Source organism: Primulina tabacum, chromosome 7, assembly GCF_025594145.1.
Source record: "Primulina tabacum isolate GXHZ01 chromosome 7, ASM2559414v2, whole genome shotgun sequence".
Lineage (NCBI taxonomy): Eukaryota > Viridiplantae > Streptophyta > Magnoliopsida > Lamiales > Gesneriaceae > Primulina > Primulina tabacum.
The window spans coordinates 1,028,408-1,100,496 of record NC_134556.1 but is presented as its reverse complement, the minus strand read 5'-3'; the positions used below and the strand labels follow the sequence as shown (position 1 = coordinate 1,100,496).

Genomic DNA, 72,089 nt, shown 5'->3' with positions numbered 1-72,089 from the left:
TGTGTGTTTCTTTGTAAAATACTTCAGTTCTGATTATGGGTTGATGAATTTTGTATTCAAAGGTATTCTGACGATTTTATGCTCGTTGTATATATGATATTTTGATTACTCGGAGCATATGACGGATTGAATCGCATATTTTGTATTGAATTCTTTGAGAACTGAGATTGTGATATACAAAAATTGTTTAGATATAAATCTTGACTGAAACAGACTGTATTCCGAGTATAGGATATCCGAATATGGTATACCGATTAATATTAGCACAGCTGAGGCAGTGATCAGTGGCTGAGAATGATACCGATGTCAGAAACTTTTTTATTTTCTTGCCTGAGTTTAGCAGATTATTATATACAATTGTTGTTTTGAAATTGCTTGAGAATTGTTATTGTTCTAAAACAGTATTAAAGACAGATTATATTGTTTGGGGGACATTACATCCGAAGATGATATAGCAGATGATCTAAACAACGTCGAAGATGTGATACAGATTATTGGGAACCGTTGAGATTATATACAGTTCAAGCCGAATCAGAGCTAAACTCGCGAATTAAAGCAGTTCAGAAGTTTAATCAGACTATTCAGAACTTGATTCGATGGTCAGAACAGGGTGTCAATCAGAATATCAGGTAGGTAATACTGTATTATATGTGAATAATCGACTTGTTTGTGACGAATATTTCGAATCTGAAATGACAGATATAGTCAGAAGCGCACGGTAGTCGATTCAGTATTTATTCTGGTGACAGAAAATGTATGATTATTCAAAAAGACAGTTTTGATATAAACAGAGGAGATCTGTTGTAGCAGAGTTTGTACTGAAATGTATGCAACGTCGACAGATGAAGACAGAAAAATAGAAACCAGGAGGTTGGTTATATAGATTATCGATTCTTGAATAGAAATGGGAGTACATTTCTATGGATTGTGTGACGACACTACTGAAATCTGGATAAGATTGTGCTATGATGTAATTATGATTAACGGATTGCTTGAATCTGCTAATATGATGTTGTACAGGATGACGTACAGATACGACCAGACGATTGAGATTTATGTCAGAAAAAGAAATCAGATGGTAATGAATGCCAAAGTTGATTATATCAGAATGTGATTTTCGTTTGATTTTGTACTTTTGGCAGAATAAATAGACTGAATATATCAACGTCGGATGATGACTGTTAATATTTGAAGCTGGAAGATTGAATATAACCTCGATTGGAATTATCAGAGTTGATAGGAGATGTTAATGTTGATTTATTATAGCTGTTGATGGGTATATACGAATGCTGTATAGCCAATATTGTGAGATTAATTCTGTTAGAGTTATTTCGAGTGGTATTATGAGATTATACTTCTTGAATGATTATTCCAGAGTGAAATCAGAGATTCGTGAAAAAAAAAAATTATTTCAGGATGAAGAATATTCCGCTGTTGGAAGTATAGTACAAACATCAGGGCATCGAATAGGCTACCTGGAAGACTGAGTCTGATATGAGGTAGCGATGTTCAGAATTATTACACTGAAAGGAATTATGATTGATTCTGTTATACATTTCTTTCCTTGTCGGACTTGCAATCGGATTTGATTGCCTGTGACTTCGGGGACGAAATCGTATCTTAGAGGGGGAGAAATGTAATGCCCGAGATTTTATTTACTGTAATCTGAGATTAATCTGAAATGATTTATGGATTAATTAAGGTAAATATAGACGGAATGGATTAGACCGGGAAAGACGCGAAGTATGTGCGAGGGAGGTGCCATTCGCGCATATGCGCGGAGTGAAGGCGCGAGGTGTCCAGTAGCCAAGAAGCTATCACAGAACATTGCGCGCACATGCGCGACGTGAGCCGCGCACATGCGCGAGGGAGGCAGAGAGTTGGGCGCACATGCGCAGGGTGAAGTCGCGCATATGTGCGAGTGGTAGAATGTCGAGACAGTAGGTCTCGCGCATATGCGCGAATAGAAGACGCGTATATGCGCGAGCTGATAAATATTCAGACAGAACTCTCGGCGCATATGCGCGGGGCTTTGGCGCGCATATGCGCGAGTCATGCGGAATGAAAAAGTGCCACTTGCCCCTTACATGCAACTTGTATATATATATATATACAAGAGTCTTCAAATTATTCAGAACAGCGAAAGGAAGAGAAACGAGCTGCCGAGGAAAGCTCAAGTTTTAATGCACGATCTGGTCATCTGATTTGAAATCTGACTTTAGTACCGAGTTCCTATCGACGCAGGCTAAACTGGACGTAAGTTTTGTTACGTTTAGATACAATTTGAAATTATGATATTGTCAGAATTGAATATGAATCATATATGGTGTTTCTGATATCGTAGACATCGTATAATTGAAGTCAAATTGAATAACAGAATGTGTATGTAATTGTTGTGATTTTCGAAGTTAATTTGATTGAGATTCGATATCAGAGTTGTATTGTTATTCAGATTATGAGTTGTACTGATACTGATGATGAGTTCTGGTATTATATCTGTGATGTTGAGATTGACGGGGGGATATCGAGACTGTATTGTTATACAGTCGAAATATCAGTAAATTGATATTGATCAGATTCAGTAGTGATTTCGATTATATCGTGATATCGTCGATATGGATTAGATTGTATCTTGTTTCAATATTGATCAGATTATGTTGATTTGAACATTGATCAGACTAGATTTTGAATTGAGTTGCATATTGAGATTGTGCCTATGCGATATTGTATTTAAGATTCATATGGACAGATTTGACTTTGAGACTTCGACTTCGTCAGACCGAGAAGATAAATGTATAAATTTATGTTGATGTGGGATTGCACAACTCGAATCCGATTGACTTGAGTTTCCCAAAATCACATACTTTACTTTATTGCATCATTTGCAATTGTATGAGATTGATACCTTTGATTTATTGATTTATGTATTGAGTCATTAGGTGGATACGCCTAATTGTGAATGAGTAATCTTGTGGCAATAGTGCCGGATAGTGATGGAATCGTCACCGGCACATTGCACATTGTTACAGGATTGGATATTGATGAAAATGCCAAAGTCTGTGAAGGTTAGGTCAAGACACCGGACGTTTGGCTATATCAGAGTGGATAGAATTTGAGTTTCTTCTATTACTGGTGTTCGATATGGAAAGAGCCAAAGTCCGTGAATAAGAACATACCACCACCCCGATCGGGAGTGTAGGTGGGTGTATGTTCTTATTCCGATCGGGATCCCTAGATTAGGACTGAGTCGAGTCTGAGTCTGAGAATCACGGAGAGTGATTCATTGCTTGATATGGAATTATGTTCCTGATGATGATATATGTTTAGAATATAATTTATTCTTGATATTGATTCATGTTTAGGATTATAATAAATGTGATGAATATTTGATTCATGTTCTGATTTTGATACATGTTATGAATGTTTATTTCATGCTTTTATATTGTTTATATGAAAGGCATGTATACATGATTTATACTGGGAATATAATTCTCACCGGAGTTATCCGGCTGTTGTCTTGTTTGTATGTGTGCATGAAAACAGGTGGGACATGATCAAGGTCAAGAAGAGAACGAGGCTGGACTAGATAGCGTGGAGATCCGGGCTCAGAAGTAAATTAGGAGTCAGTACTGATATGTAGTTGAACCTAGTGAATTATTGTAGACAATACAGGATTTGTATGTTTGTATTTAATATGTAATTCATATTGATTTACATAACGTTTTCGCTTTGTATTTTAAAAAATTTAGACCCTGTTTATTATCATTGATTAAATTTTCCTAATGAGGATTAAGAACATGATTAGCATCCGGGTCCCCACACTTTTGGTGTATGTAAAAACGTGTAAGTGTGTGAGTGTGTGAAACGTGTGTGTGTGTTTTAATTAGGAGTACTTAGTGCTAATTTAACTAATTAACATGCTAATGAAAGGTTAACTCACACTAATTTTAAATAAACTCCCTAATTAAAATAAATACAATATAATTTTATAAAATTCTCCTTTTTAACAAAATAAAATTCACAAGGGCAGCTTTAAAAGTTTTAAAATTCTAAACTCGCTAAATACATAATTTAGGCTTTAAAATGCTGAAACTTATTAAATTAATTAATATGCCCCAACCTTAACTTAAAAATAAAATACCACATTTTAAAATTACCAAAAATCGTCCCCGGTCTTTTTTTCTCGATCTCGAATCGAATAATCGCCTGAAACTCAAAACTCAAGAAAACATTTTAACGTGCATCACATAAACATTAAAATAATGCAATTAAATAAATGATGCATCTCTAAAAATAAATTTAATTTAAATAAATGATTTAACAATTTAAATAAATGCGCATGTTTTACGTGTACTGATTTTGGGCTCTACAGTTCCTCCCCCACTTATATAAATTTCGTCCTCGAAATTAAATCTTACCAAATAACTCTGGGTAGCAGATTCTCATGTCTGCCTCGGTCTCCCAAGTGGCTTCCTCCACTGCTTGATTCAGCCACGGGAATTTGACCAACTTGGTCACCTTGTTCCGAAGTCTGCGCTCCTGTCTGTCTAGGATTTGGACGGGTCTTTCCTCATATGACAGGTCTGGAGCAAGCTGTAACGGTTCATAGCTCAACACATGCGAAGGATTTGCTAGGTACTTTCTCAGCATCGAGACATGGAACACATTGTGTATCCCGGCTAGATTCGGCGGGAGGGCAACCCGATAAGCTAGTTTCCCAACTCTATCAAGAATCTCGAACGGTCCAATAAACCTCGGACTCAGCTTGCCTCTTTTCCCAAATCTCATAATACCCTTCATATGTGCTATCTTTATAAAAACGTGATCACCCACGGCAAACTCTAGATCCCTTCTCCTCTTGTCAGCATAACTCTTTTGACGACTCTGGGCGGTCTTCATTCTGTCTCGGATCTTGACCACCACATCTGCAATCTACTGAACTATCTCCGGACCAAGTTATGCTCTCTCTCTGACTACATCCCAATGAATAGGCGATCTGCACTGTAACGCTCTGACCAGTTTTGATAAAATAACAGCAGAATTTAAAATTTTCTAAAAAGAAAGAAGGATTTAAAATACATGTCAATGTATAACCAAAAGTATATACATGATCAATCAAATGATACAACAAAAATACAAAATATCATTTTTGTGATAATGTCAAAAATGCTATCAAAATAGTTTTCTTCCTTCCTTCTCTATATGATATGACTCCGGCCCACAATCAACGTCCCGGCCCGTCGCTCTTATATGCATCACATGAAATAACTGAAATGAGTATAAAACTCAGCAAGTGGAACTCTTACATAGCAATGGATACATATATCATACTCTGTAAAACATGGCTTTGAAATCATTAAATACCATCAACTCTTGAAACATGAATAACATAACATAATATAACAATAAGATGGTATTTCTCTTTTCTTTGTTGGATTGATATCTATATAGTATCTGTGTCTCTGTACCTATATCCCATCGATATACATCGATAACTCTGAGGGATATAAGCCTATGGTCGTTGATCAACTAATTGCATGCAATCTCTGACTATATATCTATCAATCCAATAAATCATTTAAACTCTATTTTTGGCATTAAATCAAACACTTTGAAGACTCTTTTATCTTGTATTCCCTTTTTCAAAATTGAGACATAAAAATGCCTCCATAATATACAAAAAAGTGTATCAATACATAACATGAATCAAATGAAGGGAATAGCACATTAAAACCATTGAAACACCATACATATAATATCATGTGAGCACAAGGAATGAAATTCCACTTACAACCACTTGGAACCTAGAATATATCTCTTGGTACACAACCTACAACAATAAATCATGAAATACACCATCAACATCTCAATAATCATAAACTCATAACAATTAATTCATAAAACCAACACAATCACCAAACCCATGATTTCTCCCAACGCCATAATCAAGAAATAACCATACCACAAGCTTATCTTACCTCCTAGAACCAATAATGACCTTGCTCTCACACCAACAATCCAACCACAAGCTTGAATCAAAGATAGGAAATGAAAAAAATGGAACCCTAGCTCTCCCTTGAAGAGAAGAATCGAGAAGAGTGAAGAAAGAATGAGGAAAAGTGAACAAATCTATGCCTTATATCATTAAAATCTCTAAGACACGCTTTCACTATTCATGCACCGTGGGTGCGCTACCTTCCTCACCGCGGGTGCGGTGTGCCTTCGGCAACACAACCAAAAATTCCACAATTGACGACCGCGGGTGCACTCCACAAAGGACCGCGGGTGCGCTCTGGTCTCTGCCCGAACACCGCAGGTGCGCTACACCTTCCACCGCGGGTGCGCTGAGGCTACTGGAAAACAACCGAAATTCTGAAGCATGAGACCGCGGGTGCGGTTCCTTACTGACCGCGGGTGCGGTCACCTCTGTATCCAACAACCAACTCTACGCAACAAAGACCGAATCGCAACGCTGATACAATACAACTACACATCAACTAATAACAACAATGCTATAAACCATAAATCGCAACTCTTAACATCAAAACTATACTTAAACTTAACCAAATAGTCAATAATCATACGAAATCTTAAACCGTACCGTACACCAGGCTTGGCTATTACAATCTCCCCTCCTTAGAGGAATTTCGTCCTCGAAATTGACGTCACTGCGCAAACAACTCAGGATACTTCTCTTTCATTTCATCCTCTGGTTCCCACGTGGCTTCTTCAATCAAATGATTCCTCCAAAGGACTTTAACAATGCCGATCTCTTTGTTTCTCAAAACTCTAACTCTGCGATCCAGAATCTGGACAGGAATCTCTTGGTAAGTCAAATTCGGCGTCAAATCCAATGGCTCGTGGCGAAGAACATGGGAAGGATTCGCAATATAATTCCTGAGCATTGAAACATGAAAAACATTGTGAACTCTGTCAAGATCTGGCGGTAGGGCTAACCTGTAAGCTCGATCACCAACTCTATCCAAGATCTCAAATGGGCCAATAAATCTCGGACTCAACTTTCCCTTCTTGCCGAACCGCATCACACCCTTAAGAGGTGCTATCTTCAAGAACACATGGTCGCCCACCTCAAACTGCAACGGCCTATGACACACATCAACATAACTCTTCTGTCTCGACTGTGCTGTCTTCATCCTCTCTCGAATAACAGCAACACATCAGCTGTCTGTTGGACCAACTCTGGACCCAACATCTTCCTCTCACCAATCTCATTCCAATACAATGGCGATCTACACTTCCTGCCATAAAGTGCTTCATACGGTGCCATGCCAATCGTCGCTTGGTAGCTATTATTGTACGTGAACTCAACCAAAGGCAATTTGGAATCCCAGCTACTAGGATAATCAATAGTACAAGCTCTGAGCATATCCTCTAGAATCTGAATAACTCTCTCTGATTGACCATCACTCTGGGGGTGATATGCTGTACTGAATGCTAACCGTGTACCCATCGCTCTGTGCAAACTCTTCCAAAACTCTGAAGTAAATCTAGGGTCACGATCAGACACGATCGACACAGGAACACCATGAAGTCTAACAATCTCTGCTATGTACTCTTCGGCATACTGGTTCATAGAATACGTCGTCTTGACTGAAAGAAAATGCGCTGACTTGGTCAACCGATCAACAATAACCCAAATAGAGTTAAAACCTTTCTGCGTCCTTGGAAGACCAGTCACGAAGTCCATCGTAATATGCTCCCATTTCCATTGAGGAATCGGTAATGACAGCAATGTCCCAGCAGGTCTCTGATGCTCGATTTTCACCTGCTGACAAGTTAGGCACTGAGAAATAAACATGGAAATATCCTTCTTCATACCTGGCCACCAATAGAGTCTATGAAGATCCTGATACATCTTGGTACCACCTGGATGTATCGAGTATGGCGCGGTATGTGCCTCTGTCAAAACATCTTGCCGAATATCATCACCAACAGGAATACATATACGGCCTCTGAAAGTCACCAAACCATCTCCATTCAATCCAAACTCTGGATTACCTCTCTCCTCTGCTCTGGCTCTCAACTCTGTCAACTGTAAATCATTGACCTGCTCTCTACGGATCCTGTCCGTCAATGTAGCCCGAATGACCAATGCAGAAAAGCGAGCAATGGTCCCTGGAACAACCAAAGCTATCTCTTCTCGCTGCAAATCTAACAACAATGGCTTCTGAATCAAAGAATTCAAAGAAGAACTCGACTTACGGCTCAAAGCATCTGCTACAACATTTGCCTTTCCTGGGTGATAACTAATCGTCACATCATAATCTTTGACAAGCTCTAACCACTGTCTCTATCTCATATTGAGTTCTTTCTGAGAAAACAAATACTTCAAACTCTTGTGGTCCGTGAAAATTTCACACTTTTCGCCATATAAGTAATGTCTCCAGATTTTCAAGGCGAAAACCACAGCTGCCAGTTCCAGATCATGCGTAGGATAATTTTTCTCGTAGTCCTTCAACTGGCGAGAAGCATAGGCTATAACCTTTCCACGTTGCATCAGCACTGCACCAAGACCTTTCTTCGACGCGTCAATATAAACTACAAAGTCCTCTGAACCACTGGGCAATGCAAGTACCGGAGCTGACGTCAACTTATCTTTCAACTCTTGAAATCCACTTTGGCAATCATTGGACCACTCAAACTTCACAGTCTTCTTCGTCAGATTGGTTAACGGCAGGGCAATCTTGGAGAAATCTGAAATAAAACGACGAAAATAACCCGCCAAACCAAGAAAACTGCGTACCTCTGATACAGTGGTAGGGATAGGCCATTTATGAATCGCCTCGATTTTCACTGGATCAACCGCTATACCATCCTTCGAGACAACATGGCCTAAGAAAGAAATCTGCTCCAACCAGAACTCACAATTCTTCAACTTAGCATACAACCGCTTCTCTCTCAACAACTGAAGAACAACTCTGAGGTGCTCTGAATGAAGCTCTCTGGTCTTGGAATAAATCAATAAGTCATCGATGAAAACAATGACAAAGCTATCCAAATACGGCTTGAACACTCGGTTCATCAGATCCATGAAGACTGAAGGAGCATTAGTCAGACCAAAAGACATAACAAGAAATTCGTAATGACCGTACCTGGTTCAAAACGCCGTTAGGGATATCAGACTCCCTAACTCTCAACTGATAATAGACAGATCGAAGATCAATCTTCGAAAACACGGTAGCCCCTTGCAGTTGGTCAAAAAGATCATCTATCCGTGGCAACGGATATTTATTCTTGATAGTCACTTTGTTGATCTCTCTGTAATCAATACACAGACGCAAAGACCCATCTTTCTTCTTGACAAATAGAACCGGAGCTCCCCAAGGCGAAGAACTCGGCCGAATGAAACCTTTATCTAAAAGATCTTGCAACTGCGTCTTCAACTCTTTCATCTCTGTAGGGGCCATTCTATACGGTGCCTTAGAAAGAGGAACCGTACCAGGAACTAGATCAATCACAAACTCTACATCTCTGTCCGGCGGTAAACCCGGCACATCATCCTCAAAAACATCAGGGAACTCTCTCACCACATCAATATCATCAATATTCAACTTCACAATTCTATCCACATCCACAATCAAAGCCAAAAACCCATCACAACCTCTAAACAACAACTTCTTAGCCTCAAGACATGAAATAAAAGGAAGGACCAGCGAAGTACCTGCACTGGCGAGCATACCTTCCCTATTGCCATCATCTGCAAATTTCACCGTCTTAGCAACGCAATCAATCACTGCACGATAGGTTGATAGCCAATCCATGCCAAGTATAATATCAAACGCAACCATCGGGATAACAATCAAATCAGCATAAACCACTCGCTCATCAATTTGAACAGAGCACGCATACACAATAGATGTAGGGCACAACACATTCCCCGAAGGCAATACAACATTAAACTGGAGGGGAAGAACAAAAGGAACTATACCCAAAGATCTCAAAAATAGTTTAGACATAAAAGAATGAGTAGCACCTGTATCAATAAATGTCGTAGCTACTCTGCCTGAAATTAAAATAGTACTAGAGATCACAGAAGAATCATGGTTTATACCTTCCTTTGTCATGGTAAAGATGCGTCCCTGCACCTTCTCTTTACTCGCCCCTCTTGGACAATCCTTGGCAATATGGCCTGCAGTGCCACATCTGTAGCAAGTATGAGTACCAAATCTGCACTCTCCCTGATGATACCTACCGCACTTGGGACACAATGGCTTCTCGGGATCAAATGGAACTGCCGGTGGTTTAGGACTCGGCTCTAACTTGCCTTTTCCTTTGAAACTGCCCTTTCTTCTTTGACTTGAACCTTGGCCTCTTTGAGCAACGGCCTGCTGCCTCGCTTGTCTCTCCCTAGCAATGTCTTTCTCATCTTGCTCGGCCAACAGAGCCTTAGCCACAATCTCTTTGAATGTCATAGCCTTCGACATGTTAATGTCCCTTCTGATTTCTGCTCTAAGGCCTCGAATGAAATGAGCACCTTTATCTTTGTCATTGGAAGCAATATACGGGGCAAACAGACAGCCCTCCTCGAATTTCAGAATGTACTCATCAACATTCATACCTCCCAGTCGAAGCTCCAAGAACTCAGTCATCTTCCTAGTACGAAGTGCGTCTGGGAAGTACTTGTAATAGAAAAGATCAGTGAACTCTGACCACTTCAATGCCGGAACATCCACACTAACCTTGGTAGCATTCCACCAAATGCGTGCAGCCTTGACTAACATGAACACTGCACATCCAACTCTGTCTTTGTCTGCAAAGTTGAGATGATCAAAAATAGCCTCAAGTGCCTTGATCCACTCTACTGCCACCAACAGATCAGTGCTTCCTGCAAATTCAGGCGGATCCATCCTCTTGAAAGTAGTAAAGATCCCATCAGTACCAACTGCTTGTGCCACTTGGCCTCTCACTAGACCTCTACCTTGATCTGTACCTTGCAAACGTAGTAACTGTTGGATCTGCTCACTGTGGACCTTAGCTTGCTCTTTCAATAACTTGCCGAACTCATCGACAACTCTAGTGGAAGAACTATCCTCACCCTCTGAAGCCTTTCTCTTAGGAGGCATACTCCTACAATGTGCTCACACAATATATATCAATAGATAAGAATGAATAGATGTAGAAGAAGACATACCCGGACTGTTGAAAGTAGACGAAGTCATATGCATTGGTCCGAAGAACGGTGCTCTGATACCACTAAATGTAACGCTCTGACCGGTTTTGATAAAATAACAGCAGAATTTAAAATTTTCTAAAAAGAAAGAAGGATTTAAAATACATGTCAATGTATAATCAAAAGTATATACATGATCAATCAAATGATACAACAAAAATACAAAATATCATTTTTGTGATAATGTCAAAAATGCTATCAAAATAGTTTTCTTCCTTCCTTCTCTATATGCATATGACTCCGGCCCACAATCAACGTCCCGGCCCGTCGCTCTTATCTGCATCACATGAAATAACTGAAATGAGTATAAATCTCAGCAAGTGGAACTCTTACATAGCAATGGATACATATATCATACTCTGTAAAACATGGCTTTGAAATCATTAAATACCATCAACTCTTGAAACATGAATAACATAGCATAATATAACAATAAGATGGTATTTCTCTTTTCTTTGTTGGATTGATATCTATATAGTATCTCTGTCTCTGTACCTATATCCCATCGATATACATCGATAACTCTGAGGGATATAAGCCTATGGTCGTTGATCAACTAAATGCATGCAATCTCTGACTATGTATCTATCAATCCAATAAATCATTTAAACTCTATCTTTGGCATTAAATCAAACACTTTGAAGACTCTTTTCTCTTGTATTCCTTTTTTCAAAATTAAGACATAAAAATGCCTCCATAATATACAAAAAAGTGTATCAATACATAACATGAATCAAATGAAGGGAATAGCACATTAAAACCATTGAAACACCATGCATATAATATCATGTGAGCACAAGGAATGAAATTCCACTTACAACCACTTGGAACCTAGAATATATCTCTTGGTACACAACCTACAACAATAAATCATGAAATACACCATCAACATCTCAATAATCATAAACCCATAACAATTAATCCATAAAACCAATACAATCACCAAACCCATGATTTCTCCCAACACCATAATCAAGAAATAACCATACCACAAGCTTATCTTACCTCCTAGAACCAATAATGACCTTGCTCTCACACCAACAATCCAACCACAAGCTTGAATCAAAGATAGGAAATGAAAATAATGGAACCCTAGCTCTCCCTTGAAGAGAAGAATCGAGAAGAGTGAAGAAATAATGAGGAAAAGTGAACAAATCTATGCCTTATATCATTAAAATCTCGAAAACACGCTTTCACTATTCATGCACCGCGGGTGCGCTACCTTCCTCAACGCGGGTGCGGTGTGCCTTCGGCAACACAACCAAAAATTCCACAATTGACGACCGCGGGTGCGCTCCGCAAAGGACCGCGGGTGCGCTCTGGTCTCTGCCCGAACACCGCAGGTGCGCTACACCTTGCACCGCGGGTGCGCTGAGACTACTGGAAAACATCCGAAATTCTGAAGCATGAGACCGCGGGTGCGGTTCCTTACTGACCGTGGATGCGGTCACCTCTGTATCCAACAACCAACTCTACGCAACAAAGATCGAATTGCAACGCTGATACAATACAACTACACATCAACTAACAACAACAATGCTATAAACCATAAATCGCAACTCTTAACATCAAAACTATACTTAAACTCAACCAAATAGTCAATAATCATACGAAATCTTAAACCGTACCGTACACCAGGCTTGGCTATTACATGCACTTTCTCCCATACAATGCCTTGTAGGGAGCCATACCAATATATGCTTGGAAACTGTTGTTGTAGGTAAACTCCACTAAAGGTAGCTTAGACTCCCAAGTCCCCTGGAAATCGATCATACAGCCTCGCAATTGATCCTCCAAAATCTGAATCACTCGCTCAGACTGGCCATCTGTCTGCGGGTGAAAAGCTGTACAGAATAACAACTTCGTCCCCATGGTTGCGTGCAAACTCTTCCAAAAGGACGATGTAAACCTTGGGTCCCTATCGGTCACAATAGATACTGGGATTCCGTGCAATCGAACTATCTCCCTGATATAAAGCTCCGCATACTGCGTCATGGAGAAAGTCGTCTTCACTGGCAAGAAGTGCGTTGACTTTGTAAGTCGATCCACTATAACCCAAATGGCATTGGATCCCCTGTCTGACCTCGGCAATCCAACAACAAAGTCCATTGTGATATTCTCCCACTTCCACTCGGGGATAGGGAGTGGCATAAGCATCCCTGCTGGCCTCTGATGTTCTGCCTTCACTTGTTGACAAGTCAGACATTCAGAAAAAAATTGGCGGATGTCTCTCTTCATCCCCGGCCACCAATACAAAATCTGCAAATCCTTGTACATCTTGGTACCTTCTGGATGAATGGAATACGGAGATGCATGTGCCTCTGTCAAAATATCCTCTCTGATCGAATCAACACTAGGCACCCATATTCTACCTCTGTATCTCACAATACCATCGGACACTGTGTAGAGTACACTGCCCTTAGCTTCGTCTTTCAGTCTCCATTTCTGTAACTGTTCATCTGAAGACTGTACAGCACGGATTAAGTCTAGTAAGGAAGACTGAACTGTCAAATTAGAGAATTTAGGAGCTCTGCCCTTAGGCTAAACCTTTAGCCCAAATCTCTTAATCTCTGACTGAAGAGATCTCTGTACTGACAGTTGTGCTACGACTGCAACTTTAAGGCTCAAGGCATCTGCCACAACATTAGCTTTCCCTGGATGGTAGCTAATTTCACAATCGTAGTCCTTTACCAACTCCAACCACCGTCTCTGTCTCATATTCAGTTCTTTTTGCGTGAAGAAATACTTGAGGCTCTTGTGATCAGTAAATATACTGCATTTCTCGCCGTACAAGTAGTGTCTCCAAATTTTCAATGCAAAGACAACGGCTGCTAATTCTAAATCATGAGTCAGATAATTCTTCTCATACACCTTCAACTGTCTGGAAGCATAAGCTATCACTCGACCATGCTGCATCAACACTGCGCCTAACCCGAGCTTAGATGCATCGGTTTATAGCACAAAATCTCCTTGCCCTGTTAGCATGGCTAACACTGGCGCTGAAATGAGAGTTTGCTTCAAGGTATCAAAGCTCATCTGACATTCATCACTCCACTCAAATTTAGCATTTTTCTTAGTCAGTGAAGTGAGAGGCACTACTATCGACTAAAATCCCTGAATAAACTTACGGTAGTAACAGGCTAAACCCAGAAAACTGCGAATCTCTGAAGCATTCTTCGGTTCAACCCAATCCTTAACAGCTGCTACCTTAGCTGGATCCACCTCAATACCGCTCCTAGATGTTATGTGACCCAAAAACGCTACCATCTCCAACCAGAATTCACACTTACTGAACTTCGCAAATAACTTGTGACTATGCAGGATCTACAAAACTGTCCTCAAATGCTGGCTGTGCTCCTCATGGCTCTTTGAGTAGATTAGATATCGTCGATGAATACTATGACGAATTGATCAAGGTAAGGCTGAAATACTCGGTTCATGAGGTCCATGAAAATAGCCAGAGCCTTCGTCAGTCCAAATGGCATCACTAAGAACTCGTAATGCCCATACCTAGTTCTGAAAGCGGTCTTATGAACATCGGCGTCCTTCACCTTCAGCTGGTGGTACCCCGATCGAAGATCTAAGAGAAAGTTATAGCTCCCTGCAACTGATCGAACAATGCCTCGATCCTAGGAAGTGGGTATTTATTCTTGATCGTTACCTTGTTCAATTCTCGATAATCGATACACAGCCTCATGCTCCCATCATTCTTCTTTACGAAGAGTACTGGTGCGCCCCATGGCGAGAAACTAGGGCGGATGAATTCCTTGTCAAGGAGCTCCTGTATCCACTGTTTGAGTTCTAGCATCTCAGCTGGAGCTAAACGGTACGGTGCCTTGGAGATTGGCACTGTGCCTGGCATAAAATCAATGGTGAACTCCACCTCTCTTTCTGGTGGAAGGCCTGTTACGTCATCTGGAAAGACGTCAGGAAAATCCCTGACCACTGGTACGTTAGTTATAGACGGAGTTAGTACGTCGGGTACGGAAACAACGCTGGCCAAGAAAGCCTGACACCCTTTGTGAATGAGTCTCCGTGCCTGCATGCAAGAGATCATGCGAGGAAAACTCCTCCATCTAGCCGGTTTAAAGAGAAACTGCTCCATACCCAAAGGTCTTACTAACACTGACCTTTTCTAAAACTCGATAAGAACTCTGTTCTTTGTCAGCCAGTCCATTCCCAGAATGATATCAAATTCTGGCATCGAAAACACAATCAAATTGGCATACACTAGGTGGCCCTACAGTTCCAGATCGATGTCTTTGACCACGCTAGTAGCTGACAATTCTTCCTCTGATGGGACTGTAACTGAGTAGCTCACGTCGAGTCCAATAGACTTGACGTCCAGGTGACTAGCGAACGTCTCCGAAATAAAGGATGGGTGGCTCTTGAGTCTATCAGGGCCTTCGTGGCTAGTCTCTTTATGAATATATTTCCTGAGAGACGTTAGCACAACACAAAACTTATCTCCTCAAAATTCTAACCTTAATCTCAGGCATAGAAGAAATTTATATCGCATGACACTAAACAATATTACTAGCACACTAATAATCCAAAATGAAATTCCAACACATGCATGGCGAAGTAATACGATGCTTAATTAAATAGTTTACCAGTCAATAATGTTGTGTCCGGGTGCTGGCGATTGCACTTCGGGCACACTGGGTGCTCCCCCGGCCTCTGTGGCGCCTTCTGGTATGGCATAGGACCCTTGCCCTTTGGTTGTCCCTGATAAGGCTTCTTTCCTGGCTGCCCCTGGAACGGCCTATTAAACTGAGGTCGCTGCTGCTGCTGCTGTGGAGCCTGATAGGGCCTCTTGCCCTGCCTGTCAGCCTTAATATCCCTCTGATCCTGCTCCGCCGCCAAGACTCTAGACACGAAAACTATGTAAGTAGTAGGACCAGCTACTCGGACATCTCGGCGCAAGATCGGCCGCAACCCATCCATGAAATGCCTCAACTTCCTTTGGGCATCATTATCTATCAGGGGTACAAAGTGACACCCCCTTTAAAACTTCCTCACGAACTCAGCTAAGCTGCTTTCTCCCTGACGCAGCGTCATGAACTCCCTGGTCAGTCTCGATCGTACTTCTTCAGTGAAGTACTTGGAGTAGAATACCTCCTTAAATCCACTCCATGTCAGTGTTTGCAAGTTAACTGACACTAATGCACTATCCCACCATAGTCTTGCGTCTCCTGCCAGCAGGAATGTGGCACATCTGACTCTATCTGCATCTGTCAGTTCCATAAAGTCAAAGATTACCTCGATAGACTTAATCCATCCTTCGGCTATCATCGGGTCAGTGGTCCCCGAAAACTCCTTAGGATTCATCCTCCTGAATCTCTCGTATACTGCCTCCGGTCTGGGCCTAGCCCCTGTATCCACTGTTGCCTGGTTCCCCGCAAACTGTGCGAAGAACTGAGTCATTTCCGCAAGCATATGTGCTTGCATATCCGGCGGTTGTGGAGGTGGAGCGTCTCTCCCTTCCTCTCGAGCCTCCTTATCCTCCTCCCTAGCTTCGCGGTTAATAATGCATCTAGGAGGCATATTGTTCCAACAATTTACCCAACACGTAAAGCCAATATGCATGAATATATTAACAATAACTTCAGATGCACATAATTTGAACTAAAAACATGGACATGCTGAAATCATGGCTTAATACTTAATATATAACATAATTCAAAACTTTAAAACTTACAGACTTGAGGTGTGGCTTCGTGAGCTTCTCGGGACTAGCATTAGGCGTAACCCTTTACAAGAACACAGCTCTGATACCAACTGTAACGTACCGTACTTTTACTACTTAAAATTTGCGGAAAAATTAAAAAATTTCTTTAATAAAAGGCGAACCTTCAAAATTCGATAAAATAAACTGTTCATCCCCAAATCTTGTTGCAACAAAAGATCTCATATGAAGTTTACTAAAAGTACTTGTTTAAAACTCATAATCGATAACATGAAATCAGAGTACTTTTAAACATTTCGTAAAACTTAAAACTTGGCGGTCCTCGGGTTTAGTCTCCCGCCCAGTCCAAGCCAGCTCACTGGTCCACATCTCTCATCTCCTCAAATGCCTCATCACCTGCATCGATCAAGTCTATTGAGTCTAAAGACTCAACATGTATAAACTGGAAATGACGAGTACTACGTAATAAAATCACATGCAACTTCAAAATAGACGTACATACTTGAACTTGAACGTGCATATAAAAGCCTGAAATTACATACATACATAGACGTCACATAACATGAAACTTTTCTTAAACGTGCTTGCATACTTGTACATACATGAACATACATAAACTTCATCATTTTGCTTAGAGGCATGTTTCAAAGCAAGTGACCCATAACATAAATCGCCTGATCAGACTAAACCACAATACTGGGCTGACAGGGAAAAATCCAATGCCACATAAATGAGATCCCCGTTCATACTTTAACGGGTGGATTGGTCCCCGGTCATTCTTTACCGCTTTCAAATCCCATACATAATTGGTCACAAGACATTTAGCATACCTCAAAAACTTGAAATATTTTCTTTGCGCGTCAAACATACTTAATTGGCGTTGAGGGATTCATTGGATCTCGTTTGGGGCCGCTGCTGCACGAACTAACATGAGTTTGAAACACTTAACTTGCATAAATTAGACTTAGGTACTCAAGCTCACCACCGAAGTGAATGAGTAGCTTATGCCATTTTAGTTTCCTCGGGACTTGACCTCTTTTAATCATCGTACTAACCATTATCTTGAACCCCAATACAAAACCTGATGTGAAGTCCAATTTTTTTCCCAAAATATGAAGTACATGGACCCCGTGCCCGGGTTCGGCTCCGGGTTCATGTAGGTACTGTAAAGATGTGTGTAAAGAAACGGGAAGGCACGGACCCCGTGCCTAGGTCCGTGTAAGGGTCTGTGTAGATACTGTAAAATGACACTCCAGAAGGAACAAGGGCACGGACCCCGTGTCAGGGTCCATGTAGGCTCGGTTTACTGACACTAAGAAGGAAACAAGGGCACGAACCCCTTGTCAGGGTTCGTCGAACGGTCCGTGTACCTGCGTTAATTACAAACCCACGAAAATTCAATACAGGTGGTGCTTAATATTCATGACTCGATTGACGGGCTATGAACTGACACCTCGAGACCCATCCTAGGATGCTACTACCTTGTTCCGAACCCACACAAACACCCCCAAACAACGACATCCAACCTACGACCCAATACAACTCAAAATCACGAAAATTGACACCAAATCAATTCATACTACTTCTAATGAATTCAAATGCCTATCGACACTAACCGGCATACCAAATACAAACCCAACATCATACTAAACATAACTAAATGCAGCAACGATCACCCGTCGATCCCCAACGAAGCCTGCAACAATAAAACTTCAAGAATACATCAAGAACATAATTTTTCAGAAAGCGCAGTTTGTGCAGTCCCACAAAAGTGATCATATCTCACTTAATTTTTATCCAAATATTTCGAATTTTATATCAAATCAAAGGTATTAAAAAGTTCTACGTTTCTTACGTTGAAAGTTTTTCCAGAAAAGCGACTGAAAATTGCAGTATTTAAAATAACATAAAAAACGAGATTTTCATATCCAGAAATGTTCAAAATGCGATCTAAACAATTTCTGCTCAAAATTTACACATCACACATGTATTTTTACACATAAAACAGCGCAACACATACTATGACATGATCGACGCAGGAAAAATAGAATATACGTGCCTTTTGATATTTAAAACTCACGATACGGCGATACCGAAGCGGAGACAGACCGAGGCTTGATCCGGGACGAACGTGACACTATTTTCTTGCAATAAAAATCACCGAAAAGTTGCTGGAATTTCAAAAGGGAGGGGCGACTGCTCTAACGTGGAGGAATCCTAGGTTTTCTCCTCTCCAAAAATATAAAAGATCTGAAAATAAAATGTGTAGGTGTGTGTTGTGTGTTTTGGTGTGTGTAAAAATGTGTAAGTGTGTGTGAGTGTGTGAAACGTGTGTGTGTGTGTTTTAATTAGGAGTAATTAGTGCTAATTTAACTAATTAACATGCTAATGAAAGGTTAACTCACACTAATTTTAAACAAACTCCCCAATTAAAATAAATACACCATAATTTTATAAAATTCTCCTTTTTAACAAAATAAAATGCACAAGGCCAACTTTAAAAGTTTCAAAATTCTAAACTTGCTAAATACATAATTTAGGCTTTAAAATGCTGAAACTTATTAAATTAGTTAATATTCCCCAACCTTAACTTAAAAACAAAAATACCACATTTTAAAATTACCAAAAATCGTCCCCGATCTCTTTTCTTCGATCCCGCATCGAATAATCGCCTGAAACACAAAACTCAAGAAAATATTTTAACGTGCATCACATAAACATTAAAATAATGCAATTAAATAAATGATGCATCTCTAAAAATCATTTTAATTTAAATAAATGATTTAACAATTTAAATAAATGCACGGATTTTACGTGTACTGATTTTGGGCTCTATTCTTTGTTCAAAATTTCTAAGAACTAGTGCACCGACGCACGTGTTGCGTGCTTGTATAATATTTTTTTATATTTCATTTGATTTATATTTAAATGAGGATCAAAATATAATTAGAAGAAATATTGAGGGACTAAACTGTAATTTTGATATATAAATTAAAAAATAAATTAAAAAATAAAAGAATAAAAAAATGACCTCAGCAAGAATTGAACCTATAACCTAAACCCATGGAAACAATGACTCTATCCGCTGAACTACATATAACTTGCATTAAAATTTTAACATTTTATTAATATATATAATTATTAAAACAGACCATGACACCAAAGGTAGTTACTTTAAGTACCTCAAACTTAATAAAATAGTATAGATGATCACATTTTACTTGTGCAAATATATGTTGATGATATTACATTTGGGTCAACTAACCCCAAATTATGTGTGAAATTTGCCAAGTTAATGCAGGACAAATTTGAGATGAGTATAATGGGTGAACTGACATATTTTCTCGGACTACAAGTGAAGTAACTTGAAACTAGTATTTTTATCATTCAGACTAAATACACGAAGGAATTGCTCAAGAAATTTGGCATGGAAACATGTTCAGCTGCAAGCACTCCCATCAGTTCATCAGTCAAACTGGACGATGATAAAGGGGGAATATCAGCTGAGACGACACTCTACAGAGGTTTAATAGGTTCATTATTGTACCTTATTGTTATTCGTCCTAATATTGTATTTGCTGTTTGCATGTGTGCTAGATTTCAAGCAAATCCTAAGCAATCACATTTTATAGTTGCCAAAAGAATTTTAAAATATCTAAAATGCACTCAAAATGTGGGATTATGATACGCAAAAGACTCTTCTTTCAATTTAGTTGGATATTCAGATGCAGATTACGTAGGATGTAAGCTAGATCGTAAAAGCTCCAGTGGATCTTGTCAGTTTCTAGGAGACAGACTGATCTCATGGTTCACCAATAAGCAAACATCTATAGCTACTTCCACAACTGAAGCAGAATACCTTTCTGCTGGAAGCTGCTGTGCCCAACTGCTCTTGATTCAACAACAGCTGAAAGATTATGGAGTTGATACTAAATAATCTTCCATATTTTGTGATTATACAAACACGATTGCAATAACTTATAATACAGTTCTTCACTCAAGGAGCAAGCATATTGATGTCAGGCATCACTTCATCAGAGATCATGCTCTGAAGAAAGCTATCAGACTGGAATATGTGTCAACTGAACAACAAGCCGCTGACATCTTCACCAAACCATTGTTAGGGACTAAGTTTTCTCACTTTTGCAATATATTTGATTTAACTGATTTATCTTAATTATATCAGTTTTATTGCTGCTTTGTCAATAACTGTTAATTCAGTTATGATATTCAGTTCGTTAACTGTTTGTCAACTGATGTCGGTTAGTCATTTGTCAGTTATTGTATTCAGTTTGTTAACTATTTATCAATTGATTAAAGTTAAGTTTTGCAGAAAGACAAATAGACAACAGAAATGATACAAATCAAGATTTTGATAAGAATAAAATCGATTCCATACAACATCACTTATTCCACTTCCTACGGCATCTTGCCATAACATCAACAAGTTATTCAAGTCATGAATCCTAATATTATTGAAGGCTTTGGCATTTTCAATTCTCTGAAGCAAATGCCATTCCTTCAACTGCAACATGTGGATCAACACATCATCCTTGACTAGATCAGATATATGATCGACTTGAGCAAGCTTTTTAAGCTTCCTTGCAAGTGATCTCTGCCGAGCAGAAGCAAAGAATTCTCCATCATTGATTGATTGGATGTAGTGAGAAGTAGTCCAAACGGACATAACCTTTATAAAGACGTATTCATCAGCATCTCTTTTAAACCTCTGAATACGTTCAGGCGTCCATGAAGGAGGAGGGACATGAGTGCTGCTTTCACAATCCATTGGAGTTCAGATGTCATTACCAAATGACAATGATCTTAATTTATAGACAAGAGACAGGAGGAAGACAAAGAGCCATCAGGCCTTAACTGGTTCAGACTAAGTTTCTCTTACCCTTATTTATTTACATTTATTAAGGAGGAATATCGAGAAAAAAGTTAAATGAGAAGACAACAGTCTGTTGGTCTTCAACTGAACTGACTAAGTTTTCAACTGGTCACTCAGTTGCTGACCCAACTGATCTTCTCAAATATGTTAACTGATAAATCGAATAATATTCTATATTAAATGATGTGACTGTTTGTCAAAGCATTGATTGTTGTCTTTCAATGAATAGTATTTTGAAACGTGGACCCACATAATCCATTCATATTCTACATGTTTTTATCACACGTACACACATTTTCAATTCAAATTTTCCGGGACTGACATGTGTCCAATAATTTGAACAGTCACTTACATCAGTACTATACCCGCTCCAATTCAGTTTCTTTCTTTACGCGCACATTCAGCATACAGAGAAAATTTCTACTCAAGCATACTCTTTTTCGGAGATTTCACTCAATCAAATTGCAAACCAGATCCCTGCTCATGTTATGAACGCTATGGCGATCGATTTTGATTCAATCTTGACTGTACAAGACGAGGAAGTCAAGAACTTTTTTCTGAAACTACAAGCAGTTGGACTGAAACAATTTCTGGGATTATCTTCTCAAGAAATTTATACTAAAGAGATTCTAGATCTCTATACCAGCGGCTATGTCACTAAAGAAGGCAGTATCGCAACTACTATAAATGGTCAGTTGCTGATCATTGAAGAGGACTTCTACTTCAACTTATTTCAACTGCCTACCTATGGGCTAGTTAATCTTTCTGAAGTCAAGGCATCTGATGTTGAAGAGATGCAATCACTACTGTCTGATGATGGTCGGAAAATCAAAGTTTTCGATCCCAAGAAGGAACTGAAGCCAGAAGTGCAATTGCTGGCAGATATTGTAGCGAAGGGGCTCTTGGCAAAGGCATGATCCTTTGCTGCACTGACTCTGGATAAATTTCAAGCTAATAATGCAATCATGGCTGAAAGAAAGATGAACTGGAAGAATATTATTTTCAACATCTTGAGGAACACGTTTTGTTGGGACCCGGACGCTAATTCATTTCTTCAATCTTCTTTGGGATTAAGTGGATCAATTAACTAAACTAGGTCGAAATTTTTTTTTCTTAAAGTTGAACAATTTATAATCAAGTGTACAAAATACTACAACAAGTTATGCAATATCTTATTGAATTCCAAAATCTAGTGTAATATCTGCAACAAGATCAAAAGTACAAATTTTGTACAATATACAATCAGCACAAACTAGGGTTCAACAACTACATATCAAGTTTTGGAAGCCCAATCTACTTCTAGGCCCGAATCTCCACTCTAATCTCGATTGTTCATCCTCTTCTCGACCCCGATCCTGTCCCACCTGTTGTCATGCACACATACAAACACAACAACAGCCAGGTAACTTCGGTGAGAAATATATTTCCCAGTATAAACAACGTATACATGCATCTCATACAAACATATACAAAAGCATATAACATTTGTAAACAACATGTATCATAATCTAATAAAACATAAAGCAATATCAAGCTTTAAATCAAAATCTTAATCTTGACTCGACTCTTATCTAGGGATCCCGATTTGAATAAGAACGTAACAAGTCTCCCACCTACTCTTCCCAGCTAGATGGTGGTACGTTCTTATTCCCAGACATTGGCCCTCTATATCGAATCTCTACAATAGGAGTCGATCTTCTCCTAAGCACATCGATATAAACCAAATGTCCAGTGACCTGGCACCTCTGCCAAAGACTCAATGCATGCTTTGCTATAACTCAATATACTAAGCATATCAATCTCAAGAATTGCAAATACATCAAAGCAATTACAATAAAGTATGTGGTTTTCGGAAACTCAAGCTATCTCTTACTCGAGTTGTATCTTCCCGGTTTAACATTGATTTATACCTTTCTTTTCGTAGTTCTCTGTTGATTCAAACCTCAATCTGGCTTTGAACGTTCTTTGAAGCTTTCAATACCAAATTTGGAATGACATTTCGAGAAGTACAATATCACATACAACTCAAGGCAATAGTGGATATGATCAGAACTCAATCTAATTCTGTTTTGACGGCATAACAGTACAATCCCGATATATCCAGCAATACAAACAACAAACTGCCAATCTAAACAACTCATAATAAATCAACAAACACAATTCCAATACCAAATCTGTACAACCCATTCGAATATAACTGAAAAATGATAACAATTACATAGGTTGTCTGTTCTTCAATCCGGTTTCGATTATACGATTATCACAATCTCAGGAACACATAATATAGATAAAATTATGATTCCCACAACAATATATTTTTGAACCACGCTAAAAGGTAAATAAACCCACATACTTTTGAATCCTTTGACAAGAGGAACACGGAACTGAACTCGGATTGAAATTCTGACGGACGGATCTCGCAAAATTACAATTCTAGAATTCAAGAACTTGAGAAGTGTCTATGCAGTCTCTCGGTTTCTTGCTGAAAATCTGAAGGGGAAATAGATAAGTTTATGTATTACATGCATGGCAAGGAAATGTGGCTCAATCTTCATACAGCACGTCTCACGCATATGCGCGTCCATCACCGGCGCATATGCGCGAGACCTACTGTCTCGACGCATAACAATTTCATCTGCTCGCGCATATGCTTGCCCTGTCCCCGCGCATATGCGCGAGACCTACTGTCTCGGCACTTGAAGATTTTAAATGTTCGCGCATATGCACGCCTTGTCTCGCGCATATGCGCGAGACCTACTGTTTCAGCGCTTGTACATAAATCTTGCTCGCGCATATGCGGGCCCCGTCTCGCGCATATGCCCGAGACTTACTGTCTCGGCATATAGCAGCTCGCAAATATGCGCGAGAACTTCTGGTCTCACACCTAACTCATGTCTTCTTCGGGCTTCCTCGGATCTTGGCCTTTCATAATCACATCAAGTATCAATTAATTAAGTTCGGATTTTAATGATCAAATCTCAGGCCTTACAATTCTCCCCCTCTAAGACACGATTTCGTCCCCGAAATCACAGGCAATCAAAGCATATAAGATAAGCAGATAGAACAGAAGCTAAATAAGAAACTCACATAAATGAAATAACTCTGGAAATTTCTGTCTCATATCTGATTCAGTTTCCCATGTAGCTTCTTCAATGCCATGACGACTCCACTGGACTTTCACAAGCGGAATAGTTTTCGTTCTAAGCTGCTTTTCTTTACGATCCAGAATTTGGATCGGTTTCTCAAAATAACTCAGAGTTTCATCAAATTCTGCCTTGTCTGGCTGAAGAACATGAGAAGCATCAGGAAGATAATTCCGCAGCATAGATACATGAAAGACGACATGTATACCTAGAGAAGGAGGAATAGCGAGTCGATAGGCACGAGTACCTATCTTCTCCAGAATCTCATACGGCCCAATATAACGAGGAGACAATTTTCCTCTTTTGCCAAATCTGACAATGCCTTTAAAAGGAGATGTAACGACCATGGGCTATCCCGATATTGGGCTCTCTCGGGGGCCTTGTCCCGTCTTGGGTTCCCTCTGGGGCCTTTTCCCTCACGGGCTTTCCCATGCATCATTACTCATAGGACTCTCCACACCAGGATGGTGGAGTGGTACCTCCCCAAGTCTCGAACCAGGACCTCCAGGCATAAGTACGTATTTCAAAGAGACTTGGTACCAGTTGAGCTACTAGCCCAACTGGTACCAAGTCTCTTTGATCAATGTACTTATGCCAGGAGGTCATGGGTTCGAGACTTGGGGAGGTATCACTCCACCAACCTTGTGTGGAGAGTCCTATGAGTAATGATGAATGGGAAAGCCCGTGAGGGAAAAGGCCCCAGAGGGAACCCAAGACGGGACAAGGCCCCCGAGGGAGCCCAAGATCGGGATAGCCCATGGTCGTTACATCTCCTTTTAGAGGCATTGTCAGATTTGGTGGAGTGATACCTCCCCAAGTCTCGAACCCATGACCTCCTGGAATAAGTACATTGTTCAAAGAGACTTGGTACCAGTTGAGCTAGTATCTGTCTCTTCACCTCTCCCCAAAGGTGAACAGACAGATATTACAGCAGATAAAGACTCAACAGGCAAATCATGCATCAAGGCAAATCGCTCAGATATAAAAGTATGGGATGCACCCGTATCAACACATAAGCAGGATAACCACAAAGAGAATAGTTACATGCAACAACATCATCAGGTGCTTCCTGAGCCTGTTCTTCAGTCAATGCAAACACTCTGGCCTGCTGTCTCGGAGGCTGGCTGACAGTCTGGCTTCCTCCTGGCCTTGGCTTTGACTGAGTTGTGGGTGGCTAGAAAGAGTGAACAGCAGATGATCGTGTATCAGCCTGAGCCACTGTAATGCCCGAGATTTTGATTCTGTTAATCTGAGATTATTGATTATGAACCGATCTGATTTTAGACGGATCATTTCGAGACCAGATTGGGCAAAGCATATGAATTATGTAATTTTTGGGCAGAACTATTGGCGTCCGAGCGATAGTTTTTGACCGCCCGAGCGCCAATGTGCAACAGGAATATGTTTCGGGCAGAAGATGTGGCGCCCGAGCGGTAATTTGTGACCGCCCGAGCGTCGACCGAGATGCAAGAAAATGTTGGAAAGAACATGCCGCGCCCGAGCGCCAACCGAGATTCAAGAAAAATAGACACGTATCTTACACATGCAAGTTGGATATATATATATGTATATAACAAGTTCATCCCTCAGAAAGAAGGAATCGAGTAATCTTTCAGAAAATCCTTACGCCTTTATATTTCGATCCGCCCGTATGATTTTCAATCTGACTTCAGTACTGTATTCCTATCGACGAGAGCTTCAACTGGATTGAAGAACGGATACCGTTTGAAATTGTTATGATTTTCAGGGTTGATTTGATTAAGATTGATATCAGATGTATATCGTTATTGATTATGAGTTGTTGCAATCGATATCTGACTGATATGTATTGCTGGATATATTGAGATTGTACAGTTATGCTGTTGAAACAGAATTTGATTCAGTTCTGATTATATTTAGTATTGATGTGAATTGTATACTGATACGATACCTCGATATTGTTATTGCTAGATTGAGTATTGACAGATTTGAGTCCGAGACTTCGATAGAGTCAGACTAACCGAAAGAAAGGTATAAATTAATGTTGATCCGGGATTGCACAACTCGAGTTAGATTCAACTTGAGTTTCCCAAAATCACATACTGAATTGTTATTGCATTGATATTGGCAATTCTTGAGATTGATATGCTTAGTCTATTGATACGTAGCAGAGCATGTGTCGAGTCAGGGGCTGATGTGCCTAGTCATTGGCTGATGTGCCAAGTCTTCGGCTGATTTGCCAAGACACTGGATGTTTGATTTATATCGATGTCGCTTAGAAGTATTCATTCCTATCGCTGAAATTCAATATACGATACAATGTCCAGACCCGGGATCCCTAGATTAGGAAAGAGTCGAGTTAGAGATTGTGAGTCAGAGTTTGATTGATAGTTTTATATCGATTCATGGCTTCCAGATTTGATATCTGTTATTGATATTTGTTTCATGCTTTTATATCTGCCTATATGATTGCATGTATACATGATTTATACTGGGAATGTATTTCTCACCGGAGTTATCCGGCTGTTCTCTTGTTTGTATGTGTGCATGACAACAGGTGGGACAGGATCAGGGTCAAAACGAGGACGAGAGAGGACTAGTTTAGTGTGGAGATTCGGACCCAGAGATAGATCTGTTTCATTACCGGACATGTAATGAATGAACATTAGTTGTTATGATTTACTTTTATACAAGACTTGTACTTAGATCTGGATATTGATCTTGTAAATGAAATAAGATTTATTTCGTATGTTTCCGCTTTTGTATTTAAAAAAAAAATAATTTAGACCTTGTTTATTTAATTGTTTTTAATTATTCCCAAAGACGATTAAGAACTGAATTAGTGTCCGAGTCCCCACAGCCACTGATCCAGATGATTCTGCTCCCTAGGGATCATTGAGAACCTCACTGTGGTCAGACTCTGGCAAAATGTCCTTGGTGTCGACAGATATTGCAACTACCAAACACTCATTGGCATTGCTCTGTGGGATGTCTTCCTCCACAAGTTCTGCAATAGACCCTTGTGTAATTCTGGTTCTGTCGTGAACCACTGGAACTAGATGAACTACTACCAGACTTCTTAAACTGTTTTTCTCGAGCTTTCAGTTTATCTTTCTTTCCACTGCTGCTACTACCATTATCAAATATGGGAGAGGGTTGGTGGAACTGAGCTGAGGGTGGTTGCTGTTTCGGTGCAGGAGCAACATACGAAGCTCCTTTCTACCTGATCAGGCCCGCTTCCGCTCCTTTTGTTATATTCAAAGCATCAACAAAGTTATTTGGTCGCGCTGCATTTACCAGTGTAAAGATCTCGGGATTCAACCCATTAATAAACTGATCAACTATGGCTTCGTCATTGTCAGCAACATGAGGAGCAAATCGTAACAATGTAGAGAATTTGGCCACATATTCTTCAATATTCAGATGACCCTTTCTCAAATTAGAAAATCTGCACCCTTGTCTTTTCTGTATGATACTTGGAAGAATCGTTGATAAAATTTTGTCTTAATGATCTTCCAAGTAATAACTGTACCTCGATGCTCTAAAGCCCTCTTGGTTGTCAGCCACCAATTCTTTGCAACGTCATGCAATTGATGCCCAATAAGTATAACTCTTTGTTCATCTGTGTAATCCAGTGAATCAAACAACATTTCAATATCATCAAGACAACTCTCACAGTCAATAGAATTCTCAGTTCTCTCAAGATCGGCGGTTTAAATGACTGAAATCTCTTCAGCAATGTATCCATGGGTGTCGCCGTAACATCCATCGGATTAGTAGAAGTACTACACTGGTCTGGGATTCTTCGAGGAGGCATATCTGATTATCAAAAGGGTTAGTAACAAAATATAACAAATCTGTCTCAGTCCTCCTCTGATCATCATAACTCTGATCAAGAATCAGTTCTGATTCATTTCTCAATAATACACGTTTCCAATCAAATGAGATAATCATGTAAACATGTATGTTAAAACAAGTAAAACATGCTAGCACCACAAAATCAGGAAAGAAATCTCAATCTACCCCGCTCACTCGCTTCTATCCCAGTCTAAGGAACATACAGCTCTGATACCACCTGATGTGGGGACCCGGACGCTAATTCATTTCTTCAATCTTCTTTGGGATTAAGTGGATCAATTAACTAAAACAGGTCGAATTTTTTTTTTAAAAGTTGAACACTTTATAATCAAGTGTACAAAATACTACAACAAGTTATGCATTATCTTATTGAATTCCAAAATCAAGTGTAATATATACAACAAGATCAAAAGTACAAGTCTTGTACAATATACAATCACCACAAACTAGGGTTCAACAACTACATATCAAGTGTTGGAAGCCCAATCTACTTCTAGGCCCGGATCTCCACTCTAATCTCGATTGTTCATCCTCTTCTCGACTCTGATCCTATCCCACCTGTTGTCGTGCACACATACAAACACAACAACAGCCGAATAACTCCGGTGAGAAATATATTTCTCAGTATAAACAACGTATACATGCATCTTATACAAACATATACAAAAGCGTATAACATTTGTAAACAACATGTATCATAATATAATAAAACATAAAGCAATATCAAGCATTAAATCAAATTCTTAAACTCTTAATCTTGACTCGACTCTTATCTAGGGATCTCGGTTTGAATAAAACATAAAGCCCAATCTACTTCTAGGCCCGGATCTCCACTCTATGAGGTATGGTCTGCTTTTTGAAGAGGGCCATGATGAGCCTAACCATGGATGTGATCCAATAACTTTCAAGGATGCGTTATCTGACACCGATTCATCCAAGTGGCTTGAAGCAATGGAATCTGAGATGAATTTCATGCATTCAAACCAAGTGTGGAACCTTTTAAATCCGCCCGAGGGAAATGTTCTCATAGGGTGTAAATGGGTTTAAAAGAGGAAACTTGAGACGGATGGTAATGTATTAACCTTCAAGGCGCGATTGGTAGAAAAGGCAATAATCAAAGATAAGGAGTTGACTTTGAGGAAACCTTTTCTCCAATCGCAATGTTCAAGTTTACAAGGATATTTCTAGTCATAGCTGCATGGTATGACTATGAGATATGGTAGATGGATGTCAAGACAGCCTTTCTTAATTGGGATATTAAGGAAGAGATTTACATGTCTCAACCTGAAGGGTTTACATCTATTGGAAGTGAGCATATGATATGCAAACTTCAGAGAGCTATTTATGGTCTAAAGTAGGCATCTAGGAGTTGGAACCTCAGATTCGATAGTACAATCAAAGAGTTTTGTTTTACTAAGGATCCCGAGGAACCCTGTGCGTATAAGAAGGTCAGTGGGAGTGCTGTGACATTCCAGGTGCTTTATGTTGATGGAATTCTACACATTGGGAATGATGTAGCGATGTTGCAATCAACTAAAATATGGTTAGCGAGTAAGTTCTCGATGCAGGACCTGGGTGAAGCATCTTTTGTATTGAGAATACAGATCTATAGAGATAGATCAAGAAGATTGCTTTGTCTCACCCTTTCCAAATACATTGACACCATCGTTACGAGGTTCTCAATGAATGAGTCCAAGAGAGGACATCTACCAATGTGTCATGGAGTGTCCCGATCCAAGTCGATGTCTCCCAAGACTGATGTAGAGATAAAGGCGATGACAAACATTCCTTATGCATCTACAATTGATAGTATCATGTATGAGATGATATCTACACGTCCTGATGTGGATTTTGCACTAAGTGTAGTGAGTAGATATCAATCGAACCCTGGTCTTCCACACTAGAAAGATGTGAAAGACATCCTCAAATATTTGAGAAGGACCAATAAGTTGTTCTTGGTCTATGGGAGTGGAGAACTGAAATTGAAAGGCTATACCGACTCTAGCTTCCAAAGCGATACCGATGACTCAAAGTCAACCTCTGAGTTCGTATTCATGCTCAATGGTACTGCTGTCTCATGGAAGAGTTCCAAGCAATACAGTACTACGGATTACACCACTGAGGCCAAATACATTGCTGCATCAGATGCAGCAAAGGACGCAGTTTGGTTAAGGAATTTCATCCAAGAGTTGGGCGTAATTTCTAATGGAGTTGCTCCTGTCCCAGTGTTTTGTGACAACATGGGAGCCATTGCTCAGGCGAAGGAGCCAAGGTCTCATCAGAAATCCAAACATGTCCTCTGAGAGATTGTGGAAAGAGGAGAAGCATCGATTGAAAAAGTCGGCTCCGCAGATAATGTTTCTGATCCACTAACTAAGCCTTTCCCTGTAAAATTATTCGAGAAGCATCGGGAATTGTTGGGTTTGAAGCATATGGGTAGTTGGCACTAGTGCAAGTGGGAGATTGTTAGAGTAGGTGCCCGTCGAGCCAAGTGTCGGTCGACTAATCATGTTTAAACTCTATGTATAAACAATCTTTATTTTGATAATATTTGAAATTATTGCTTTGTCACATATTTATCTGTATATCCATGCTAGATGCATATATAAAGTCCTTGAGTATAGAAATAGTAGAAAGAATATGAGATGCTCATATGATGAGTATCATGAAAATTATATTTTGAATACAGCATATTCTAAAAAGTTCCTATTATATTTAGCCGCCGTTAAGAAGGAGAAAGGCCACTTGAGTTTGAGACTAGTATCTGCGATGTTAGTACCATGTTATATTGGTAGGGGACATTGTTGAAAGAGGATCGATTTTTGGTGTTCAAAACGCAACGGAAGTTCAAAATTTATTTTTTAGCAAGAAAACTGAACACCACATGTACTAGGTGTGTAGCAAATACAAAAACACAAAATGTCATACATAGGGTGTTTTAAAAATTTACCTATCAATCACAATGGATTGATGATGGCTCCAACTAAGGTGTAAACACCTTAGCTCTTGATGGGATGACCTTCTACAAGCTCTCCTTTGAACACTCCTTGTTCAAAAATCAAGCCCACCACCAACTAGGAAGATCCGCTCATATTTTGCACTAGAAAAATATGAGGATTTTTCTTTGAGAAGTGAATTGTTTCTTCAACAATTGAAGAACAAAAATGAGAGAAAAATTAACATGAAATTTTCGGCCAAAGGGGTGGGGAGGAGAGAAGGATGATTTGCCTTGGTGTGTGAAAAAGTAGTGACAACCTTTTGCATGCCATGCAATTTTTTAATAAAAAGTATTTCCCAACTCTTCACCTCCCAAGCATGCATTCTTATTTGGGCTTTTAACAATTACAAGGTCCATGGACTTTTATTTAAATGTCTCAAACATATTTGAGCCCATTTAAAGTTTACTTGATTTTATTCAAACCCACTAGTTTAGTAAATATTTCTAATTGAGCTCTACAAGGCCCAATTGTAGTTTAATTAATTCAACACTTGAATTAATTTAATTATTTTGACTCTACTAGGCCCACTAGTGTTAAATTAATTCAACACTTGAATTAATTTAATTTAGTCTATAATAATGTTTATGAAAATCACAATTTCCAAATACATTACTTATTTGGCCAACTTTTAATTTAGGAACACATTCATAAATTAAAATTTACATTTCCCTCATAGAAGTCATACTTCTATTTTTCCTTAAGCTTATAAACTCCTTTATAAGCCATTCAACACATTGATCTATTTTACTTCTCAACAGGATCTTGAAAGCTAGTACTTGTGTGGCCCTCAATGGTTCATTGATACAACTAGCCGTGGGTTCACATCTCCAAGTGATTCGGACTAAGCATGTCTTTATATGAGCATATCCCAATTGCTCCATTCTTACAAATCAACTCCTTGATAACAAGAATGTCAGAACTCAAGTCTGATACTACCCAACCAATCATGTTAAACGCCTAGCAGCATCGCTTACATGATTCCCTAGGTATCAAATGATAGTGCCTGCAAGAACCATTCAATTATGGTTAGCGTACAGTACGGTCTCTTCAACTTATATATCCCGACCGATTCGACAACCATTGGTATATCGAGAGTTGTCAATGAATCGATACTATGTGTCATGTCGTAGTTGCATCGATGGTGTAATCTATGAAACCCCTTTCATAATTACCACCATAATCTGATCAGAGATTTCATACTACATACACATAGGATATCCATACCCGAAGGTAAGAAGTGAATCCCCGACTACAATGCATCGACACCTATATGTTTCGACAGAACACCCAACCTTGCCACCTGATGACCCCATGAGAGTCGTTAAACAAGTCAAAGTGTAATTCTAGCACATAGAGTCTCAATGTTGTCCCGGGTCATAAGAACTAATGGTGTACAACCATAAACTAGGACGTTTCTACTCGATAAGTGAGAAATACTTGGAAAGTCCTTTATGGAGGGTTGTTCAGTGCACTCTACAAGGAGCACCTATCTGCATGCTCGGACATCACAATGTCCCCTACCAATGAAACATGGTACTCACATCGCAGATAATAGTCTCAAACTCGAGCGGCCTATATACTTCTTAGTGGCGGCTGAATCGACTAGGAACTATTTAGAATATACAGTATTCCAAATATGAGTTTCCTGATACTCATCATATGAGCATCTCATATTCTTTCTACTATTTGTATATTCAAGGGCTTTATCTATGCAACTAGCATGGGTATACAGATAAAGATGTGCCAAAATAATAATTTCAAATATTATTAAAATAAAGATTGTTTATACATAGAGTTTCATTATGAACACTCGGCCAACACTTGGCTCAACGTGCACCTACTCTAACAATCTCCCACTTACACTAGAGCCAACTACCCATATGCTTCAAACCCATCGATTCGCGATGCTTCTCGAATAATGGTCCAGGTAAAGGCTTAGTTAGTGGATCAGCAACATTATCTGCGGAGCCGACTTTGTCAATCGAGACATCTCCTTTTTCCACAATCTCTTGGAGAATGTGGTACTTTCTCAATACATGTTTGGACTTCTGATGAGACCTTGGCTCCTTTGCTTGAGCTACAGCTCCCGTGTTGTCACACAACACCGGGACATGAGCAACTCCATAGGAACGACGTCCAACTCTTGGACGAAATTCCTTATCCAAACAGCCTCTTTTGCTGCATCTGATGCAGCAATGTATTCGTCCTCAGTGGTGGAATCCGCAGTACTGTCTTGCATGGAACTCTTCCAAGAGACAGCAACACCATTGAGCATGACTACGAACCTAGAGGTTTACTTCGAGTCATCGATATCGCTTTGGAAGCTAGAGTCGGTATAGCCTTCCAATTTAAGTTCTCCACCCCCATAGACCAAGAACAATTCATTGGTCCTTCTCAAATACTTGAGGATGTCTTTCACGGCTTTCCAATGTGGAAGACCGGGGTTCGATTGATATCTACTCACTACACTTAGTGCGAAAGCCTTGTCAGGACGTGTAGATATCATCCCATACATGATGCTACCAATTGCAAATGCATACGGAATGCGTGTCATTGCCGCTATCTATGCATCAGTATTGGGAGACATAGACTTGGATAGGGACACGCCATGACACATTGGTAGATGTCCTCTCTTTGACTCATCCATCGAGAACGCTTCACGATGGTATCAATGTATGTGGACTGAGTGAGACCAAGCAATGTTCTTGATCTATCTCTATAGATCTGTATTCCCAATACAAAAGATGCTTCACCCAAGTCCTGTATCGAGAACTTACTCGCTAACCATATCTTAGTTGATTGCAACATTCCTACATCATTCCCAATGAGTAGAATGTCATCAACATATAGCACCGGTAATATAACAGCACTCCCACTGACCTTCTTATACACACAGGGTTCCTCAAGATTCTTAGTAAAACCAAACTCTTTGATTGTACTGTCGAATCTGAGGTTCCAACTCCTAGATGCCTACTTTAGACCATAAATAGATCTTTGAAGTTTGCATACCATATGCTCACTTCCGACAGACGTAAACCCTTCGGGTTGAGACATGTAAATCTCTTCCTTAATATCCCCATTAAGAAAGGTTGTCTTGACATCCATCTGGCATATCTCATAGTCATACCATGCAGCTATGGCTAGCAATATCCTTATGGACTTTAACATTGCAACTGGAGAAAAGGTTTCCTCAAAGTCAACTCCTTGTCTTTGAGTATATCATTTTGCCACCAATCGCGCCTTGAAGGTCAATACCTTCCCATCCGCCCCAAGTTTCCTCTTTTAAATCCATTTACACCCTATGGAAACAATTCCCTCAGGTGGATCCACGAGATTCCACACTTGGTTTGAATGCATGGAATTCATCTCAGATTCCATCGCTTCAAGCCACTTGGATGAATCGGTGTCAGATAACACTTCCTTGAAGGTCCTTGGATCACATCCATTGTTAGGCTCATAATGGCCCTCTTCAAGAAGCAGACCATACCTCATAGGTGGTCTCGAGACTCTCTCGAATCTTCTAGGAGCTTGTATCTCCTTTCTTGGCTCTTCGGGTGTGGGTTCTATAATTGTGGGTGTCTCTCGAACCTCTTCGAGTTCTATCATCTCCCCTTTTCTATCAAATAGAAATTTTTTTTCCAAAAAGGTTGCTTTCCTAGAAACAAACACTTTTGTTTCTTGAGTATGATAGAAATAGTATCCAACTGAATTCCTTGGATGTCCCACAAAGTAACATAAAATGGATCGACTATCCAATTTATCTCCCACTACCTGCTTCACATAAGCAGGGCACCCCCATATTCTAAGATAAGAATATTTGGGTGGCTTACCCATCCATATCTCATATGGTGTCTTATCAACTGCCTTTGTATGGACATTGTTCAACAACAGTGCCGCAGTCTCAAGCGCATATCCCCAAAAGGATGGCGGCAGCTCCGTGAATCCCATCATAGACCGAACCATGTCCATCAAAGTCCGGTTACGACGCTCCGAAACACCATTCAACTGTGGTCTAGCGGGCGGAGTCCACTGCGAGAGAATCCCATTCTCCCTATGATATTCTTGGAACTCGGCACTCAAGTACTCACCACATCGATCCGATCAAAGTGTCTTGATGCTTCGTCCCAACTTCTTCTCTACTTCACATCTTAATTCTTTGAACCTTTCTGTCACGCCCCGAGACCGGGGTTGGTCGACACCGGTGTTGTTCATCAATCACACAATCGAAAAACAACCAGCCTCGTAGCACAGTATAAACCGAAACCAGTATATTTCATAAATTCACAAAGATTTGAACATTTGTCTTTACAACGGAAAATAAATAAATGCGGAAACGTCTTACAAATAAAAAAAAATACGAAAATTCTAAATCCGAATACTATAATTATCGAAATTTATCACCAGCCCCAGAATTGTTCTGACTCTTCTTCCTCAACCTGCTCTTCGGATTTATCTGGGGAGGGGAGTAAGGGGTGAGTATTTTGGGAAATACTCAGCAAGTGGGGGCCGTTCGAGGTCACAACAACATGCATATAAAATTTCGAAATACATACACACACCATGCATATTTTGACTCATACCACATTCGAATCATTGACCTGACACTGAGATTCCTCCACTTTCAATGGTTTACTGAATTCAGTCCCTAATTTTTACTCCTCTAAGGGGGCGAGGCCGAATCGGTTATATCCCCACCGTATGAGGGTCATATCATAGTTGGGATTCCCTCCCATATCAAGTTGAATCCTCACAGTGTCAACATAAACCCATGCAGCAATCATAACTAGAAGGGGGATAGAAGAAGAATTGTACTCGACCGAAATTTCAAAAAACGAAAAATGCATACACCGAAATTACACATTTAAAACAAGTCCACTTACCTTAAATTCTTGAGGAGAAAAATGTGAAAACCTAGGGATTCTTGCACTGGAATTTCGAAAATTCCTCTTCGGCGACTGAACTGCGGCAGCGCTTCGCGGCTCTCGAGAATCCTAAGAAAACTAGGGGAGAAACTCGAAAAATTGGAGTAGAAAATGGTGTGAATTTTCGAGTTAGAGGCCCTCCTATTTATAGGGGTTGGCTGCTATCTCGATCGAGTTTATCCGCGCATTTGAATTGAATCAAATCTTCATCTTGAATCGTGATCTATATCTAAATATTTATCCCTGATCCTGGATGATAAATTTCAAAATCTTGATATCCTTCCCTTGGATAAATTTCGAAATTATGCCATGTCCAGCCTGAAAAATTTTGACTTTTGTGTCTAATTTCCAATATTCGGTAGACTTTTTATTTCCCAATTATATTTCTTAAATCCCAAAATTTCCCTACCTAAACTCGAAATTTAGTGGTATTTTTCCAAGATAGGATTTTGATATTTTTTTCTTAAAAATCCTGGTAGTTAAACTTTTAAATTTTTCCCTATATCTCAACAATTTCGAAAATCCTCCCTAAATCCTTCAATATTTTCGAAAATCCTATGACATCTAATTCAAGATTTGTAATCCAAGATTGAATTATCTTCCTGCTTAAATCTTTATCCAGGTATATCAAATTTTAGATCTATATCCGGTATAATTCTGCATATCTCAAATTTCGAAATATACACGATATTATTTAAATTCTTGAGTTCCAAATAATGCTCAAGATAAAATTATCCATTCCATTTCGAAAATCTTGCAAATCTTGGTACAAAATATTATCATGATAAAATCTAAAATCCTGGATTTTACATCCCTCCCTCCTTATGGGAAGTTTCGTCCTCGAAACTTGGGTTGACTAGATCTATGAAGAGGTAAGGGTATTGGTTCCTCATCCTTTCTTCCAGCTCCCATGTGGCTTCTCTTTCAATGTGGTTAGACCATTGCACCTTGACGTAGGGAATGATTCGTCGCCTTAGCACTTGGTCTTTGGTGTCCACAATCCTGATGGGAACTTCTTCGTACTTCAGCTCTTCTCCCAAGTTACTTTCGATTATGAGCGGTTCTACTTCCAACACGTGGCTTGGATCCGAGATGTATCTCCGTAGTTGGGACACGTGGAAAACATTATGAATTCTAGACATGTTTGGCGGCAGTGCCAATCTGTATGCCAGTGTACCCACCTTTTCCAGAATTTCGAAGGGTCCTACATAACGGGGGTTCAGCTTCCCAGCTTTTCTGAATCGGACAAATCCTTTCATAGGCGAGACTTTTACGTAGGCCTTATCGCCCACGTTGAATTCCACTGGCTTTCTTTTCAGATCTGCCCAACTCTTTTGTCGGTCTTGAGCTGCCTTGAGTTTTTCTCGGACAACTGTAACCTTGTCTACTCTTATCTGTACGAGTGTTGCGACTTTGATTGTTGCACTCCCAAGAGCAGGTTGTCCACAAGTAGTATAATTCGGTGAGTCCGAATATCGTATCCACAGGGAAGCTAAGGTAATTACAAGTCCACTACAATATCTTTTTGTTTTGTTTTTGTTTTTGTTTCTTTTTAATTTTAATTGTTTGAATCTTTAATGGGTAAATTTTAATTGTTCAAATTTTTATTTAAGAAGTTGAGATTAAAGGATCCACTCTTGGTATTTTAATAAAGTTAACATTAACGAACATTATTGAAATCCACTTAATAAAATAGTTCCAATATATTAAATAATCATATTTATATTATGTTATATATTATTATCTTATAAGTATATAATATATACCAAAACTTATAAATGTGGTCAAGTATTTATTGTGCTATATAAATTTGTAAACACTGAATCAAGGTTCCCACTTTAAATGGTTGGTAAAACAAAACTAACATTTAAATGGTACCAAGAAATTAATATTATGATATATTTCTATATAGTAAATCAAGGTTCCCACTTTAAATGGTTGGTAAAACCAAACAAAAATTAAAATGGTTCCAAGAATTTAGTGTAACATATAGCAACAATAAATCAAAACTCCCACTTATAAGTAGGGTATAAAAATGCTTAAAGAAATAAATATAACATAAACAATAAATAATGATTAAATAATATAAAACATAGATTCTTACCTTTTAGGAACCTTATTATAATGCCAAGAGTTTCACCTTTTCATCTCAACTTTAGGAAGTTATCTATTCATTATTCAAAGTGTAAAACTTTGAATATGAAATTAACATGCTAATTATATTTGAATGAAGAAATAAAGGAAAAATATAGAGAGAAATATTATGAACTCAAAGGTTTTTTCATAGAATGAGGGATATCTCAATACATTACAAAGCACCCCTATTTATAGCCAAATTTGGGGAGACAACCACAAATAAAATATTATTTTTTTACACAAAAGTCTTCATTGGTGTTCCAAGATATTATATTATATTACACATCACTTTTGAAAATCTTCTTCTTGGAATTTGCTTCTTCACATAAAAAGAAACATGTGGATAATTGAGTTGTCTAGTTGTGGTATTTTTTTCAAATCATTTGACCAAGTAATTTGAGAGATATGGTCAAAATACTAGAGCGTGGTAAAACTGCCATTCCTTTGGTAACTTTATTTGTTGCTTAATTTGATCCCAATTGTGAGAGGATTTTTATCTCATGCTTGACACCAATATTGTAGATATTAACATCAACTTTCTACAGGTCCAAGAATCATCTTAATCCCTTTTGCAACGCCAAGTTTATTCTTGTTTTATCGAACCTGTAAAAAATAGTAAAAACTTGTAATTACACAACAACTTATATTTTATACAATTTATTATAAAACATATAATATTTAAACATTTAATAAAACAAAAACTATATATTTATATTATAAAACATTTAATTAATGTACAATTTTTATGTTTATCACACCTCCCAACCAGCTTATTGCTAGTCCCTAGCAATTTAAGCGTTAATAGCAATACAAAACATATTGATTAATTTAAATAGAAATGTAATCAAAACTATCTAAGTGTTTAAATTAAATTTGAAAACTGTCAAAGTTATATCAAGATCATCATAATTATAATTTATGAAATAATTTGAGATGATCAATTCAAAGCTTATTTCCGTTAGTTTAATGTACACGGCCTTCAGAAATTCCTAGTAAGAGTCTCAACTCTATATACTCACAGGTTAATAAATGTTTCAATTTATGGCAAGGATTTCTCTCATGGAGTTGGAATACAGATAAATGCTCAGAAAAATGGTTTACAGAATGCAGACAGACAAACGAGCCAAACTAATCAAAAGATAGAAAATCCATTGATTCAAATCTAGTTGTGCTTATTATATATTTTTTCCTGATTTTTTTTTTTGCATAACTTCATGGAATCAGACTAAGTTTATGCTTCTTGACCACATATTTATTTAATTTGTACAATAAATTTCTCTCTCTTTTTTGTTTTTTTGTTTTTTTATGAGAGATATATGGGTCGTAGCATATAACTTAAAAATTACATAGATCTTCAATATCTTTCTTTTTGTATTTTTCTCCCTTTTTTTTCAGGAAATATCATTTTTTTTCTTCAAAATAAGAACTCAAGATCTAAACAATAGATAGTCTTTCTCATGATCAATAAAGGCTCGAAAGCTGTTTTCTCAGTCCTCTCTACTCACTCACAAAATATGTGTGAGTTTGAAATTATAGACACTCTTATAGGATATATCTTGGGCCATATACTTTAATACCTGATTTTATCACAATGGTTAATCACTCAAAAAGATTTCATAAATCATATTTTTATATTGATCAGAATATTAAAATTGACTTTTTTTTCAAATAAAAATTTAAACATTCTTAAATAGATTAATGCATGTTCTAATTTAAATCTTTCAAACATGTAATGTATGACATTTTTGCAAAAATTACTAAGATACAAACAATAAACATGATTTTATTTTAAAATAATATATATTATTTTTTTTAATTTTTTTAATTATTTTTTTATAAGTTTGTTCTCCCCTCAATCAGAATATGACATTGTCCCTAATGTCAAAATAACTATTAATAAAGAGTACATAATGAAAGAGATATCACCTGGAATTTTATTGAAGATAACAAACTGAAACAAACGCAAACCAATCCACGACTTTTGAATCAATGATCCAACTTCCTTTTCTTACTGCTTGATTGCGACCAATTGATCTTTGTTATCATCGGATCCGGCTTATGAACAAAAGCTTCCAAATCCTCAATTAATTGGTCGGCAGTCGAAGCACAGATGAGCATCCGTCGTGAATTTTTTGAAATGAAATTCTGTTCCACAACTTTATCAAGAAATGTCAACAAACTGTCAAAATAATTATTGATATTTAACAAGCCCACAGGTTTATTATGGATATTAAGTTGTGCCCAAGAAACAGTGTGAAAAATTTCTTCTAATGTACCAAAACCACCTGATAGTGCAATAAAAGCATCAGAATTTTCAATCATTTAAGTGATTCTTTCATACATAGAAGAAACTTTTAATTCCTCCCCAATCGTAACACCTGTAATATTTCCTTCAGCTAAAGCTGTAGGAATAATACCCAAAACCTGACTACCTCCAAGATGAGCAGATGTTGAAACAGATCTCATTAACCCAATATTACCTCCCCCATATACCAAGTGAATTTTTCTCTCATCCAATATCTTTTCAAGATTATTCGCTGCTTCTACAAACACTTCATTTTTTCCAGGACTCGACCCACAAAATACACAAATATTTTTCAATGTTTGTGCAGAGGATCCAGCCATGTTTTTACTTTCTTTTTTTTTTCTGCGAAAATAGAGAAAAAGATAAGAGATTTTATAGGGGTAATATGTTATTATGACAAAACTATGGGTCACAGCTGTAAACAGAATAAATAGTAAAAACAATAATGACACACATGCATATAAACAGTAGTGTGATTGTGGCTCACAATTTTCCTCTGGTTTTACGTCCAGAAACGGCTTCAACGCCTTCTATGAGTCGAGGATATGCTTCCCATCCAATTTTCTTATAAATTGGCAAACAGGGTCTTTTTTAGTCGGATTCCCAAGACTATGACGCTCATCTTGGAATTGTTTCCATAAACGGAGAAGTTCAATATGCACATGTCCACTAGAATGCGTCTCAAGAGTCAATAAGATGTTATCTAAAGACTTCTTACTCAGCCCATTCTTAATGAAACCAATTTTATCTTCTCTGTTATTGAAAACGCATCTCAAAGATCTGCATCGTTTGTCACAAGTCCATCTTGCACACTTATGACAAACCCCTAAATTTTTGGCCCTTCGTTTTTCGCATAAGTGCTTTTTCCTAATCCAGGCAAATACCGAATGAGCAATGATTGTGGAACTTCTCCTCCAAATCGAACCTTAGCTTCTATTACAAGACGAATATCTTCTGGAATTCCTTTTTTCATTAGCAATCTCAATCTTTCACACCTTCCTGCATAAATTTTTCTTAGAACATTTTCAGAAACAGAGGGAAAATATTTACAAATTTTTGAGAGAATTTCATCCATTTTGAAAAGAAAATAAATGATTTTTTTTATTTTTGTATCAGCAATTGTGGGAAACTGATTTAACCGACTATGAGAGTCACGCAGTACCGTTATCCGCCATTTAACCGGGAAAATAAAAATATTAAGAAAACCTGAAATAAAAACAAACAAACTTAAATGCAACACAAAAAAAATCAAGGATCAGAAAGGGAAATAAACTCTTCTTGAAAGATTTCATTTTCTAAAAATGGTTTAAGCCTTTGTCCATTTACTTTAAAAATATCACCATTTTTAGGATTTTCAATATCCACAGCTCCATAAGTATACACATGCTTTACAACATATGGGCCTGTCCATCTTGATCATAATTTTCTTGGGAATATGTGAAGTCGAGAATTATAAAGCAAAACTTTTTTACCAATCTCAAAAGATTTTCTAAGAATTGTTTTATCATGAAATGATTTGATTTTTGCTTTATAAATCCTTGAATTCTCATACGCGTCATTTCTGAGTTCATCAAGTTCATTAAGTTGCAATTTACGCAATTTGTTGGCATCATCCATGCTTGAATTTAAAGTTTTGATCGCCCAATAAGCTTTATGTTCCAATTCCACAGGCAAATGACAATGTTTTCCATAAACCAATCTATAGGGAGACATATTCAATGATGTTTTAAAAGCTGTTCGATATGCCCAAAGTGCATCATTAAGTCGCAGAGACCAATCTTTTCTATTTGAGTTAACAGTTTTTTCCAAAATTTGCTTTATCTCTCTATTAGCTAATTCAACTTGTCCATTTGTTTGAGAATGATAAGAAGTAGTTACTTTATGAGTAATACCATATTTTTTCATTAATGAAGCAAATGGTTTATTAACAAAGTGAGTTCCCCGATCACTTATCATGGCTCGAGGAATTTCAAATCTACTAAAAATATTTTCTTTAAAAAATTTGATGACGATTTTATGATCATTTTTTCGACATGGAATTGCCTCTATCCATTTGGAAACATAATCAACTGCAACTAAAATATAAAAGTATCCAAACGACGATGGAAAAGGTCCTATAAAATCAATTCCCCAACAGTCAAAGATTTCAATTTCAATGATAGGATTCAAAGGCATCATGTTTTTTTTTGAAATCGCACCCAATTTTGAACAATTTTCACAGATCTTACAGATTTCGTGGGTGTCTTTAAACAAAGTGGGCCAATAAAATCCACATTGCAAGATTTTTGCAGCCGTTTTCTTTGAAGAAAAATGTCCTCCGCATGCTTCTGAATGACAAAATTTAATGAAACTACTTACCTCATTGTCGGGTATGCAACGTCGAAAAATTTGATCTGGACAATACTTGAACAGATACGGATCATCCCAATAAAAGTTTTTTACCTCATTCAAAAATTTTCTTTTATCTTGGGAACTCCATTGCGGTGGTATTTTTTCTGTCACAAGAAAATTTACTATGTTAGCAAACCAAGGTGTAGTAGTAACTGAAAATAGATCTTCATCAGGAAAATTATCGTTATTTGGTGTCATTTCACAAGATGATCCTGTTACTAGTCTCGATAAATGATCGGCTACGACATTCTTGGTTCCTTTCTTATCTTTGATCACAATGTCAAATTCTTGGAGTAACAAAATCCATCGTATCAGTCGTGGCTTTGCATCCTGTTTGGTCAACAAATATCTAATAGCAGAATGATCAGTAAACACAATAGTCGTTGATCCAATCAAATAAGAACGAAATTTATCTAATGCAAATATTACAGCAAGTAGTTCTTTTTCAGATGTGGAGTAATTAATTTGAGCATTGTTTAAAGTTCTACTTGCATAATATATCACATAAGGCTTACCGTTTCTTCTTTGACCCAGTACTGCACTGACTGCATAATCACTCGCATCGCACATGATTTCAAATGGTAAAGACCAATCAGGAGGTTGCATGATAGGAGCTGATGTTAAATGTCGAATAATTTTATCAAAAGCATTTTGACATTCTTGAATCCACTCAAATGCAGTGTCTTTTGTTAAGAGGTTACAAATGGGTTTAGAGATTAAACTAAAGTCCTTTATAAACCTCCGATAAAATCCAGCATGTCCCAAAAATGAGCGAATTTCTTTAATGGTTTTTGGAGGGGGTAAATTGGCGATGACATCAACTTTTGCTTTATCAACTTCAATTCCATGAGATGACACGACATGTCCCAAAACAATTCCAGAAATAATCATGTAATGACATTTTTCCTAATTTAAAATAAGACCTTTTTCCTCGCATCTTTTTAAAACTTTTTCCAAATTTTCAAGACAATTATCAAATGTATTCCCAAAGACAGTTAAATCATCCATGAAAATTTCCAAACAATTTTCAACCATGTCGCAAAAAATGCTTAGCATACATCTTTGAAATGTTGCTGGGGCATTGCATAAACCAAATGGCATCCTTCTGAATGCAAATGTTCCAAAAGGACATGTGAATGTAGTTTTTTCTTGATCTTCGAGTGCAATGGGAATTTGATAATAACCTGAATACCCATAAAAAAAACAGTAGTATGGATGACCTGCTACTCTTTCTAAAATTTGATCCAAAAATGGTAATGGAAAATGATCTTTTCTAGTGGCGTCATTTAATTTTCTATAATCAATACACATCCGCCAACTAGATGGGACTCGACTTGTTAACAATTCACCTTTTTCATTTTTTATCACTGTGATGCCAGATTTTTTTGGAACTACTTGTGTTGGGCTTACCCACTTACTATCAGAAATAGGGTAGATAATCCCAACATCAAGTAGTTTGAGAACTTCAGTTTTCACAACATCTTTCATGTGTGGATTTAATCTCCTTTGTGGTTGTTGAGATGTTTTAGCATTTTCTTCTAAATGAATTTTGTGTGTGCAAATTAGTGGATTAATGCCCTTGAGATCTTTTAGTGTCCAACCAATTGCATTTTTATGTCTTTTAAGCATATCAACTAATTTACCTTCTTGATCACTTTCTAGTTTGGAAGAAATTACCACCGAATATGTTTCATCTTCTCCAAGAAATGCATACTTCAATTCTTCTAGCAAGGGTTTTAACTCCAATATGGGTGGTTCGTCTTTGTTCTCATATTTTGCATCAAATTCTTTCTCTGATCCTGGTAACGAGTGATACCTGATAAAATCATCAAGATCAATTTCAATATTTTCTTTAACAGTTTCAATTGAACAAATATCTAATTGGTCACGAGTACTCCCTTCTTGAATGTTTTCTTCCACAAAAGTTTCAATAAGATTTTCATCTTCACTTTCATCTCCTTTGTCATGTGGTTGCTTACAAAGATTAAACACATTAAGCTCCAAGGTCATGTTACCAAATGACAACTTCATTATTCCATTCCTGCAATTTATAAGAGCATTAGAAGTTGCTAAAAATGGACGACCCAGAATTACAGGAATTGCATTACAAGCTTTGATAGGTTGTGTATCTAAAACTATGAAATCGACAGGATATACAAAGTTATCAACTTGGACCAATACGTCTTCTACCATACCTCTTGGCACTTTAACATATCTATCGGCAAGTAAAAGTGTTACCGAAGTAGATTTTAACTCGCCTAGATTGAGTTCTTGATAAACTGAATATCGAAGTAAATTCACACTAGCTCCAAGATCAAGCAAGGCTTTTTTAATCTTTCGTTCTCCAATAATACATGAAATAGTAGGACAACCAGGGTCTTTGTATTTCAAAGTATTATTATTTTGAATGATTGCACTTACTTGTTCGGCTAAAAATGATTTCTTTTTCACATTCAATTTTCTTTTCACAGTGCACAAGTCTTTCAAAAATTTGGCATATGATGGTACCTGTTTTATTGCATCTAATAAAGGAATATTAACTTTTACTTGTTTAAAAATATCATATATATCAGAATTCAAATTTGATTTTTTTGTATTTTTCAATGCATGAGGGAATGGTGGTGACACTGTTTGTTGAACCTCTTCTTCGCAAGTTATGGGTTTCACTTCCTTACCCTTTAGAGTTGATTTATCATCATCTTCACAAGGTTCAAGAATGGATTTTTCCACAACCTTACCACTTCGAAGGGTAATAACAGATTTTACCTGATCCATCGATAGAGTTCCAGAAGTTCTAGTTTGTGAATGATGATCCTTGGGATTAGGCAGAGGTTGTGAAGGAAATTTACCTTTTTCATGAACATTAAGTGCAGATGCAAATTTAGGAAGAGTATCTTTCAAATCTGTCATGGTTTGAGCAGTTTGAGTATTGATAGACTCTTGCTTTGCAATGAAAGAATTCAATAAATCTTCCAAATTCCTTTTCGGTGGAGGAACATAAGGTGCATAATTTTGAAAATTTTGTTGATTTTGAAAATGTGGTTGTTGAAATTGTGCAGCATTATCATTCCTCCAGCTAAAATTTCGATGATTTCGTCAACCTGGATTGTAATTTTGAGAAAATGGTTCGAAATTTGGCCTTTTGAAATTGTTCAAAACATTGACTTGTTCATGGAGACATTCTTTAAAAGAGGGCAAAGTGGGACAATCTTTTGTAAAATGATCACTTGTATCACAGATGTGACACGCAATTTCTTGAACAGATTTTAATTGACCATTCTTTTTCAATTCAAGTGCCTCAACTTTTCTTGCAAAAGAGGTAAATCTAGCTTGAAGATCATGTTCATCTTTGAGAGTGTACATACATCCACCAGATGTAGGAGATTGAATCTTGTTTGATGGTTTGATTGTACCTATAATGTCCCAATTTTGAGCATTTTCAGCTAATGAATCGAGATACTCAATTGCCTCGTTTGGATATTTATCTTCAAATGTTCCATTACACATAAATTCAACCATTTGCCTATCTTTAGGTGTTAAGCCTTCATAAAATTGAGAAACAACCCTCCAAATTTCAAAACCATGATGTGGACAAAGATTAAGCAATTCTTTGTATCTATCCCAACACTGATAAAAAGTTTCTCCTTGTTTTTGAGTGAAAGTGATGATTTGCCTTTTGAAAGAATTTGTTCTATGAGATGGAAAAAACTTTTTCAAAAATTGTTGTTGCAATTCATCCCAAGTTCTTATGGATCCCGATCTAAGATTTTGTAGCCAAGTTTTAGCTTTATCTTTTAAAGAAAAAGGAAAAAACTTAAGTCGAATGTTGTTCATGCTACAATTTAGATCATTATATGTGTTGCACACTTCTTCAAACTCTCGTAAATGCATGTATGGATTTTCAGAATCTAAGCCATGAAAATTGGGTAAAAGTTGGATACTACCAAGCTTAAAATTGAAATGAGATGCATCAGGGGGAAAAACTAGACATGAAGGTGCACTAGTACGTGTAGGATTCATGTGATCTCTAAGTGTTCTTCGTCTATCATGATCATGTTGAGATTGAATTTCATCTTCATTTTCTTGGATAGGTTCTTCCGCCATGTTTTGTAAAAATAAAGGGTTATTTCGAATGAGTCGACCACTAAGTGTACGTGACCAAATGCTCATGCAAATGCAAATGCAAAAGAATAAAAACACACAAAAGCAATAAAAATTCAAATAAAGAAAAATAAACTATAAACAAAATTAAATAGACTTGAAATTAAATTATACTTCCCCGGCAACGGCGCCAAAAACTTGTTGCGACTTTGATTGCTGCACTCCCAAGAGCAGGTTGTCCACAAGTAGTATAATTCGGTGAGTCCGAATATCGTATCCACAGGGAAGCTAAGGTAATTACAAGTCCACTACAATGTCTTTTTGTTTTGTTTTTGTTTTTGTTTCTTTTTAATTTTAATTGTTTGAATCTTTAATGGGTAAATTTTAATTGTTCAAATATAAATTTAAGTAGTTGAGATTAAAGGATCCACTCTTGGTATTTTAATAAAGTTAACATTAACGAACATTAAAGAAATTAATATTATGATATATTTATATATAGTAAATCAAGGTTCCCACTTTAAATGGTTGGTAAAACCAAACAAAAATTTAAATGGTTCCAAGAATTTAGTGTAACATATAGCAACAATAAATCAAAACTCCTACTTATAAGTAGGGTATAAAAATGCTTAAAGAAATAAATATAACATAAACAATAAATAATGATTAAATAATATAAAACATAGATTCTTACCTTTTAGTAACCTTATTATCATGCCAAGAGTTTCACCTTTTCATCTCAACTTTAGGAAGTTAGCTATTCATTATTCAAAGTGTAAAACTTTGAATATGAAATTAACATGCTAATTATATTTAAATGAAGAAATAAAGGAAAAATATAGAGAGAAATATTATGAACTCAAAGGTTTTTTCATAGAATGAGGGATATCTCAATACATTACAAAGCACCCCTATTTATAGCCAAATTTGGGGAGACAACTATAAATAAAATATTATTTTTTTACACAAAAGTCTTCATTGGTGTTCCAAGATATTATATTATATTACACATCACTTTTGAAAATCTTCTTCTTGGAATTTGCTTCTTCACATAAAAAGAAACATGTGGATAATATAGTTGTCTAGTTGTGTTATTTTTTTCAAATCATTTGACCAAGTAATTTGAGAGATATGGTCAAAATACTAGAGCATGGTAAAACTGCCACTCCTTTGGTAACTTTATTTGTTGCTTAATTTGATCCCAATTGTGAGAGGATTTTTATCTCATGCTTGACACCAATATTGTAGATATTAACATCAACTTTCTACAGGTCCAAGAATCATCTTAATCTCATTTGCAACGCCAAGTTTATTCTTGTTTTATCGAACCTGTAAAAAATATTAAAAACTTGTAATTACACAACAACTTATATTTTATACAATTTATTATAAAACATATAATATTTAAACATTTAATAAAACAAAAACTATATATTTATATGATAAAACATTTAATTAATGTACAATTTTTATGTTTATCAATGAGCTCGGGTCCTACTACTGCTTTTTCTCCCACTTCATCCCAATAAAGTGGTGATCGACATTTCCTTCCATAAAGAGCTTCGTATGGGGCCATTCCGATGCTGCTGTGATAGCTGTTGTTGTAAGCAAACTCAATTAAAGGTAGATGAGTGCTCCAATTGCTACTGAATTCAAGAGTGCATGCTCGCAGCATAATTTCCAAAGTTTGGATGGTTCTCTCCGTTTGTCCATCGGTTTTAGGATGATAGGCCGTACTTAGGGTTACTTTCGTTCCCATGGCCTCTTGAAAGCTCTTCCAAAAGCCCGAGACGAACCTTGGGTCTCTGTCAGACAAGATGCTCACTGGTACTCTATGAAGTCTTACAATATTGTCCATGTACAGTGTAGCTAATTTGTCCAGATTGTAATTCATACGGACGGGTAGGAAGTGTGCAGATTTGTAAGTCTATCTACAATTACCCATATTCCGTCCTGACCTTGCCTTGACTTTGGTAATCCTACCACAAAGTCCATGGAGATATGGTCCCACTTCCACTAAGGTATCTCCAACGGTTGCAATAATCCTCCGGGTCGCTGGTGCTCTGCTTTGACCTGTTGACAAACCTGACACTTAGAGACGAATACTGCCACATCTCTTTTCATTCCGTTCCACCAAAAATTCCTCTTAAGGTCTCTGTACATTTTTGTACTGCCTGGATGGACTGAAAACTTGGACTTGTGTGCTTCTGATAGTATTTCTTGGCGAAGGTTATCGTTGTTCGGTACGCAAAGTCGTCCATTCATCCATAGGACTCCCTTGTCATCAATTTGTAGATCTTGAGACTTCCCGCTTTTGACTTGCTCCTTAAGTTTCTTTAGCTCGGGGTCTCGGTCCTGATTTAACTTGACGGTCTCCTGCAGACATGGCTGGGCCGAGAGGGAAGCTAGAGTGATCTTGCCTCATCGGCCACTTTGTTCGCTTTACCTGGATGGTAACTTATAGTCAATTCGTAATCCTTCGGTAGTTCGATCCATCGCCTTTGCCTCATGTTTAGTTCTTTTTGGGTTAACAAGTACTTGAGGCTTTGGTGATCTGTGAAAATTTCACACTTAGCGCCATAGAGGTAGTGCCTCCAAATTTTTAAGGCAAAGACAACTGCTGCTAACTCAAGATCATGCGTAGGGTAGTTCTTTTCGTGCGGTTTCAACTGCCTTGACGCATAGGCGATCACTCTTCCCTCTTGCATGAGTACGCATCCCAGACCTTCCTTAGATGCGTCACTGTAGATGGTGAATTCCTTATCTTCAGTAGGTAAGATTAGCACTGGCGTGGATGCAAGTTTTTCTTTCAATGTCTGAAAACTTTTCTCGCAACCTTCGTCCCAGATGAACTTGGAATTCTTCTGAGTGAGCTTAGTCAGTGGTATAGCTATGGAAGAAAAACCTTCGACGAACTTCCTGTAATAACCTACCAGTCCAAGAAAGCTCCTGGTGTCTGTGGCGTTCTTAGATTTTGGCCTCTCTGTAATTGCCTCAACTTTCTTGGGATCCACTGATACTCCTGCTTCCGAGATCACATGTCCTAAAAAGGATACACTCTTAAGCCAGAACTCACATTTCTTAAACTTAGCAAATAGCTCTTTCTCCCTCAGTGTCTGTAGTGCAAGGCGGAGGTGCTCTTCATGTTCTTCCTCGTTGGGAGAATAAATGAGGATGTCATCAATAAATACCACTACGAACCGGTCCAGAAATGGTTTGAACACTCTGTTCATTAGGTCCATAAAGGCTGCAGGCGCAATGGTCAACCCAAAAGGCATCACTGTGAACTCATAATGCCCATATCTTGTCCGAAAAGCTTTTTTGGAGATATCTTCAGCTCTGACCTTCAGTTGGTGGTATCCAGTCCTCAGATCCAATTTAGAAAAGACTGCGGATCCCTTGAGCTGGTCAAATAGATCGTCTATTCTCGGAAGAGGGTACTTGTTCTTGATAGTGATCTTGTTCAGTTCCCTATAGTTGATGCACAATCTCATACTCCCATCGTTTTTCTTCACAAAGAGTACTGGCGCTCCCCATGGGGACACACTAGGTCGAATTTGCTTTTTGTACAGCAATTCTTGGAGTTGCTCTTTAACCTCCTTGAGTTCAGCTGGCGCCATCCTGTAAGGTGCTTTAGAGATTGGTGCTGCACCAGGAACCAGATTAATTTCGAACTCAACTTCGCGGTCCGGAACTGTCCCTGGAAGTTCTTCTTGGAAAACATCCGGGAACTCACATACTATTGGGATGTCTTCTATCCTCATTTCGACTTCTCCTTTCACTTCGTTGATCATTGCTAGGTAGATGTCTTCTCCAGATTTCATGGCCTTCCATGCCTGGGAAGAGGAAAGGAGTGATTTTCGTTTCTTGGATTTACCATGATACACGATCTCTTTCTGATTTGGGGTTCGGAGCTTAACTCTTTTCCCTTTACAGTCCACTATTGCATGGTTTTTGGCTAACCAGTCCATCCCTAGAATGATGTCGAAATCGACCATAACCAATTGTATCAAGTCGGCACTGAAAGTCTGATTAGCGATACTGATCTTACAATCCTTGTAAATTTCATGAGTTTATATGATCTTACTCGTAGGTGTGGCTATCCGAAAAGGTTCAGTTAGAGATTCGAGCTTAAGTCCTAATTTCTTAGCAAACCTTTTACACAAAAGAGTGTGTAGCACCACAGTCAAACAATGCATAAGCAGGTACTTTTTGAAATAAGACGGTACCTTATACGACTTCATTGGCGTCGTCCGCCTCTTCTTGGTTCATAGAGAACACCTTGGCATTAGGCTTATTCTTCTTTGGTTTGTTGGGGTTAGCTCCCACAGTCGGCCCAGTTCCCTTGTTGGGCCCTGCTGGTTGGTTGGTGACAGTAGGACATTCAGAAATTCGGTGCCCTGGTTTCCCACATCCGAAGCACGCGCCACTGGCTTTTCGACATTCCCCGGGGTGTCTGAAACCGCATTTTGGGCACGGTTTGGGTCCTTGGTAGTTAGTGGCTGCTGAGGGTTGCCCTGAAGAAGGTCCGCCTGATTGGTTGGGTTTCCTGAACTTCTAACCACTCTGAGAAGACTGACCGATATAAGGACGCTTGTTCTTATTCTCTCCCTCTCTTCTACGGATATCGGTTTCAGCTCGGATAGCTGCGCTCATAAGATCTGAAAAATTGGCGGGCTGATAAACTGCTAAGGCCAACTGGATTCGGCTGTTCAATCCCTTCTTGAAACGGTGCAGCTTCAAAACTTCGTCTGCCATGATTGCCGGAGCATACGATCCAAGGGCATTAAAGTGAGATGTGTACTCCACTACTGACATATCTGGAGCTTGAGTGAGATTTTCAAACTCACTTAACTTCTGCAATCTGACCTCTACCGGATAGTACTGTTTCAGAAATGTTTCTCGAAAGTTTTGCCACGTGATTGGTCCAGCAGCGATCATGGCTGGCGAGACTGCTTCCCACCATTTAGCTGCACTGTCTTCCAGGAAAGGCACAATCACATCCACTTTGAGTGCCTCGGGAACTTCCAAAAGCCTTAACTGAGTCTCGACACTCTTTAGCAATCTCTGGCCAACTTTGGGATCAGCGTCCCCTCTGAATATCGGACATCTGTTCTTTCGGAGGGATTCATAATGAAATTTGATTCCATTTGGTGGTGGTGGTGGAGGTGGTTGATTGGCATTTTGGTTTCCCAACCCTTGCAGTGTTGTCGTCACTATGGTGGCTATGGCTATAAGATCAGCTCGGCTTAGATTAACTGCAGGCGGTGGTCCATTCTCCTGTCGATTCTCCTGTCTCTCTTCGCGATCGGCATAAGGGTAACGCGGGTTGCGGTTTTGCCATGGGGGTCTGCCGACCATTTCCTACATTCGCAAGTTCTAAGAATTGGTACGAGTAGGTTTCATGCAATAGATTGCGCAGAAGTAAATTGAAATCAATGGAACAAATAAAATATTTTATTGACTTCTCAAACAGGAAAATAAATGAACATGACCAATCTAGATAAATAAATGTAGTGAAGAAAAGAAAACGTAGCAACAATGGGAATAAACTACTAAGAATGATTCACTAAAATGTTCTAATCCGCTATCTCTCCATTCTCCTCGGCCACGTCAGGTAGGGCTTCTTCCTCCTCGGGATCCTCAGGCACCTCTGGGTCTAAGAACTCTGCGAGCTGCATCTGAAGACTCTGATTTTCCGATTCCAACTCAGCAATCTCTTCCCTGTGGGACAGAATCTTTCCTATCGCGTCATTCAATTCATTTCTTGCGTGTGCGCAGTTTGTTTCATTCTTCTGGATGAGCTCCTTCTCCTTTGCTTTCCTATCGTCTACCTCCTTGGATAGCCTTTGGTTATTCTCAGATAATTGCATGATCACATTCCAGGATTCTTCAATTTTTTTCTTGTCCCTCAGCCGGGCTTGACGGGCTTCAGACAGTTCTATGGTGCGTCTATCCAGTTCTGCCTTAGCTTGCTTGGCTTGACTCATCATTATTTGTAATGACTCTCGCAGTTCGCAGTTATGTTCTTTCACGAGCTCGAACATTTGGAAGACCTCGTCAATTCTTTTCTCTGATGTCTCCAGTTTGGTAGTCAGATTTTCCACTTGTTGCCTCCTCTCAAGATTACTAGCTCTCAGCCTCCTGATAGTCCTATCCTGGTGTCCTATAGCCAATTCCTTTAAATGTATAACAGCCTGAGCGCGCGTGCGATGCTGGTGGTAATCCAACTGAATAGTCTCCCTATGGGTAATCGGGGTTACTTTCTTACGAGCAGTGACACGAAAACGAGCCATTTCCTGGAAACAAAAAAAAAATAAATGCTCAGAATATCATAAATAGGACATAATAAAAATATCAAGGTTATATAGAGTCAAATATATGAAAATAATCAAAATTTTCGAAAATTTCCAAAAATGGAAAGTTTTGAGATAGACATATTGATTCGAAGCATATGTCGAGAGGATTCCAGAACAGTTGACGGAATCGAATTCGGATTTTCCTATGAAAAGTTATAGGGATTACAAAACTTTCCTAAAACGGCAAAAACGGTTTTTCAGAGGCCTAAACGAAGGAATTTCGCGATTTTGACCCCTACCTCACGACTTTATAGTGGTGAGTATCGTTCGTTGGGCCGTTTCGGAGGGGATAGCGTCGGCCTCGAGTAAAAATTCGTCCGAAAATTTTTCGGTTTTTTTTTTCGAAAATCGATTTTTTCCACTCGGATTATGAACCTGGCGGCTCTGATACCACTTAAATGTCACGCCCCGAGACCGGGGTTGGTCGACACCGGCGTTGTTCATCAATCACACAATCGAAAAACAACCAGCCTCGTAGCACAGTATAAACCGAAACCAGTATATTTCATAAATTCACAAAGATTTGAACATTTGTCTTTACAACGGAAAATAAATAAATGCGGAAACGTCTTACAAATAAAAAAAATACGAAAATTCTAAATCCGAATACTATAATTATCGAAATTTATCACCAGCCCCAGAATTGTTCTGACTCTTCTTCCTCAACCTGCACTTCGGATTTATCTGGGAAGGGGAGTAAGGGGTGAGTATTTTGGGAAATACTCAGCAAGTGGGGGCCGTTCGAGTACACAACAACATGCATATAAAATTTCGAAATACATACACACACCATGCATATTTTGACTCATACCACATTCGTATCATTGACCTGACACTGAGATTCCTCCACTTTCAATGGTTTACTGAATTCAGTCCCTAATTTTTACTCCTCTAAGGGGGCGAGGCCGAATCGGTTATATCCCCACCGTATGAGGGTCATATCATAGTTGGGATTCCCTCCCATATCAAGTTGAATCCTCACAGTGTCAACATAAACCCATGCAGCAATCATAACTAGAAGGGGGATAGAAGAAGAATTGTACTCGACCGAAATTTCAAAAAACGAAAAATGCATACACCGAAATTACACATTTAAAACAAGTCCACTTACCTTAAATTCTTGAGGAGAAAAATGTGAAAACCTAGGGATTCTTGCACTGGAATTTCGAAAATTCCTCTTCGGCGACTGAACTGCGGCAGCGCTTCGCGGCTCTCGAGAATCCTAAGAAAACTAGGGGAGAAACTCGAAAAATTGGAGTAGAAAATGGTGTGAATTTTCGAGTTATAGGCTCACTATTTATAGCGGTTGGCTGCTATCTCGATCGAGTTTATCCGCGCGTTTGAATTGAATCAAATCTTCATCTAGAATTGTGATCTATATCTAAATATTTATCCCTGATCCTGGATGATAAATTTCAAAATCTTGATATCCTTCCCTTGGAAAAATTTCGAAATTATGCCATGTCCAGCCTGAAAATTTTGACTTATGTGTCTAATTTCCAATATTCGGTAGACTTTTTATTTCCCAATTATATTTCTTAAATCCCAAAATTTCCCTACCTAAACTCGAAATTTAGTGGTATTTTTCCAAGATAGGATTTTGATATTTTTTTCTTTAAAATCCTGGTAGTTAAACTTTTAAATTTTTCCCTATATCTCAACAATTTCGAAAATCCTCCCTAAATCCTTTAATATTTTTGAAAATCCTATGATATCTACTTCAAGTTTTGTAATCCAAGATTGAATTATCTTCCTGCTTAAATCTTTATCCAGGTATATCAAATCTTAGATCTATATCCGGTATAATTCTGCATATCTCAAATTTCGAAATATACACGATATTATTTAAATTCTTGAGTTCCAAATAATGGTCCAGATAAAATTAAACATTCCATTTCGAAAATCTTGCAAATCTTGGTACAAAATATTATCATGATAAAATCTAAAATCCTGGATTTTACACTTTCATAGGCTTCCGACTTGTATTTCATCAAATACACATTTCCATACCTCGAAAAGTCATCGGTAAAGGTGATGAAGTAGGCATGTCCATGCTTAGTGGTGATGCTAAGCGGACCGCACACATCGGTATGGATCAAATCCAATAACCCTTTGGCTCGCTCCACATGGCCCTTAAAGGGAATTTTGGTCATTTTCCTTTTAGACATGATTCACAAGTCGTGAGAGCATTAATATCAGACATATCAAAAATACCTACTCCCACTAGCTTGTTTATCCTTCTTAGGGAAATATGTCCTAATCGAGCATGCCATGACTGTGCCGTATTAAGATTATCTTGCTTTAGCTTGTTTGTTGTTGTTATTTCTTGGACATTGTTTAGTGGAATATCTTTCAATTTTAAGTTATAGAGATCGTTTTTAAGTTCTCCAGTACCAATTAAACATTCATTATTGTAAATGTTGCAAACACCTTTGCTAAATAAACAAGAATATCCATCTTTATCAAGCATAGAAATGGAAACAATGTTTTTCACCAAATCAGGTACAAACAAAACATCTCTTAAGATCAACTTAAAATCATTATTCAACAATAAGTAAACATTTACCACGGCCTTGGCAGCAACTCTTGCTCCATTGCCCAACCTCAAGAAGGTCTCACCTTATTTAAGTCTCCTACTTCTTCCCATACTCTGTAACTCATTACAGAGATGTGAGCCAGAGCTGGTATCAAATACCCAAGAAGTAGAGTTAATTAAAATGTTTACTCCAATGTAAACATACCATTTCCAGAACCTTTCTGGGCAAGATATTCTCTGCAGTTACGCCTCCAATGTCCAGGCTTCTTGCAGTGATGACAAATATCAACAGTCTTGTCAGCCTTGACTGGTGTGGCTGCCACAACGGGACTCGGAGCTAGCCTCTTCAAGGGCACGTTCTTCTTGGGACGTTGGAAAGAACGCTTCTTTCCCTTCCCACGTGTATCAATCTTCGTACCAGATGAAGAACCCACATAAAGAACCGACTTCTCATCATTCATAGAAGCTTGCATATAACACTTGGCTTTCAAGTCATGGTCACACCATTCCTTGTAAGTCTGCAATTCCTCAGGAGTGCAGTTAGTCGGAGCCTCAACAGGGGGCGACTCAGTAAGTGTATACGCTATCCTTTCTGAATTCAAGACAATTTTTAGATTTCTTAGCCAATTGAGGTAATTAGGTCTGGTTAATACGTGTTTGTCGAGTATTACAGATAGCGGATTGCGAATCGAAGACATTGTCAAAAAGTATTGAAAAGTAAACAGATAAATGTTAATGACTATTTTAAAATATTTAGTAAGATATAAAGTATGGACTTTTACTTTATAAATGTTACTCCCACTGCTTTGACATCTTTCACTACCCTCTAGTGAAAACGGGAAACTCCTTTCCTCAGTAGGTACGCAAGGTCCAATTAGCGAATTATGATCCCGAATAATATCAGCCAATCACAATTCCTAAAAGGTAGTTTCCAATTGCATCTCCATGCAACCCTCTACGTAAACTTTTATCTCACATTTGATTAGGAACCAATAATATGACGTCGTTCATCTTCACGTGTCAAGCCTTACCCATCGATGTTGAACCTTAATGGACGGTAGCCATGAGTTCCCCCAATAATATGAGCCAAAATCATGGGAGTTCCACGTAGTTCACATCACCATGTCAATGGATGTCATAGCTTTCCGGCACCTAGGTCCCCCACAATAATATGAGCCGAGCCCCGAGCACGGGTAGCGTTCATCATGCACCCATTGTCTATGGAAGACATGAAAATTATAAACAAATATATAATTCCCCTTTTTGAACTTGATATTAATTTTGAATCTTATTCAAAATGAGGGTTTTTAATTTTGAAAGGTCTCATCATTAATTTTTATTTAAAAGCTTGCCATGTTTGATCGTATGTTTGCCGGATTCATGCAAATTTGTTATTATCATAATAATAACGCACATACTCATGATTTATAACATATCATGCATATATTATAAACAGTAAACAAAACAAGGATGATCAATCGCCCCAAAACTAATGGCCCGTGTGAGCTAAACACGGGCCTAGGTCCAATCATAGGGAAATACAAGGGATGCAAATGCAACTATTACATTAGCTTCCAATATTTACATGTCTTCGATCTTCATAATCATCATGGCCACCATCTTCCAATCTTGATCATCCACTATACTAATATTTACAAATAAATATCCATGGCAAATAGAGATACATCTCATGAGGGTGGGAACGGGCGATAAACCAAGCCCACTTTAGAAATTGATAATTATTACAATTATTCAACACAAAATATCATATCATACACCTAGCAAATTGAGCTTGGGCTTTTGATCATCCTTCATGCATAATATCACATATCATACACCATCAATTATTTATCACAATAATTAATTGATCCAATATTATATATCTTGATCCAATCACTAACCGCCACGATTATAAACTAAATTAACAAAGTATAGAAACACCTTGGTCTACTTTCCAATTAATTTATTTATAACCGAATTTCTTGTAAATCACCATTTACTATAAATAACTAAAGTCCAACTTCAATTATTTATTTAATGAGAAAATATTTGCAACTTTTATAATTTTAAACTTAAGGGCCCAAAAACACATTTTTCACCAAAAAATATTTTAGCCCAAGCTGCCCGAAATGGGCAGCAACTTGGTGCCCAAAAATCGCCCAAATATGCCTTGATTTTTGTTGCAAAAATTTCATCTCATTCGGTTAGAAATCGACCTCAATATAATATTATGTATATGCTACAAAAACTAGTACCCTTAGCTCATGATACCACTTGAAAGAGGATCGATTTTAGATGTTCAAAACGCAACGGAAGTTCAAAATTTATTTTCTAGCAAGAAAACTTAACACCACATGTACTAGGTGTGTAGCAAATACAAAAACACAAAATGTCATACATAGGGTGTTTTAAAGATTTACCTATCAATCACAATGGATTGATGATGGCTCCAACTAAGGTGTAAACACCTTAGCTCTTGATGGGATGACCTTCTACAAGCTCTCCTTTGAACACTCCTTGTTCAAAAATCTAGCCCACCACCAACTGGGAAGATCCTCTCATGTTTTGCACTAGAAAAATATGAGGATTTTTATTTGAGAAGTGAATTGTTTCTCCAACAATTAAAGAACAAAAATGAGAGAAAAATTAACATGAAATTTTCGGCCAAAGGGATGGGGAGGAGAGAAGGATGATCTGCCTTGGTGTGTGAAAAAGTAGTGACAACCTTTTGCATGTCATGCAATTTTTTAATATAAAGTATTTCCCAACTCTTCACCTCCCAAGCATGCATTCTTATTTGGGCTTGTAACAATTACAAGGCCCTTGGACTTTTATTTAAATGTCCCAAACATATTTGAGCCCATTTAAAGTTTACTTGATTTTACCCAAGCCCACTAGTTTAATAATTATTTCTAATTGAGCTCTACAAGACCCAATTGTAGTTTAATTAATTCAACACTTGAATTAATTTAATTATTTGGACTATAACAATTACAAGGCCCATGGATTTTTATTTAAATGTCCCAAACATATTTGAGCTCATTTAAAGTTTACTTGATTTTACCCAAGCCCACTAGTTTAATAATTATTTCTAATTGGGCTCTACAAGGCCCAATTGTAGGTTAATTAATTCAACACTTGAATTAATTTAATTATTTGGAATCTACTAGGCCCATTAGTGTTAAATTAATTCAACACTTGGATTAATTTAATTTAGTCCATAATAATGTTTATGAAAATCACAATTTCCAAATACATTATTTATTTGGCCAAATTTTAATTTAGGAACACATTCATAAATTAAAATTTACATTTCCCTCATAGAAGTCATACTTCTATTTTTCCTTAAGCTTATAAACTCCTTTATAAGCCGTTCAACACATTAAACTATTTTACTTCTCAACGGGATCTAGAAAGCTAGTACTTGTGTGGCCCTCAATGGTTCATTGATACAACTAGCCGTGGGTTCACATCTCCATGTGATTCGGACTAAACATGTCCTTATACGAGCATACCCCAATTGCTCCATTCTTAATTATCAACTCCTTGATAACAAGAATGTCAGAACTCAAGTCTGATAGTACCCAACCAATCATGTTAAACGCCTAGCAGCATCGCTTACATGATTCCCTAGGTATCAAATGATAGTGCCTGCAAGAACCATTCAATTATGGTTAACGTACAGTACGGTCCATTCAACTCATATATCCCGACCGATTCGACAACCATTGGTATATCGAGAGTTGTCAATGAATCGATACTATGTGTCATGTCGTAGTTGCATCATGGTGTAATCTATGAAACCCATTTCATAATTACCACCATACTCTGATCATAGATTTCATACTACATACACATAGGATATCCATACCCGAAGGTAAGCGGTGAATCCCCGACTACAATGCATCGACTCCTATATATTTCGACAGAACACCCAACCTTGCCACCTGATGACCCCATGAGAGTCGGTAAACAAGTCAAAGTGTAATTCTAGCACATAAAGTCTCAATGTTGTCCCGGGTCATAAGGACTAATGGTGTACAACCATAAATTAGGACGTTTCCACTCGATAAGTGAGAACCACTTGGAAAGTCCTTTATGGAGGGTTGTTCAGTGCACTCTACAAGGAGCACCTATCTGCATGCTCGGACATCACAATGTCCCCTACCAATGAAACATGGTACTCACATCGCAGATACTAGTCTCGAACTCGAGCGGCCTATATCCTTCTTAGCGGCGGGCTGAATCGACTAGTAATTGTTTAGAATATACAGTATTCCAAATATGAGTTTCATGATACTCATCATATGAGCATCTCATATTCTTTCTACTATTTGTATATTCAAAGGATTTATCTATGCAACTAGCATGGTATACAGATAAAGATGTGCCAAAATAATAATTCAAATATTATTAAAATAAAGATTGTTTATACATAGAGTTTCATTGTGAACACTCGGCCAACACTTGGCTCGACGTGCACCTACTCTAAAAATTGTGATGTCCGAGCATCCAGATAGGTGCTTCTGGTATAGTGCACTGAACAACTTTCTATAAAGGACTTTCCAAGTGCTTCTTACTTATCGAATGGAAACGTCCTATTTTATGGTTGTACACCATTAGTCCTTATGACCCGGGACAACATTGAGACTATATATGCTAGCATTGCACTTTGACTTGTTTACAGACTCAAATGGGGTCAGCAGATGACAAGGTTGGGTGTTTTGTCGAAACATATACAAGTCGATGCATTGTAGTCAGGGATTCACCGCTTACCTTCGGGTATGGATATCTTATGTGATATCATGTGTATGTAGTTTGAAATATCTGATTAGAGTGTTGACGTTAATTAAGAAAGGGGTTTCTTAGATTACATCATTGATGCAACTACGACATGCATAGTATCGATTCTTTGACAACTCTCGATATACCAATAGTTGTCGAATCGGTCGGGATATATGAGATGAATGGACCGTGGTGTACGCTAACCGTAATGGAATGGTTTTTGCAGGCATTGTCATTTGATACCTAGGGAATCATGTAAGTAATGTTTCTAGGCATTTAACATGATTGGTTGGGTACTTTAAGACTTGAGTTCTGATGTTCTTTTTATCAAGGAGTTGATAAATAAGAATGGAGCAATTGGGTATGCTCATATAAGGACATGTTTAGTCCCGAATCACATAGCGATGTGAACCCACTTCTAGTTGTATCATTGAACAATTGAGGGTCACACAAGTGCTAACTTTCTAGATCCCGTTGAGAAGGAAATTAGTTTAATGTGTTGAATGGCTTATAAAGGAGTTTATAAGCACAAAGAAAATTTAAAAGTATGACTTCTATATGGGGAATGTAACTTTTGATTTGTGGAAGTGTTCCTAAATTAAAAGTTGGCAAAATAAATAATGTATTTGAAAATTGTGATTTTCATAAACATTATTATGAACTAAATTAATTAAACACTAGGATACCTAGTAGAGTCCAAATAATTAAATTAATTCAAGTGTTGAATTAATTAAATAATATTGAGTCTTGTAGAGCCAATTGGAAATAATTATTCAACTAGTAGGCTTGAGTAAATTCAAGCAAAGTTTAATTTGTCTCAAATGTGTTTGAGTTATTTAAATAAAATTCAATGGACTTTGTAATTGTTATAAGCCCAAATAAATTGCATGTTTGGGAGATGAATGGTCGGAAGCCAACTTTTTAGTTAAAGAGAAGCATGCCTTTGAAAAACCATTTTTAACTTTTTCAAGAACCAAGAATAGGCTTCCTTCTTCTCTCCTACACACTACCTTGGCTGAAAATTATCTCCCATTTTTCTTCAACATTTTTGCTTCTTCATTTGTTAATGAAAGCATGCTCTTCTCAAAGAAAAATCCTATAATTTTTTAGTGCAAAATTAGAGAGGATTTTCCTAGTTGGTGGTGGATCTAATTTGAAAGAATTTGAGCAAGGAGTGCTCTTGGATAGCCTGTAGATTGTCTACCCTCAAGAGCTAAGTTTTTTACGATTTAGTTGGAGCCAAAACATCAATCCTTGTGATTGACAGGTAAAAATTTCTAAACACACTATGCATGAAATTTTTGTGTTTTTGTTATTTGCTAGACAATACATTTGTGGTGCTCAGTTTTTTCTCTGGAAAATATATTTTTCGAAACATCCGTTGCGCATGCGGGCACCGTAACCGATCCCATTTTCAGGCAGAGGATACTTATTCTTGATATTGACTCTATTCAGCTCTCGATAATCGATACATAGTCACATAATACCATCCTTTTTCTTCACAAATAATACCGGTGCGCCCCGTGGAGAATAACTAGGGCGAATAAAACCCTTGTCTTGCAATTATTGAATTTGATCTTTTAATTATTTCATTTCTGCGGGTGCTAGACGATAATGTGCTTTAGATATAGGTACTATGCCCGGCATCAACTCAGCAGAAAATTCCACCTCACGGTCAAGTGGAATGCCAGAAACGTCCTCAGGAAAGACATTAGGAAAGTTTCTGACAATCTCAACATCCTCCAGCTTCTGACTGACAGGAGCATGTGCGGCAGTGACACATGCTGGAAAAGCTTGACATCCATGTCTCATAAGCTTCTTCACACACAGACGAGATAATGTGCGGCATTTTCTTGTTCCTCGCCGCCTCTAAAACAAAAGATTTTACACTAGGCGGACGAATAGACACTGATCTCTGACGAAAATCTATTGAAACTCATTTTGCTGATAACCAATTCATACCGAGTATGATGTCAAATTCAGGCATAGGCAGTACGATAAAATCTGCCAGAACCACATCTTTAAATAAAAGAAGCTCCAGATTTTTCACAATACTAGACGTGATCATTTGGTCATCGGAAAGAATAGAAACCTTTAAACCCAATCCCATATCCTCAGGAATAATATTCAGTCGTTTAACGAAAGTCTCAGATATGAAAGAGTGTGTAGCTCCTGAATCCAGTAATGCATATGTAGCTACCCCTAGGATGAATATCCTCCCAGTGTCGAAAACGTTATAGATTATTCGTGTTGAAGCTTAAGGAATTTGTACCATTAATTTGTCAAACATTTCAAGAAGATGATTGATTGGACCCTATTGTTTCTTGGAAAATTAATAATTCCCCCCCTTAATTTTTGATTAATTGCGTTTTGACCCTTCAATTCTTTGAAATTTACATTTTAGTCCCCAGACATTTTTTAAATATTGCAAATTGACTCTTTATTATTGGAATTTAAAATTTTGGTCCCTTAAATTTTGAAAATTACACTTTTGTCCTTATATTATCGAAAATTGCATTTCGGTCCCTGAACTAGGTTATCGAAAATTACACTTTTGGTCCTTTATTTAGATCCTTATATTTTTGAAAAGTTTCAATATTGCCCCAAAAGTTTCGGTAATTGCACAATGATCCCTCAAAACTCTAAACTTCCTATTCAAGCCCTTGGTTATGATTTTCCTCAATTTTTGGCCATATAACTTTTATTTGGTATTATTACATCCTTTACACAAATTAAGGCTCAAAAATCAATAGCAATTTCTATGGTTTCTAAAATCATTCCATAATTCCAACTAAGGTAGAGCATGCAACCTAATTTCCAATAGGTTATCTTGATCCCAATTCAATTCTAATAACCAATTTTACATTTCATGCAATAAAAGCAATGTAAAAATGTTAAATAACTAGGTTACCAGTGATAAGAGTCGTTGTGTGGCTCTTCCTCGGCTTCCTCCGCATGAATGACATAAGCTCTGCCCACAGTAGGTGCATTCTTCTTCGGGCAATCAGCAGCCTTATGCCCCTCCTCCTTTCATATGAAGAAACTAAAAGATCCCGACATGCACTTGTCGTAGTGTAAGCGATTGCACTCCTTGCATGGTTGCCCATCGGCAGGCTTTTGTGCTCCAGGAAGTAGTGGCTTTGGTGGTCCTTGTTTCTTGACTTGACCTTGGGGCTTTTGCCTCGCTTGAGGTCTAGGAGGTCCCACGTATGGCTTCTTATTTGGCTGATTGTTCTATTGGTGCTGCTGTCTTTTGCGCTGCGCCTCAAAATTAATCTCATTCAAAGCTTGCTCAGCTTGAAATGCATAGGAAATGGCAACAGCATAATCCAAAGGACACATCATCATCACGTCACGACGAATAGTACGTCGTAGACCATCCAAAAAGTACCTTATCTTCTCAGCAGTGTCCCTAGAAATAAGGGGTACAAAGTGACAATCTCTATCAAATTTCCTCACAAACTCATCCACAAAAATTTCTACCTGACGGAGAGTCATAAATTCCCTCTTCAATCGCCCTAGGACATCAGCAATAAAATACTTTTCATAGAATATCTCCTTGAATCGAGTCCACGTAAGAGTAGCGATGTCAATACCATTCTCAGCTCCTTCCCACCATAAAGAAGCATCATCCAAAAACATGTAAGTGGCACATCTCAGACGGTCAGCATCTCCCATATTCAAGTAGATAAAGTGCACCTCGAGTGCACGAAACCAAGCCTCAGCAGCAAAAGGGTCGGTGTTGCCATAAAATTCCTTCGGTACTAGCTACCGGAACTGATCATAAACATCGTGCTGTGGCCTAGGAGCCTGCTGAAACTGCTCAAAAAAACGTTCCATTCCCTCCAGTGCACGCGTAGCAGCATTCCCATTAGGAGGCGGGGTTGCATTAACATGACGATCCTCAACATTCTCGGCATGCCATTCGGCAACAGGTGCGCGTGTAGGAGGCATAATATCTGAACGTTTTTCAAATTCTAACGTAACCAACATGCATTTAAATCTAACTTTTCTAATCATGCAACATATTCTAATCCATTTTGAGCTATTTAAGCATATAAACATATATTCTCAAAAAGCTACTAAACATGTGACGTAAACATATAATTCATGTAATCATGCAGGTAACATTACAAAAATCATATAAAGCATATAAACTTACAAATTGAGGCTTGACGACTGAGCTGATGGTGGCACAACTCTTTAAAGGAACATTGCTATAATACCAACTAAAACGTCCACTACTCGTTTTCTTAAAAAGTACTAGATTTTTTTTAAACCCTCAAAAATTCGGCCGAACATATATAATATCATATAAAATATTTTTGACAGCATTTTAAAAATAAAACAACCGACAATATTTGAAAATCAAAAGAAATAGTTCAAAAATCGTCAAACGATTTCAACTCCCAACTTAGCAATATTGCTAAAACTAATAACCTTTCAAAAACCATTAAAAAGCATAATAAAAGTCGTAAAAATATTTATCATAAATCATAAACATAAGTGCGGAAAAAACAAGCGCTGGTCCTCGGGTAATGTGCACCTTCAGTCCAGTCAGATCAACCATCAAGACATTCACTACCATTAACATCATATTTACCTGCATTGATAACACCTAGTGAGTCTAAAGACTCAAGACACCATATTATTGATAACAAATAATACGTATACAGATCACATACAACAGTGAAAATATTTTTACGTAAAATATCATTTTTAGAATCATGCATAAACTTAATATTTTTCATATCATCATAAACATGAACATTTTCATATTATCATCAACATATTCATATTCATCATATACGTGTACGTATTCTTTTTTCTTTGAATTCAGATAGTTAATTGTGACTTTAGTATTCATACTGGGGGCGATGGATCCATCTACATGTAACCAAAGTACTGGGCGACGAGGACATCAGCGACACTCTCACCCGTCAACTGAACCTTGGCCTTACATATTCACATATCATCGTATTCCTATTAGTCACAATTACTTCACATCCTTCAACATTTCATATTTCCATCACTTTATAAAATTCATGCATATAAATATCAAGTTTCTTCTAAACCAAGCATGCAACATATCTTTTAACGTCAACATTATAACATAAAATCCATAAATAGTTAAAATAATCATTTTAACATATAAAATATCATTCAGAGCACTGCCATGACGTTTATTATTTTCTACGTGTAAAATGATCGTTTTACCCCTAGACTTAAAATTCCTCGAATTTGACTTTTTATTACTATCATTGACTCTAGACCATCCCAAATAATTATTTAAGCTTAGATTAAATTTACCATTATTTTATTTAGCTTAAATTCTAGGATTTCCAATTTTTCTTTAATTATTAATTCGTGGAACGTTTAGTTCTCGAATTAATTCAAACTTTAATATAAAATTTCCAAATTGAAACTTAGACATTTTATATTTAATTAACCCTCGTGAACCATGATTCGACCCCCGTTGAATCATGTTTCAAACCCTAACCAATCAGTTGGCAAAATTTCGATAAAGTAATACAATCAGTTGCCACTGCAGGTCTTCAACTATACAATCAGTTGTCACTAGCAAATTTCGATAAAGTAATACAATAAGTTGCCACTGACATCCAGCTGAACGTTTTAACTGATGAACCAGTTGAAGACCAGAACATAACAGAACAATTAGCCTCCAAGGCTGTTTTACAAGAACCTGAAGAACTAATTCAGTCGGCTGCCACGACTGAACAAGTAAACCAAGTTGACACGGTTCAGTTGCACTAAGACCAAACAAAAGATGTGCCAGTGCCAACTGAAGTGTCAGCTGATAAACCAACATAAGAGGCTCAGTTGCACTCTGAACAGACTAAAGAAGTGCAAGTGAAAATTGAAAGGCCAACTGCTGCTCAACCTTCCATCTCTACTTAAGACACTCATCAAAAATCAGTTGAAGATACTATTCCAGCATTAGTTCAACCAGAAATTGAATCAACAAAATTGGCCTTGGTTATTTTCGATGACGAAGAAAAGGAGAAAGAACATGATCCATCTGAATCTCTGTTTCCTGAATATCAGTGGCTGTTGAAATTATGCTCGAAGGAATTCAGTCCGGTTTGCAAACTCTTATCTCAACCATTTACGATATAAAGTCAACCCAATTTTTGCACACATTGAAGATTGATTCTACAAAGGATAGTACTTTGAAGAGCCTTAACCAGGTCACCCAAGAAATTAATAATTAATTCATCCTAGTAGATCAATTATAGAAGGACAAAGTGACTGTTCCGTCCCTTTTCCTGACTCAAGACATGCTGATCAATCAAATGGATTTTATACAAACAAGCATGAAAAAAAGAATGGATTTTATATAGGAACAATTGATGAAGATATATCCCACGTCACTTCAGAGGTCCGTATCTTATCCAATAAAGTTGATGTTGTTGACAAAAAATGGGAAGAAGAACAACAGCAGCAGAATATAATAAGAGACCAAGTCAACCGAAATATCAAGGACCAGCTGATAAAAGAACCAAGAAATGAAGAACAATTCAGATCAGTTAGAAAACAGTCTCTATATTCAGTTATTAGTTTTTCCAGATTTTCAGTCAGAAAAAGATTATCTTATTCTGAAATTCTTTTATTCTTTCATTCTTTGTATGAATCTTTACAGTGAAAGATATTTCAATAAAAGATTATTTTATCTACTAAATTTCAGTTTGATAAGTTCATAAATTCAAAGATTTGTCAAAAACCAAAAAGGGAGAAATTGTTGGAATCATAATTTCGAAGGTTGACAAGTTGAGCGTGAAAAGATTGAAGAACTGATCAAGACAACTGAATTGAAAATGTTAAACTGATAGTTGCCCGAACTGAAGATTAATGCGTAATTTATTAAAGGCAACTGACCTATTCAAAGCTAACTAAATCTATGTAGTCAACTGGACGATCAGTTAAAACTGATCAGTTAGACAACAATAAGTTATTCATATCGGCTATGAAGAGTCAACTGATAAATCAGCTTGACACATCATCAGTTATGAGCAAAGCCAACAACCAACAATTTGTACAAAAGTAGTCTGCAACTTATAGTAAGAACGCCGCATTTCAGAAAAGCTACAGTGTACGATTGTCAAAAGAATGTTGACAAGTCTAACAGATATAAAGATTCAAACGCATTCAATGTTAGCGTTGGAAGCAAAGCCTATAAATAGGATAGAATATCAGCTGAGAAAGAGTTACGAAGTTACCGAGTTAACCACAAGCTATCAGGGAATACACAACAAGCTATTATCAGTTACAAGAAGCTCTCGCTTATTAGATTTATTCATAGCTTTCAGGTTATATTTTGAGCTTAAGCACAAACACTCATTGTTGTAATATTCGATCTTTTAGAGATCAGTTGTGCTGAAAAATTACATCAATTGAGTACTGATAAAATTATAGTGATACTAAGAGTTTCAGTTTTGGCAATGTTAAATCCAAAATGAAGTGGGCTTGTACAAAGTGTTGTATAGGTCAAAGTCTTTTAGTAATTATCATATCCTCGAGATAGAAGGGGTGACGTAGGAGCGTTTGAAGTCTCTAAACATCCATAAATCTTGCTTCCTTTATTCTCAATTTTCATTTTATCTTTCATTCAGTTTATTTTCGCCTTTTCATTAGTTAACTGATTGACATTGACAACAAGATTCCCTAATTAAGTTTATCACTAAATTGATTCATCCTTCGAAAAGTTGTGAAATTGTCAAGTGTTTATTAAACACCCCTTCTAAAAACTTTATCACACCCAACCGATCCTAAAAGAATATTTTCACTATTATCAGTGAATGTAAGTGTAAGGTCCAAAAATTAAGACGACGTAATCCAACTGCATTCAAATCTAGGAAATATGAAATATGGCTAAATTAATTGATTTTAATTGCTTAATTAATTATGTGACATGCATGATTAGATGTAAAATAGTATTTTATTGTCATTATGTATTAAAACTATATTTTTAAGGATTATTCGGGTTGCGATCGAGGAACGGAGACCAAGGGCTGGGAAATGAAAAATATTTTTATTAGAAAATTGTTTTTAATTATTTAAATTATGATTGATGCTTTTTCATATTTTCGAAATAAGGAGTTTTGCGGTGATTTTATACGCCGGGACGTAAATTTTATCGGTGTTGGTTTTTCAACAAAAATACGAACTTTTTGGTAACCCGACTATTAAATTCACAAAATTATTTTAACAAAAATATTTTGATACTTTAATTAAATTATAATTAACCATTATGGCCTAATTTTTGAGCTTAATGGGCCTAAGCTTAATTAAAGAAATAATTAACTATATTATATGTTAAACTTACCCCAAACCCCTCACAAGTCACGCCACAATCTGATTTTCTCCAAACCCTTCCCCCACCATCAAAGTACACGACACACTCACACATTAATTTGAAGAAAAAATTTGGAAAGCTTCAACGATTTCAGCCTATGGTTTTCCTCGTCCTCGTTCTTCGCATCGCCATCGAATATTCGTGCGTTTATAACGCTAAGGCACCCCATACATCTTCTTTTCTCATCTATCACATCTTATTATCGTTTTAAATATCATGCGCATAGAAAACATGAAATTCTTTTGATTATTTTCGGAATATTGCACATACATGTATTAAATTCATGAATTTTTATCCAAAAACTTGTTCTATACGTGTAAAGGGGCTGCCATGATGTTAAGTTATGATCAAGTATGGTTTACAGGTGATTTAGAGTCCTACACACACATCCTAATCACCACAAAATCGAAGGGAACAGGATGGAGTCGATTTTCTGTCATGGGGTTTGGGGTGATCGAGTTTCATGTTAAGGGGGCTGATTGGGTCATGGCTTTGGGCCAGGGCTCGGTCAGGGGATGGTTCAATCGAGGAAGAGTGCTAGCCATGCTAGGACTCGAGTAAGAGGGCTGGGAGGAGTCCTTGCCACAAGGACTCCTCCTCGAGATCCTTATTGCAGCACTCAGACTTGCGCAGCCTGTGTAGGGAGGTGGGCTCGGTCCAGGGCTCAAGGGCTGGCCTAGGGTGACTCTTTAGGGTCCTAGGGAGGTAAACTATAGGTGGGTTCAAGGGGGGCTCGGTCAGCTAGAGTCCTAGGAGGGTAAACAAGAGTCCATGCAAGAAGGGTCTCTCGGCCGCTGCAGGTTCATGGGAAGGGGTTAACATTTTCGAGTTTTGGACGGATCCTAAGGGTTCCAAGGGTCCAGTAGGGTGCCTTAGGGGTTTGGTCAGGGTTTTGTCCACCATGGCTCGAGGGGGGCTCGAGAAATTTGAGTCGTGGCTAGGGGTCGAATCACATAGGTCATGTTAGGGTTTTCTTTGGGAAAAATAATCGAAACACGGCTCACGAGGGTCGAATCGTGGTTCATGAGGGCTAAAACAATATAAAAAGTCTAAGTTTTGAATTTAGGAATTTTATATTAAAGTTTTGGATTTTTCGGGATTAAAACGCCTTCAAATCGATTAATTATGAACTAGTTAAAAAGTCTAGAATTTAAGCTAAATAAAATTTTTGGAAATTTAATTTAAGCTTAAATAATTATTTGAAGCATGTTAGAGTCAATGAAATCATGAAAAAGTCAAAAACGTGAAATTTTATGTCAAGGAGTAAAACGGTCATTTTACACCAAAAATTAGTAAACGTCATGACAGTGCTCTGAATACTATTTTTATGCTATTATGATTATTTTAAATGTTTAAATATGTTTATATGTAAAAATGTTTATTTTAAAGGTTATGGAATTTTATGATCTATTATTAAGCGATAAAGTTAAAAGTCATGTTGCATGCTTGTTTTTTGAAAAGAAAAGGATATTAAATGCATGATTTCTACAAAGTGATAAAAATGTAAAACGTGGAAAGAAGTGAAGTGTGGGGACCCGGACGCTAATTCGTTTTTTTAATCTTCTTTGGGATTAATTGGATCAATTAAATATACTAGGTCGAATTTTTTTTTTAGTTGAACACTTTATAATCAAGTGTACAAATATTACGACAAGTTATGCCTCATCTTATTTGATTTACAAGATCAAGTGCGATATCTACCGCATGATCTAATATACAAAACTTATTCAAAATATAATCATAACAAACTAGGGTTCAACCACTACATATTAAGTGTTGAAAGCCAACTCTACATCTAGGCCCGGATCTCCACTATAATCTCGATCTTTCATCCTCTTCTCGCCCTGATTCTGTCCCACCTGTTGTCATTGTAATGCCCGAGATTTTGATTTTATTAATCTGAGATTATTGATTTTGAATTGATGTGATTATAGATGGACCATTCCGGGACCAAATTGGGTGAGGCATGTGATTTATGTATATTTTGTACAGAACTGTTGGCGCCCGAGCGGTAGAAAAGGGCCGCCCGAGCGCCAATGCATCACAAGAATGGATTTTGGACAGAGAGTCTGGCGCCCGAGCGGTAGTTTTTGACCGCTCGAGCGCCAGTGTTCAATAGGATTATGTTCGGGCAGAAGATGCGGCGCCCGGGCGGTAGTTTATGACCGCTCGAGCGCCAGTGCATAATAAAACAAGAGCTTGGGCAGAACATTCCGCACCTGGCGGTGATTCTCGACCGCCCGAGCGCCGACCGAAGTTTAAGAAAAAGAGACACGAATCATAGCCATGCAGTTGAGATATATATAAGTTTCCTTCCTTCAGAATTCAGTATAAACAAAGAAAGGGAATAGAGAATCCTTCAGAAATCCTTACGCCTTTATATTTCAATCCGTCCGTCTGATTTTCAATCCGACTTCAGTACCGTGT

At 37.8% G+C, this 72,089-nt stretch overlaps 1 protein-coding gene and 1 pseudogene across 1 annotated transcript; both read right to left on the bottom strand.

The window, feature by feature from the left end:
• Nucleotides 1–41,528: 41,528 nt before the first annotated feature.
• LOC142550463 (uncharacterized) lies at nucleotides 41,529–47,026 on the bottom strand (annotated as a pseudogene).
• A 5,139-nt stretch (nucleotides 47,027–52,165) lies between these two features.
• LOC142552383 (uncharacterized) lies at nucleotides 52,166–52,969 on the bottom strand. The gene has a single exon (XM_075662158.1). It carries the CDS (start codon nucleotides 52,967–52,969, stop codon nucleotides 52,166–52,168), a length of 804 nt encoding a protein of 267 aa, XP_075518273.1.
• Nucleotides 52,970–72,089: the final 19,120 nt, after the last annotated feature.

Bases quoted from the DNA above. Each gene is read 5' to 3' on its own strand.
- LOC142552383 (XM_075662158.1), bottom strand. From the start codon at position 52,969: ATGGTCGGCAGACCCCCATGGCAAAACCGCAACCCGCGTTACCCTTAT.